Genomic DNA, 65,640 nt, shown 5'->3' on the forward strand with positions numbered 1-65,640 from the left:
ATGGTTATTGAGGAACTGGGGACTCTGTGGCTCCAGGAGAGGGTAATGAACTTCCTCTAATTCTCTCACAAACACCCAACCCACTCCAGTGCCCTCAGACCCAGCTCCACTGGGGCATGCCTCACCTGTGTGTAGTGGCACACCAGGAGTACTGCGCATGTCACAGCCTAGTCACAAGGCTCCTGAAAGACTAACTTTATAGTTGAGACTGAGAGACTCATGGTGTTAGTGTTTTAACAGCAGACCTAGTTGAAAAAGAAAAAAGGACTAAATGGTTTACATTTGAGGAGTTCATTTCCAAAACGCTATATCCACCAATTTGGATAATTTGTCTCTCTGAAATGAAACCATAAAGTGATAGATTTCAAACAAATACATGTCTGTCATTGAACAACCGAGTGCCATGATTAGATAGTGAAAAAAACACACCAATCTCTTTCATAAGTTCTTGGAAACAATAAAAGACAAATTACCAAAATTTCTGAAAATTGATATATAGCGTTTTGGAAAGAAACTCTTAATTTGCAGCAACACTAACTCAAGTTCTAAAGTGTTGCGAAGAAAAGAAAACAGGGTTGTTCCACCTCAAAAGCACATGAAAGAGGATTGATACTCACCATCTCAGATTTTTCTGAAATTGTTTCTGTAGTTAGTAACAGATAAGATTAGCATTCCTGAAATGTTATTTTATTTCAATATAATTTGTCCTGCGAAATTAAGCTAGTTGATTATAGGCTTCAGATAATATTCAATAAATATAGTACTCAACATGCGATTTGGACCAAACTTCTTACTACCAATGAGTCAGACATGAAGAAAAATTAGGAAAGCCGCCTACGGATCCCTCTCACTCCATGCCAATCCCACCCCAACCACCAGTATCAGTTCTCTATGTTTGGCAAGTAATATGAGGCTGTGGCTTGAAGTATTGCTTTTTCATAGTATGTTAATGTGTTCCCTGTGAATCTTTTTTTTCTTCCCGTTCAGAGAAATATGTCATTGAAGTTACTTTGCATATTTACCATAAAGTATTGTGAAAGTACCTGGGTTTGACGACTAGATGTTGCGGTTCCTGCGATACCACCACACTCTTATCCATTTTGCTGGTCACTTGTGTTTATTAAATAGATCACACCATTTCCTTTGCAACTTTGGGTAGAAAACCAATAGATTTGTCTCATTATGAAAATAAATTGTGTGGTCATCCTTACAATTCATGCCAGTCCTTCATGAAATTCAGTTTGTCCTAATGCTTCAACCCAACTCTCCTTGAATAGTATATGCAATTCTCATATGAAGACTTTTCCTACAAGCCCAAAACTTTGATGGAGAAATGGGCTAGGGACTAAAATGTTGTGATAAACCCAATACAATAATGAATTGCATGGCAGTCATGTTTTTCAAAAAATAATATTAGGAAACAGCTCTGTACAGTGCCTTCAGAAAATATTTACACCCCCTTGACCTTTTCTACACTTTGTTGCGTTACAGCCTGAATTTAAAATGTATTACATTTAGATTTGTTTCATACTGTCCTTCACACAATACCCCATAATGTCTTGAAATGTCTTGAGTCAATAAGTATTCAACCCCTTTGTTATGGCAAACATAAATAAGTTCAGGAGTAAAGATTTGTTTAACAAGTCACATAATAAGTTGCATGGACTCACTCTGTATGCTATAATAGTGTTTAACATGATTTTTGACTGACGACCTCATCTCTACCCCTCACCAGTGGAAGCTGCTGAGGGGAGGACGACTCATAATAATGGCTGGAACAGAGCAAATGGAATCAAACACAGAAACCATGTGTTTGATGTATTTGATACCATTCCACTGATTCTGCTCCAGCCATTAACACAAGCCTGTTCTCCCTAATTAAGGTGCCACCAACCTCCTGTGCCCCACACATACCATTAACTGTAAGGTCCCTCAGTCGAGCAGTGAAATTCAAACACAGATTCGACCACAAAGACCAGGGAGGTTCTCCAATGCCTCGCAAAGAAGGGAACCTATTGGTAGATGGGTAAAAACAACAGACACTGAATATTCCTTTGAGCATGGTGAAGTTATTAATTACACTTTGGATGGTGTATCAATACACCCAGTCACTACAAAGATACAGGCGTCCTTCCTAACTCAGTTGCCGGAGAGGAAGGAAACCGCTCAGGGATTTCACCATGAGGCCAATGATGACTTTAAAACAGTTACAGAGTTTAATGGCTGTGATAGGAGAAAACCGAGGATGGATCAACATTGTAGTTACTCCACAATACTAACCTAATTGACAGAGTTTAAAAGAAGGAAGCATGTACAGAATAAAAATCCAAAATCCAAATCTACACCAAAGTTGCTTACCAAGAAGATAGTGAATGTTCATGAGTGGCCGGGCTACAGTTTTGACCTAAATCTACTTGGAAATCTATGGCAAGACCTGAAATGGTTGTCTAGCAATTATCAACATCTAATTTGACAGAGCTTAAAGAATTTTTAAAACATATAGTATGGAGAATGAATACTCCAAGCCGTAACTTCCTATTACTTGTCAAAAATAGAGAACTCATACTGTATACTGGTTGTTGGGGTGGCATTGGCATGGGGTGTGGGGTGTCTGTGGGTGGCTTTTGACCCAAAACAAATTGATTCCTCATGTCTTACTCATTGGTAGGAAAACATTTAGTCCAAATCGGATGTTGGGGACTATATTTATTGAATATTATCTGTTAACGTTGTGTTATTCCTTTACAGGGAGACTGAAATTAAGGGGGGAGAAGTGTTAGTGTTGAAACTATATACTGTAAATAATTAATACCAAATATGTATTCATACTTACCTGCAGTATAGTATGTGTGCATTGATTTTGGTATTGTTGTTATTGACCGTGACCTTTCCTTTAGATGATGTCATCAGGGTAGTAGAATGCTGCACTCAGGGCCGTCCCGCCCATTAGTCAGGATTAGGTGGCCGCCTACGGCGGCAGATTGGCGAGGGCGGCATTTTCCAAGCTAAACTGACCAAGACTCAACTACAACAATACATAAAACCTCACAGAATTCTGCCCAAAAACAATGACAATTTCTCTCAACCAGTGGCAAAGGCAGGGGCGCAAAATACTTTGCTTGTCCATTCCCAGCGCGCCTCTCCAGGGTGCTGTTGGAGAGATGCATTACTGCTGCATTCCAATGTTTAAATAATAAACATAAATCATGTAGCAGATATAGCCTATGGTCGAAAGAGTAGTCTATGTAGCCTTTTCTGTAGCCCACAGGCTGGAAATAAAATGTATGACAATGTAATAAGATGGACACGTTTTACATCATTCACATTTCTCTCATCAAATAACCTAACATAAATGTCTGATATGTTAACAAACACCATATCCTAAAAACAGAACAGGTCAAGGTAAAATGGACAAAATGGAATTGACAATCAAGCTACTCACAACTGCTGTCCAGGAGTTTCACCCCATTGCCTAAATTGTCATGATCCGTGGTTTCAAGTTTGTATCCGTACATTTTTGACAAGCTGAAAAAGCGAGAAAAAATAAAAATAAAAAAATACTTCTGCATTTCCTACTGTGTAAATGTATTGATTCTCATTGCAGATAGGCTCAGGATAACATAACATGCATTCATAAAATTCAATTTCAGGCTGACACTGTAGGTTACACACCAGAAGGCACAGACCAACGCCAATGTCTTTGTTTGGTCCTGTCCGGACCGGCCATTTTTTGTTGTTGGTGTTTTACAAATGGTAGGCCTACCACATGGATGGGCATTCATTCAATTCCATTGCAGGCCGACACTGAATGCTGCACCCAAGTAAGCACCCTTATGTCCTGTCCAGTTCGGCCGTCTATTTTTGGTCCGGACCGGCTTTGTTTTGGATTCAGACTTGGTCTGGTCTGGACCGGCCTTGATTTGTGCCAAACATAGACGTCTATAAATGACGTCTTTTCAACTTTCATTCAGTGTCCGTAAAATACGTGTTTTCATTGTCCGGCAAAGGCATCTTTTAAACGTCCAAAATATATACTGTATATTTTCACCTTTCATTCAGAAACTACAATGAACCTAACTTCAACTTCTGGAAAATACGTACTTTAGTCTTTTCAATGTAATTTTGCTTACTGGGACTATTCTAGCTTTGCAGAGTATAGTAGGAGGGCGCCCCCAAAAAATGATTGCATAAAGCAACAGAAAGGCCAGGACCGGGCTTGGCTGCACTACCAAGTTGAGTTGGCTATGGATGCTGTTCTCTGTTGCTTACCGTTTGTACACCATTCGTTCACTCGTTTGAAAGTAAAGGCGAGTAAACTGTGAAACTCAAATGGACATTCCTTGTCAAATTACAACAGTTATGTTTCAGTAATGTTTCAGTAATTCCAGAGAAAAGAGCCAGCAGCACACATTCGTCCCTTGTGACTCAGTAAGAGGAAACTCTTTAGGATCCAACACTTTCTCTCCAGGTGACACTGAGTTTTACTACCATCTGACCACAGGAGGCTGCTGAGGGGAGGACAGCTCATAATGGCTGGAATGGAGTGAATGGAATAGTATCAAACACATGGAAACCATGTGTTGATGTGTTCGATACCATTCCATTAATTCCGTTACGGCCATTACTATGAGCCGGTCCTCCCAAATGAAGTTGCCACCGGCCGCCTGTGCATCTGAAAAAACATTGTACTTGCCTTGCTCCCCTTTCCTTTCCTCATCCCCTCCATAGCCTTGGTGCTTTTCACACCTCCCTAAACTTCACGGAAATAATTCATAGTGAAATATGAAATATTGAAGAGCGCGATCGAGGCAGTTACAAGGGTCAGGAATGAGGGCGACTGAGATGTGAGATGGGAAGAGTTGAGAATTCGTTATCGTCTTAAATCCAATCTAAAGTTAGAGGCCAGATCTGCCAACGTATCACTTTACTTTAATGAGATGGTTAAGATTCGGAAGGCTGAGATCAAGTGAAGGTACAGCAGTTTCTGTATGTTACCCTGCCAACCGCCACAAGAAAATAGTTTTCCCCAATATTGTTTATAAAAAATTGTTTTGTATTAGTCCAGGCAATACGGGCACATTTTGGGATTAATTTTTTACTTTTTCATATAAGCATGAAACTTGGTACACCTATACAGTTTGGGGCCCTGTACATTTTCTGTAAAAAAAAATATACAGATAAGGTCTACAACAAAATAGAACTCCATTGCTGATTCCAAAGCTTAATAGTGGTGAAGTAGGAGTGCTCTATTGTTGCAGGGAGCATTCCTTAAGGCATTTGGGCGTAATACCCTTTTGATAGAGACAGACAGTAGCAGGTTCTTCGAGCGAGTCACTCACAGGTAGAAGATGTAGCTGAATGCTCTGGCCGAGTGACTACATTATCCTCGCTTTAACGCTCTCTCACACACACAATCTCTCTCTGAGAGGTTACCCTGTCCCACCTGAAGTGACAATTGCCAGAGGGGGGACCACTCATATTGACTAAAGACTTTGACCTTGCCACAGAGTTCTGCACCTGCCACATCCATCGACTCTTCTCCCTACACTCGCTCATCTTTCAGACACAAAGGAAGCTGGGAATGATAGTTCTTAAATGTCATATAGAATGGGAGCATTGCAATGCACCTCCTAAATGTAACAAATCAGGTCCAATGATAAAAGCACACCTTTTTAATGTGACCATTAATATTCTGTGTTAAGAGATGTTCTGCATTTAATTATTTAGTGATGTGCTGCTTTTAACACACGACTCAAACATATTTTGCTGTAGGGGGAATAACAAGAGCACTACATACATTCTGGTAGAGAGAGGGATGTTTGGCATGTGTATGTGCTTGGCATAAAAACGGCATACGTTGTGAGATTTCCAGAGAACCTCAAAGGCTTAGCTATTACTGAAGAGGCTAATTAACCTTGAACAAATAGTTGCTCTCCACGCCTCTGCAGTTGACAGGGGACCACAGCCAAATACAACACAAGGGTTGCAACTCCCCAACTACTACACTACGGACCTCCTACTCCAGAGGCTTCATAATACATTTCATAATTTAAAACATTTTCTTCATATGCATTGGTGGAACAGAAGAGGGGAAAAGAAGAAAGTTAGCTAACGTTAGGTACACAGACACTGCATGTATGTATTAACTGTTTATGTAAGAATGCACAAATAACTTGAATAGCTAGCAAGTCTAGATTGAACAGAACACAGACATCTGCATTTCTTACGTTTTTAATCAGAAGATGTTAAAATATATTACCTCCAAACCAGTCAGGCGTGACTCTTTTGTCCTGCCAAGCCAATGCCATGGAATGACATGAACGCATCAGTTGCCATCTGTCCCTGAAAACAAATTGGGAAAAACGTAGACATGAGCCTGCAACTCTCATCTCTCCAGCGCTGCACTTCATAATTTATTTCCTTATAGAATCATAGCCGCAGGAAGGGTTATGGAGGTGCCACAGCAGCAGCACCCATGATAAATTGAAATACATTTGCCAAAGTTATAGAATTACTGCTATCTGTTAAGAAAGAAATTAAATCATTCTGAATACTACACCAGGAGTAGGCCTATATTTTAGCCACAGATGATCAATAATTAATTTTTTAAAATGGCCTAGCTGTGGATTGTTGGTAAATCGGGAAAGCGCGGCAAATCTGTCAGTGAACAGCATGCAGCCAAAACAGGTTTTCTATCACGGCTCAGGAGAAGACCCAGATGCAGACAGTTTGAAGTAACAAAAGTGTATTACAAAAACAGGGGGCAGGCAAACGACAGGTCAAGGGTAGGCAGAGGTCAGTAATCCAGAGCAGAGTCCGAAAGGTACAGAACGGCAGGAAGGCTCGGGGTCAGGGCAGGCAGAGGTCAGTAATCCAGGGCAGTGTCACAAGGTACAGAACGGCAGGCAGGCTCAGGGTCATGGCAGGCAGAAAGGTCAAAACCAGGATTACTAGAAAATGGAGACTAGAGAATTTTTTTTATAAACTGGTAGGCTTGACTAGACAAGACGAACTGGCAACTGACAAACAGAATACAGGTATAAACACACTGGGGCTAATGAGAAGATGGGGGACACCTGGAGGGGGGTGAAGACAAGCACAAAGACAGGTGAAACAGATCAAGGTGTGACGCTTTTGCAATATTATAAATACAGTCGCGGGAAAATACTGGTTGAAAGCAAATGGATTCTGCTGAAAGGGAAGACTAATGTCTGTAGGCTTCCAATTTATCAACTTCAAAATAAGCCTATTGAGCAAACAGCATTATTTTACACATTAAAATGAGAGAGATAGGCTTTTGGCACGAGCGCATCGGCCATCGTCGGTGAGTGAGCATCATTGGGTGAGTCACTGAAACTGGAAAGCTGTACAATATAATACTGTACAATACGTGTGTCTCCACACACCTACAGTAGGTATAGGCTATTGATGGATTGTAGACAATGTCGTTTTTATTGATCTCAGATTTTCAGTTGGTCAGTGTCAAAGTAGCCTCTCATTTCAATATTTTGTAAGGTATCAAAAAATATTCTGCTAAAGTCTCCAGTCATCTAAAATTATGTAGAATTGCATGAAATATAGAGGCCACATTTTTCCCAAACCCTAGGTTACAAAAACTTTTCCCAATGTGTGCAACTTCTGCAAGAGCCCCTACTTTACTGATTTACGCCATTATATTATATTAAAAACATTTTTTTATGCATTATGATACCTCAGAGCACATCGGGTCATTTTTCATTTTCATTTAAGTCATTTAGCAGACACTCTTATCCAGAGTGACTTACTGCAGTGAATGCATACATTTCATTTCATGCATTTTTTTTTGTCATCGCCCTCTCGGGCTCACTTTTTGATCGGCACCTCCCAATTTACAAATTAAGCACTGGCCGCAACTGTATAGTGTGACCCATTATGCGCAATAAAACTATGAATATGGGTTCAGTTAGGGCTATACCACTAGTGTCCTAAGCCGTTTGTCTTCATGCAAGCCCCGTGTGTGCTTGTTCAAGTGAACATTTACATCTGTGGAAATAACACTAATTCCCTTATAAAGAAAATTGGTTTCATTCTGTGTATTCGGAAAGTATTCAAACCCCTTGACTTTTTCAAATTGTTTGTCACGACTTCCGCCGAAGTTGGTCCCTCTCCTTGTTCGGGCGGCGTTCGTCACCGGCCTTCTAGCCATCGCCGATCCAACTTTCATTTTCCATTGGTTTTGTCTTGTCTTCCTCACACCTGGTTCCTATTCCATCAATTACATGTTGTGTATTTAACCCTCTGTTTCCCCCCATGTCCTTGTCCAGAATTGTTTCTTGTAGTGCTTGTGCACGTTATGCTGGTGGATACCGGGTTTTGTTTAACCCATTCATTGATTGTTCTGTTTACGGTGGTTTTTATGTTTATTAAACGACACCGTTATAAATCAGTTTTCGCTCTCCTGCGCCTGACTTCTCTGCCGCCAGTACGCACCACGTTATATTGTTACGTTACAGCCTTATCTAAAATTGATTAACTGGATTTTTTCTCTCATCAATCTACACAGAATACCCCATAATGACAAAGCAAAAAACGTTTTTTAGACATTTTAGCAAATAATACATTTACAGAAGTATTCAGACCCTTTACTCACTACTTTGTTGAAGCTCCCTGGGCAGCGGTTACAGCCTCGAGTCTTCTTGGGTATGATGCTACAAGCTTGGCACACCTGTATTTGGGGAGTTTCCCCTATTCTTCTTTGTAGATCCTCTCAAGCTCTGTCAGGTTGGATGGGGAGCGTTGCTGCACATATATTTTCAGGTCTCTCAGGAGATGTTTGATCTGGTTCAAGTCCGGGCTCTGGCTGGGCCACTCAAGGACATTCTGAGACTTGTCCCAAAGCCACTCCTGCGTTGTCTTGGCTGTGTGCTTAGGGTCCTGTTGGAAGGTGAACCTTCGCCCCAGTCTGAGGTCCTGAGCACTCTGGAGCAGGTTTTCATCAAAGATCTCTCTGTACTTTGCTCCGTTCATCTTTCCCTCGATCCTTACTACAATCCCTGCAGCTGAAAAACATCCCCACAGCATGACGCTGCCAACTCTATGCTTCACCCAAGGGATGGTGCCAGGTTTCCTCCAGATGTGACGCATGGCATTCAGGCCAAAGAGTTCAATCTGGTTTCATCAGACAAGAGAATCTTGTTTCTCATGGTCTGAGTACTTTAGGTGCCTTTTGGCAAACTCCAAGCGGGCTGTCATGTGCCTTTTACTGAGGAGTGGCTTCCGTCTGGCCACTCTACCATAAATGCCTGATTGGCAGAGTGCTGCAGAGATGGTTGTCCTTCTGGAAGGTTCTCCCATCTCCACAGAGGAACTCTTGAGCTCTATCAGAGTGACCATTGGGTTCTTGGTCACCTCCCTGATGAAGGCCCTTCTCCCCCGATTGCTCAGTTTGGCTGGGCGGCCAGCTCTAGGAAGAGTCTTGGTGATTCCAAACTTTTTCTATTTAGGAGTGATGGAGGCCACTGTATTCTGTGCCTCGACACAATCCTTTCTCTGAGCTCTACAAACAATTCCTTTGACCTCATGGCTTGGTATTTGCTCTGACATGCATTGTTAACTGTGGGACCTTATATAGACAGCCTTTCCAAATCATGTCCAATCAATTGAATTTACCACAGGTGGACTCCAAGTTGTAGAAACATCTCAAGGATGATCAATGGATAAATAGCATTCCTGACAGGGAGACGCATACATCATGCATGATAATGTATACAGGTAAGATTGTCTAGCTTTAGCTAGCTACATTTTCAGATATTACACATTTCTAATTTTGACAAAGTGTTTTCATTTCAAGCTAAAGTGTACTGTTAGCTAGCTAGCTAACCTTAGCTGGCTGGCTCCCTAGCTGACATTATTATTCGTATCCCAGAGCCATTTGCTTTTCTAGTTAGAGCCTAATGTTAGCTAGCTAACATTGAACCTGGTTGGTTAGCTCCCAGCACTGTGGCATTGTTTGCACTGTGTTCATTGTTGTTTAACTAGCTAACGTTATCTGGCTGGCTCGTTAGCTAATATTACGTGGCGTGTGTGAACTTACACTTTGTTTACCTAGCTAGCTAGCTACATGTCTTAAGCTAAAGTGTACTGTTAGCTATCTAGCTAACATTATCTGGCTGGCTCCCTAGCTGACGTTATTATTCGTAAGGTTAAACGACATCAACCTGTGTGTGGTTAATAGCAAACGATATCAACCTGTGTATGGTGAATAGCAAAATGACAAAACAATAGACAGCAACAAATGAATTATACAAAACAGTCAACGCTTTATTGGCACATATGGAACCCCATAATACCAAGCCCTATTGTTGTCTGTGAGATGAAATCACACAGGGGGGTAGCAGTTTGGTGAGAAGGCTATGCAGAGTACTGTGCACACTTTCGAAGTTACTAATGGTTATACTCTGAAATCATCAAACAGGGCAGAGGGGTAGTACAACTGTTCATCAATAATTGAACCTTAATCTTATTCCTGATCTTAATCTTTCAAGTGATGGTACCGACTGGTCATTTTCAGCAACATTAGAATTTTTCCTGTTTACTTTTTCTCCCTCAGAGGCAGTGACATGTATTCATGGATGCCAAGGGAAGCCAGGCTTCCCCAAAAAAATGTACAAAGAAAAAACATACAAAATAATTAATGTTTCGTCTGTCTGTGTTTGGGCTAGGCGTCCCGCTAGTGGGACAACTTCCTGTAAAACTGGAGGGCGCACAATTCAAATAAATAATCATAAAAATTCTGGATATTAAACATTAAACAAAATGTAGGTACATATAAGTGTCTTATATTGGTTGAAAGCTTAAATTATTGTTAATCTAACTGCACTGTTCAATTTACAGTAGCTATTACAGCGAAAACATGCCATGCGATTACTTTTTGAAAATCTTCCTCTGATTTGTCATCCAAAGGGTCCCAGCTATAACATGTAGTGTCATTTTGTTAGACAAAATCCTTCTTTATATCCCAAAAAGTCAGTTTAGTTGGCGCCGTAGATTTGAGTAATCCCCTCGTTCTACATGCAGAGAAAGGAATCCAAAAATCTACCTCTAAACTTTGTTTCAACAAGTCAAAATACATTTCTATTTACTCCTCAGATACCCTAAAATGTAATCAAACTATAATATTTCTTACAGAAAGAAGTATGTTCAATAGGAAACCAATTTTAGCAGGTGCGTCCTGTCTTCATGGCGCGTGCAAACACGAAATTCCAAGACTGTGTCCCTGTACTAAAACGGATATTTCTTATTCGTTTTTGAAGTTACAAGCCTGAAACCTTGAATATAGACTGCTGACACCCTGTGGAAGCCATGGGAATTGCATCCAGGGAGCTACTTTTCAGTGTGACCTTATACGTGCCATTGTAAGAGGATGGTCTCTCTCAACAAAAAAAATCTGGTTGGTTTTTCTTTGGATTTTCTCCAACCATATCTATTGTGTTATATTCTACTACATTATTTTAACATTTCTACAAACTTCAAAGTGTTTTCTTTCCAATGGTACCAATTATATGCATATCCTGGCTTCAGGGCCTGAGCAACAGAGCACGTCATTCAGGCGGTAATTGAGAAAAAAAGGTGCCTAGCCCTAAGAAGTTAATTAATTCGCAAGAGGCTGATTGTATCTCACCAGAGAAAGCATCTGAGCAAACGAAACAGCGCAACTCTCAGTATGTGTAGCATCTGATGCTGATCTGATTCTGTCTGGTCAGAAAGAGTATGACATTGTTGCCACCCACAGCGTTGAAAGAAAAGGAAGCCAGCGAGCATTAGGCCTAGCTTGATAAAAAAATAATAGCCAGTCAGCGTTGAGCTAAACTGAGTGAGCTCAGCTGTGAATGGTCCTGGCACACCAAAACAAGTGTCAGGAGATGCCAGTTTGGATTTGGCTTCAGACCAATCATATCACAAGTCAAACGTCATTATTGACAGAAAAAAACATTAATTTTTGCATCTCGCTGTGTTGTTGTCCTCCGGTGGCTAGCTAGCTAGCTAGTTAGCTAACTAAATTAGCTGTGGATGGAGATAGGGATTTGGACTTGAATATAACGGTCAATGATTATAACGGTGATTCCGATCCAATCATAAATTCTTGCATTGATGTGCCCCTGACCTGAGAGGGTTGAAGTTCAACATGTACAGTACCAGTCAAAAGTTTGGACGCCTACTCATTCAAGGGTTTTTCTTTATATTTTACTATTTTCTACATTGTAGAATAATAGTGAAGACATCAAAACTATGAAATAACACAAATGGAATCATGCAGTAACCAAAAAACTGTTAAACAAATTAAAATATATTTTATATTAGAGATTTTTCAAAGTAGCCACCCTTTACCTTGATGACGGCTTTGCACACTCTTGGCATTCTCTCAACCAGCTTCAAGAGGTAGTCCCTGGAATGCATTTTAATTAACCTTGTTAAAAGATTAACCTTGTTAAAAGTTAATTTGTGGAATTTCTTTACTTCTTATTGCGTATGAGCCAATCAGTTTTGTTGTGACAAGGTAGGGGTGATATATAGAAGATAGCCCTATTTGGTAAAAAACCAAGTCCATATTATGGCAAGAACAGCTCAAATAAGCAAAGAGAAACGACAGTCCATCATTACTTTAAGACATGAAGGTGTCACAGGGGTCGATGAATGGAGAACAAGACGCAGCGTGGATAGTGCTCATTCTTAATTCTTTAATGACGACACTTTAACAAAAAACAACAAAACGACCAACAACAGTCCCATCAGGTACACTTAGACTAAACGGAAAACAACTACCCACAAACCCCAAAGGAAAACTGGCTGCCTAAGTATGGCTTCCAATCAGAGACAACGAAAGACACCTGTCTCCGATTGGAAACCATACCCGGCCAAACATGGAAAAACAACACATAGAAATAGAAAACTAGAACACTCTCACATAGAAACAGAAAACCCAAAAACCCACACAAAACAACCCCCTGCCACGCCCTGACCATTTTACTATGGCAAATTACCTCCTTTCCTGGTCAGGACGTGACAGGTCAGTCAATCCAGAAAATGTCAAGAACTTTGAAAGTTCCTTCAAGTGCAGTCACAAAAAACATCAAGCGCTATGATGAAACTGACTCTCATGAGGACCGCCACAGGAAAGGAAGACCCAGAGTTACCTTTGCTGCAGAGGATAAGTTCATTAGAGTTACCAGCCTCAGAAATTGCAGCCTAAATAAATGCCTCACAGAGTTCAAGTAACAGACAACTCAAAATCAACTGTTCAGAGGAGACTGAGTGAATCAGGCCTTCACGGTCGAATTGCTGCAAAGAAACCACTAAAGGACACCAATAAGAAGAAGAGACTTGCTTGAGCCAAGTAACACGAGCAATGGACATCAGACCGGTGGAAATCTGTCCTTTGGTCTGATGAGTCCAAATTTGAGATTTTTGGTTCCAACCGCTTTGTCTTTGTGAGACGCTGAGTAGGTGAACAGATGATCTCTGCATGTGTGGTTCCCACCGTGAAGCATGGACGAAGAGGTGTGATGGTGTGCGGGTGCTTTGCTGGTGACATTGACTGTGATTTATTTACAATTCAAGGTACACTTAACCAGCATGGCTACCACAGCATTCTGCAGTGATACACCATCCCATCTGGTTTGCGCTTAGTGGGACTATTTGTTTTTCAACAAGACAATGACCCAACACACCTCCAGACTGTAAGGGCTATTTGACCAAGAAGGACAGTGATGGAGTGCTGCATCAGATTACCTGGCCTCCAAAAGTAAAAGCAGCCAACGAGTGGTCAGCATACGTGGGAACACCTTCAAGACTGTTGGAAAAGCATTCCAGGTGAAGCTGGTTGAGAGAATGCCAAGAGTGTGCAACGTTGTCATCAAGACAAAGGGTGGCTTCTTTGAAGAATCTAAAATATAACACTTTTTTGGTTACTACATGATTCCATGTGTGTTATTTCATAGTTTTGATGTCTTCACTATTATTCTACAATGTGTAAAATGGTACAAATAAAGAAAAACCCTTGAATGAGTAAGTGTGTCCAAACTTTTCACTGGTACTGTAGCTAGATGTTGTATGCTAATGTTAACTAGCTGGACTGGCGTATCATTGCCCATGAAAGGAAGTTATGCTAGAAAACAACTATTTTAGCCAGGTAACCTAGGACAAAAAAATCTAAAAGCGTGTACTGTGTGACAGTCATAGAGCGTTTAGGCAACATGAAAGAGGAGGATGGCATTGGCATTTCTCTAGAAGTAGGCTGAGTCAACATGTTTTATCTTCTTGCACGCACGCACGCGAACACACATACACATTTACATTTACATTTAAGTCATTTAGCAGACGCTCTTATCCAGAGTGACTTACAAATTACAAAAATCAGTACCATGGACAGCCACATCACATTTAGCTTACAATGATTGGACTAAATTGTTTGTGGTATCTTTTAGTTGTCACGGTATTAGACTAAGCATCGGTAATTAGATGATGTTGAAATGGTGCTGGAATAGTGGAGGCAGCTCCTGTTTTTTTGCCACTTGCGGTAACTCTCCGATGTTCTAAATCAATAGTTGTTTAGTAGTACGAAAATGTCGGAAACATTACCTTGGTTGACCATTGCTGTAGGTCATGTAACTGTTTGTTACATGCAATATGTTTTGTGGACTTCACCAGACAGATGTAGCTCTCCGGTTTAGTGATTAAACATAGGTTTTGTTGAATTTATTCTGCCACTGTGTCTTATTACTTTCTCGGCCTTAGGCCTGCCTATATATCACCTTGTCATGACATATGAACTAACAGGTTATAGAGCAAACAACGCAATTATTACAACACATTGGTTGTAATATGGCTTTTTATTCCCCTGGATTAGCTTCCCCTGTGGTTTTACCCACGCACTGCTACTGCTCAGAAGTGAAGGTTAGCTTTCCTCAGCAGCACAGTGGTGAAGCCGACAGAGAGCACTGGCACCAGCCGTCCAGGATCTTTTAAAGGATGAGAGTATTTTGACAGCTTCTAACAGACCAAAGTGGTTTAATATCTGGAGATTTATGTCATGTGATGGTTTCAGACAAGGGAGATGGGAATAGGAATTGGAGTTTTGTGAGAAGTTCCATTATAGCTGAAATGTGGATTCTCTATTAGTGTGTGTTTTAGTGGTGCGCGGGTCATTCTGTAGGTGAAAGAAATGCACACTTGTTTAGGCGAGGTGCTGGCTAGTGGAGTAGCACACTCTAGGAGCTCAGATGCAATAATTGAATAACCAACGTTTCGACAGACAAGCTGTCTTCATCAGGGTATAATGACAAACACTGAGGGACACTAGTTTATATAGTGTCAAAGGACACACACAGGTATCTGTAATCATGGCCGGGTGTGGCTTGATATGAGAGGACCATCCTCCTAAGTCAATTTCATAAAAATAGTGAAACATTACAAAAGCTATCATTTTTAGATAAAACTATACTAAATATATTCACATGTCAACAAATGTTTTAGTAAAACACACTGTTCTGCAATGAAGGTCTACAGTAGCCTCAACAGCACTCTGTAAGGTAAGCACCATGGTGTAACCAGAGGACAGCTAGTTTCTATCCTTCTCTGGGTACATTGACTTCAATACAAAACCCAGGAGGCTCATGGTTCTCACCCCCTTCCATAGACTTACACAGTAATTATGCCAACTTCCGGAGGATGTCCTCCAACCTATCAGAGCTCTTGCAGCATGAACTGACATTTTGTCCACCCAACCAAAGGATCAGAGAATTAATCTAGTACTGAAAGCATAAGCTACCGCTAGCTAGCACTGCAGTGCATAACATTTGGTGAGTAGTTGACTCAAAGAGAGATAAAGACAATATTTGAACAGTTCTGAACAAGTTCATTTCTTAAAAAATGAAGGATAAGCAAGTGAGAGAGGGGGGGAGCGAGAGCTAGCTATATTTCGTAGTATTTCTTTCCCCACTTGCTTAGCTAGCTAGCTAGTTTAGCCTACTCAAACACCCGGCTCAAACAGAGAGGGATGCTATGTTAGCTAGTTGGCTATGGCTATCCAACACAGGAATTCTTCCAAGTCAAGGTAAGCTTTTGGTTTTATTAATTTATTGCCACCGTGGGCCGCTGATTTAACTGCTAAACTGCTTGCTGACCGTACACTGTATTGCATGATTGAAGTGGGTTTACTAATGTGTAATAAGTAGTTCTATTAAAAATGTGGACTATGGCATTAGATAATATGGTAACAAAGATGTAGGCTGTGTGTAGCGGTTAGCTTTTATGATATGAAGGTTTGGCTTGGAAAGGTTTTTTCGCCTGGTTACAGACAGCTAATGTGTTGTGCACTGAGGTCCACAAGCGAAGGGAAAAGGGGAGAGAGGAGGAGAGCACGTAGATCCGAGAAGGAATTACGAGGAAATTGATCATGCTGTTTGTATGTGGCTGCTATGAACGCGAACTGTGTTTGTGTGTTCAGGAGTGTATTCATTCCGCTGATTCTGTTGAAAAACTTTTCTTAAACGGAGTTAACATACCTCTCGTTTCCAATTGTTGGACTAATGATTACGCCCTACATCAGCTAGATGCAGGGAAGAATGTTATCTCGACCTGTACACCTACGTTGTAAACTTTCATTCATAGGCTAGGTTGTAGCAACCTCATGATAGGTATAAGGAAATTCGAGTACCATGTAGCCTAAACCTTTGTAAAGCGCCTCACAATCATCACACATAAAATAGCCAGCACTGCTATCACTAATCTTTCCCAAACATTACTTTTCTGGCCCTCCCTTCTCTTTGTTTTCAACTCTCCATTTTGCAGCTTTTCTCTTATTGAATTAACCCCCAATATTGTCCTTTTTGCCGCAGTAGATCGACATTAACTTTACTACCCGTTGCCAAAAGCATGGCAATTGTTGGTGTGTAGGCTATTTGGCACGTTTACAGTTAGGCCCTAAAGCTTATAGGCTTACGCACTAATGACAAATAGCCTAAAACCTCAATGTAGCCTATAGATATAAATTGCACAAGAATTATACTTATGGATTTTTAATGGGGTGAGCAATGGAAGGTTCTAGAGGAGGACTGGCTCATTGTAATGGCTGGAATGCAATTATTGTAATGAAGTCAAATGTGGTTTTCATATGTTTGTGTTTAATACCGTTCCATTTAGTCCATGCCAGCCATTACAATGAGCCCTCCTCCGTTAGCTCATCCCACCAGCCTCCTCTGATGCAGTACTAGTGATTGACATTAGCTGCTGCACAAAAGTAAAGTGCTCTGTGCATCTTAAATTATCTCGTCAACAACAATATCAACAATATGCTGGCAAAGAAAACATCAGCAACGTCAACATCACCATCATCATCATCAACAACATATTACCATAGGCATCCTCAACATCATCATCCCTAGCCTGCACACTAAAAATATTTTGGGGCATAGTTTGTTCATAGCGCTTTCTGAGTGAGTGTCATTCCAGTTTATATAATCTATTGTGTTATGCTATTGCATATTATACAGTATATGACGACGTCTTGTGAAAGACTTATGTATTGCCTTGTGTTAATTGAGAACGGTTGTATAAGGGTTGTGTAACTGGTGGCAGTGAAGTCAGACGCAGGAAAGCAGAACTAGGTAAATAGCCGGAGCAGTTTAATTCCAAAAACCAACGGCATAAAGAAATAATCGACATGGGTACAAAACCCGACGCGCACCAGTACACATGTGCACAAGCACTTACAAACAAACAATACCGGACAAGGACATATGGGGAACAGAGGGTTAAATACACAACATGTAATTGATGGGATTGAAACCAGGTGTGTAGGAAGACAAGACAAAAGAAATGGAAAATGAAAAGTGGATTGGCGATGGCTAGAAGACCGGTGACATCGACCGCTGAACGAGGAAGTCGTGACAGGTTGACTAAGTCAGTAGTTCTCAATTCTCTCCTCAGGGACCCCCAGCCTAGATATAGTATAAGCTGTTTTTAGCTTTCAGCTTTTATATAACCATATTAATGAATTTATATCCAATATTCTGCCCATATGAATGCATTTACATAGGCCTAGGCTACACAATTCTGCCCATATGAACACATTTATTTTAGGCCATAACTGAACAAATTTATTCTTGTTATACTGTTGTCATGACGTTGGCCTCTTTGGGTACAGGAAGGACAGTTGACCCCCTCCCCTTTGTACCATCACCCAACCTACCTTCCCCCCAACCCAGGGTTGTAAAAATTCCAAGAGGAGAATCTACTACCACATGTTTCATAGAGAGACAAAGGAAATTCTTCCAACTCATAGAATTGGGGAACCGAGCGACATGTGTGTTCTGGAGAAGATATGGAAGATTGGTGAAGACTCCAGCTACGAACTGGTCCGCTTGGTACAATTTTGTGATACTCAGAAGAGACAATATAGCCATATTACCATAAAACTGTTTATATAATAGCCTCAGCGATGAGACTGGCATCATAATGGTTGTATAAAATGTATTAATAAGGATAAAGCTATTTGTAATACATTGAGATGCTATGTACTGATGTTAATGTGATAGAATTGTATTTCTGTAACCAAGTCTAACTCAGTCATAGGCACGCCCCCAGGGACACATACAGGACCAGGCGTCATTTGACAAGCCTGTTCTATGGGCACTATAAAACAACCCCTGATTTACATTTCTAGTGACCAGGCCTCCACTCCATTGCGAGTTGGCCCATAGGTTTGACCATCCAAGTACTCTACTGAAAGTGAACTATACCACGTGGTTAACTTTTAGACTATCGAGACCGACAGAATAAGAACAAGTCTTTGATATTAATTATTAGTCTGCAGCTAAGTAAATTATATCATCGAACGCGAAGACCAACGAAACATCCATTCTATGACGACATTAATGAATGTCGCTCTGAAAGATCCATTCTAACCGAGAGAGAGAGAGAGAACTCGGACAAAACTCCCCAACAGAACAGAACTCTCCAACAAGAATCCCGACGACACATGAGCGTAAATATATATTGATTGCAATTGTTCCCGAATGAGTGAGCCTTCAATTGTCAATTGTTAATATTAATGAACTCTGTGTAACTTCTCAGCTGACCGTTTATGACCCATTGTCTAACAGACCAGCCATGCTTGTTAGCCATTAGGGCACATTACTATACCAATCCTTTGTAACGATAATTACTGTTTGTATGTTTTCTGTTAATTACTTAGTGTAGTAAATAAATGATTTTAAGACAATTGATGTATGGATGATTTTAGTAAAGACTGGGTTCGTGCAGATACAACAATTTACGACGTTTGGAATGAGACTGGACTAGAGGTAAAATACGCCATTCAAACCAGAAGATAATCGGCCTATATTATAATATAGGTTAAGTTATATTAGGAAAATTATAACTTTGTAATCTGAATATTTTTCTTGGTGCCCCGATCTCCTAGTTAATTACAATTAAACGATAAATCAGTTTAATCGCGTGATAATAATTACAGGGAGTTAATTGATAAACCTATCTTCAGTTTAATGCTACCCAAAGACACGACACTGTGTATATACAATATTCTGCCCATATGAACAATACATATTTGTAGCCAAACTCTATTTAATAAATGGCAGTAAACATACACATTTAATAACAGACTCATAAATACAATCACGCAATAGGCTACAGCTGGCTTTACAGCTTCCCCATGCTTCACAGCTTCCCGGGAAACTTGAGATACTGTGTTCGCGGTAAAATATTTCACATTGCAGAGGTGCTTCGAGCCATTCCAGAGCTAGCACATCTGATTCAACTTGTTAATAAACACAATAATAAAACCTAAGCAATTTTAACAATATAATATGGCTATTAAACCAGAATAAAAAACCCTAAATGGAGAACCATTCTCCATAAGGTTTATATAAAGAATCATTAAAAAGGGTTCCATATAGCCCCAAGATGGGTTGTAAAAATAGCAGAACAATTTTCGGTGCTATATATAACCTTTTGTTAATGGTTCTTTATATAACCTTAGGAAATGTTTTTATAGCACCATACAGGTTCCATTTAGAACCTTCGAAAACAACTTCCATATAGCATCCGAAAAGGATTCTGCTATGGTTACCAGCCAAATAGCCCTTATTTGGCACTATATATAACCATTTGTTTTTAGTGTGTACCTCCTTCTCTTCCCTGTATTTTAAAGGGCAATTGCCATAGGGGTAAAGGAATGCTTGTACCTGTTAGTCTTAACAGTGGGGAATCTAAACTGGGAGCACAGTCAGACGGTATGGATTCTGCCGTACTCACCACTTGTCTGTTGCACACACCTGACAGACTAGTCTGCTGGACTCTTGTGATCTTACTGCCCTCTTTCACTATTCTAGCTACTGCATTTTTAGCTTTTACACCAAGGTTGCCTACCAACAGATCAACTGTGTTTGTGTGCAACAAGATCTCACGGTCTGACTTCAGTATTCAACATTTGTCCAAGGGGGATAAATGTATTTTTTCATGAAGTTTTTCCTGTGTTTTATATATATTTCCACACTATGAGGTTGGAATAATACTCTGAAAATGAGGATAATGCCATTTTAGTGTAAAAGCAGTTTGAAAATACATTTCAGCCTCTTTTGGTGGGGTGGAGTTTTGCCTGCCTGGTGACATCACTGTGCGGTAAATTCATTTATAGGCCAATAAGAACGAACGTACCAAACCTCTCTGCCAATAACAGCTCGTTTTCAGTTTCCCACACTTGGACCACTCCCAGACAGTCCTAGCAAAATTCTTGCTTAAGAAATTGTTCTTTGCTAAGAATCAGTTTTTCTTTCATTTTTGACCATTGTAATTGAAAACAATCCCAGGAAGGTATATAACTGTTACCCAGAAATAATTTGATGTTGGGATGAAAATGGTTGCATTGGACTTTTAAGGATTGGGATAGGGTTAAATCAAAAACATTTTTAACAAGTACCTAGCCCTGGGATTGAACCCGCAATCCTCCGAGCAGGAGCTCGCAGCTTACCCCCATCTGCCATCCACAACAGCCATCCACAACAGCCAAGCAAGCTGTGAGCTTAGTTGATAGTAATAACGCTCACCGTTGCCCCTAGTGGCCAGTATTGAAGACATGTCCCGATATCCTGGTTGACCTGGTCGAACATCGAATACTGGGAGATTTTGGCAGGATAGTGCCATTTGCAACACGGAGCTATAGCCTTTCTTTTCCCCTGTTAGGCTTAGCGATGTGTTCCTTTTTGGAATACATTGGGCATGGTTATTTTGTTTGTTGTTTTTGTGTGGTGTTCGTGGTTGAAGCAGTTGTCTCTGGGGCACATCTGTGGCTTGGGAGGTTTTTACATGCCAGTGGGTTACAGTGTGTAATTACCCACCGCAAATCTTCACGAAGACTAGGGTTGAGTTATTGTAGGATTTGGGGAAGCTCCTTTATATATCTCATCTCTCTCCTGTGGTGCCCAATGTGATTGGTGCTTCTCTTGTTATGGTCCGGTCTGGTGTGCTCAGCAGAGGTGCAGAGAAAAAAAATTAAGCAGTTACTTGTAGACAAGTTCATCAGAGGAACTGTTAGAATTATGTATTAAAGAACAGCTGTTGAAGCTCACTGAACACCACCAGGTTGAAATTAGTGATAAACATCTAACAAAAATTATGTTAGGTTGATCTGATGTTAAGTATGAAAAGGAATTGGAATTCAAAAGGATTTGGAGCGTGCTAAAATCAAGCTGCAACAAGCGGCTAGAATTATTTAGCGAAGGAAAGCTCTCGGGGGAGAGTTTTCTTTGGGAAAGTGACCCTGATTTACCTAGGGGTCGCCCCTCTCTCGGTCGTGCCCCGGACATATTTGACATTGTTGGAAACTTACCAAAATATAATGAGAAGGATCATGAGACTTTATTTTCGTCGTTTGAGCGTTTTGCTGACACTAGGATTTGGCCTGATTCTGAACTCACTTTAATGTTGCAGTGTGTGTTGACTGGTAAAGCGCAGGAAGCATATTCAGCTCTTGGTGTAGCCGACAGTGTCAACTCTGCTAACGTTAAAATGGCTGTGTTACAGATTTACGAATTGGTTCCTGAGGCTTACCATCAATGATTTAGAACTTTAAAAAGGTCTGATAAACAGACTCATGTTGAGTTTGCGCAAAAGTTATCTTGACAGTTTAATCGTTGGTGTTCTGCCTCTACGGTTACGACTTTCCAGGGGCTGTGTGATCTGATTATACTAGAGCAATTTAACCTCTACGGGCTAGGGGGCAGTATTGAGAATTTTGGAAAAAAATATGTGCGCATTTTTAACTGCCTCCTACACCAACTCAGAAGCTAGAATATGCATATTATTGTTTAGGTTTGGATAGAAAACACTCTGAATTTTCTAAAACAGTTTGAATGGTGTCTGTAAGTATAACAAAACTCATATTGCAGGCAAAAACCTGTGAAAAATAGATTTAAAAAAATGAGAATTTTGTGACTGTACTATTTAGTGTCATTGTTTTAAAGATACCACAGTGAGAAAGGATTCAGTTCGCAACTCCTACGGCTTCCACTAGATGTCAACGATCTTTAGAAAGTTGTTGGAAGCATCTGTCATGAATACAGACCGAATTAGAAAGCTTACAAGTTGACACGTCATCACTTCATTTTTTGCGCCTGCGCATGAATCTGAGAAGAGTGTCTTTGTCATTATCGTTTATTCTAGACACTTGATAGGTTGTGTGAAAAAATTACCGATGTTTACTGATGTTTCACGTTAAAAATGGACCAAAAGATTAATGCTAAACAACGTTTGACATGTTTAAACAAACGTAAATAGATTATTTACTAGGTTTTCTTTAGCTTTTCGACGTGACTTTACACTGCCCACCTCATTTTGTGGGAGCCTACTGAACGCTAACTATTTGGACATAAATTATGAACTTTGTCAAAAGAAACCACATTTGTTCTGGACCTGGGATCTCTGGCAGCGCCTTCTGATGGAGATAATCAAAGGTAAGGGGATATTTAGAATGTTATTATCGATATTAGATGATGCTAATGCTAACGGTATAGCTTAGCTTAGCTTAGCATATAGCTTATTGTTGTTAGCATAGTACCCAGTTTATGCAAAATGTGATTTCCCAGTAAAGTTATTTTGAGATCTGGCCATTCGGTAGCAATTACGAGATGATAATATATTATTCTTTGAATGACAATATTATAATTTACCAATGTTTTCGAATAGTAATTCCGTGATTTGTAATGCTGGATTCACTGGGTGCATTCGAGCCGAAAAAAATTCTGAATTTCACCGCGACTGTAAATGCTGTTTTTGGATATAAATATGAACTTGATGGAACTAAAAATGCATGTATTGTATAACATAATGTCCTATGAGTGTCATCTGATGCAGATTGTCAAAGGTAAGTGCATAATTCTAGCTAGTTTTCTGTCTGTTGATGCCCTTCTTTGAATTGGCTAAACATTACACGCAGCTATTGTCAATGTACTCTCCTCACATAACCTAACTTTATGCATTCTCCGTAATGCCTCTGAAAATCGGACAGCGTGGTTAGATTTAGGAGATATATCTTTCAAATGGAGGAAAATAGTTGATTATTTGATTATTTGAAATGATTACTCTTGCAGTTTTGAATTCCCCGCCATGGTCACATGACAATGAATCCCAATACCGGGATTAGATCCTGCCCCCTGGCCTCAACAGGTTTTAAGGACACAATCCCTGATCGAATAGTCGTGTACATTAACGAACGAAAAGTGAAGACTGTCTCTGAAGCTGCGGTTTTGGCGGATGAGTAATGTATGTTTTGACTCACAAAAGTGGTGTGGGGACATTCTGAGAGATTTGGGCCTCGCTCACCGAGATACTCTGGTTCACAGGCAGAGGTTCATTCATCTAGGGTTGAGCTTGGCTCCCGTGGTAAAGCTGACTTCAGTCAAGAGTGTCACTACTGTCAGGGTTCAGGTAATTAGAAAAAAAATAATGTCCTGTTCTCAGGGCTAAGGGTAAATTTAGTACTCACGCTAATGATAAACATAAGCCTACGGCGTTAGCGGCTCCTGTCCCACATACGTTAATTTCTGTCACTAATGATGATGTTACAAAGAAATCTGTCACTACTTTCCCTGTGATTCCGTTATCTGTGCCCCACTCCGATCTAATCAAGAAGCAATGGGCTGACCCCAAATTAGAAGAGTTGTGTGACCAAATTGTGCCTGTGGAACAGTTTGTAGATGTTGCCCATGGCTATTTTCTCAAGGATGATGTCCTGATGAGACAGTGGGTGCCTCACAGAAGTCGTTTTGTGGGGCAGGCTATTAGTCAGGTTGCTGTACCAGTTAAGTTTTGTGAATTGGTGCTGAAAACTTCTGGGCATGAGGAAAATCTACAATTGCATACTGAGATATTTATTTTGGCCTAGGTTAAAGAGATGTTTCTGTGTTCATGAAAACCTGTCACACCTGTCAATTAACGGGTAAACCTAATCAAGCTATTAATCCGGTACTGCTGTTTCCTATTCCCGTAGTCAGCCAGCCTTTTGAATATTTTATTGTTGACTGTTGGCCCTCTGCCTTGCTCTAAGAATGGTAGTAGTTACCTGTTCACTGTGATGTGTCAGACCACTAAGTTTCTTGCTGCCTATCCTCACCGGTCTATCACGACTAAGTCTGTGCTAAAGGTTTTGGCTCAGTTTCTCGCTGTTTGGAATCCCTAAGGTTACTAAGGTTATTCAGAGTGACCAAGGTTCTAATTTCACCTCTAATCTGTTTGGTCAGGTTCTCCAACAGCTCCATATTAAAAACAAAATGGCTAGCGACTATCTTGTGCAGAGTCAAGGAGCTCTGAAACGTTTTTATCAAACACTTAAGTCTTTGTTGAGAACTTATTGTACGAAGACAGATAAGGATTGGGAGGAGGGGTTGCTATGGTTACTGTTAGCCGCCAGGGAGGTTTCACAGGAGAGCACAGGTTTCAGTCTAAATGACCTAGTGTTCGGACATAGTGTGCGTGAGCTTTTAGCAGTGTTCCAGGATGACTGGAAGTCTCCTAAGCCACCTCAGTCCCTGTTATCTTACGTGTGTGATTTCCGGTGACTGTACACCGCTGGTGAGATGGCTAAAGAGAAGCGGTCATCTTCACAGGGGAGGATGAAAGGAATATTTGATCGGCGTTAGTCCAGGTGACCATGTTCTTGCTCTGTTCTTGCTCTGCTGCCAATTGTTGGTTCTCTTTTTCAAGCCAAGTTTCAAAGTCCATATTCGGTTGTGCGCCAGTACACTGAGCAAGACTATCTAGTTGCCACTCCTAAATGGAGGAAAAAGCACCAACTCTGCCATGTAAATCTGCTAAAACCCTATTAGGCATGTTCCTCTGGGGCCGAACAGTGGGAGTCCGCAAACGGTAAACCTGCTATTTTGTCCATTACTGTTACATCACTGGGTTCTTCTTTTTGTCATGCTATGTCCGTGCATGGTGAGGAGGATGTCCCTTGTCCCGCCGATTGCGTACTGCAAGGTAGATTGAAAAATGAAGAGTCACTGGATGTTTTGGATAGCGTTGTCGCTCATCTACCTGCTGATAGGCGAGACGAGTTGGACGGTCTGATTCTGAGTTTTCCAGTTTTGTTTTCTGATACGCCTACACTTACAAACTTAATAGAACATGATATTGACGTTGGGGATGCTGACCCGATCCGTCAGCGGTTCTATAGAGTTTCTTGAGAAAAACTGAGTTGTCTGGTCCTATTGATCAGGTGGGACACACATTTTCTCATGTGCGTTGTCCCCGAGTGTTGTGACTTTTGCGTTTCGTCCCCTTGACCGGTCACCGTTTATTTTTGTGTTGTTTTGTCTTGTCCTCTTGTTCTGTCGCTCCTGTCATCTGTTCCTTGCTGTCCTCTTTTTCTTCTTTCCTCTTAAAGGTTGCTTCCTGTGCGCAAGGGTAGCTGAGGTCTGGGGAGGACGAGGTTGGTTGGGGCAGTGGGGCAGCTTTAACCAGGGCAGTATTTTGGTTGGTGTTCCGGGGTGCTTGGGGGGGGGGGGTGACGACCCTCCCACTCTGTCTGCCGAATTCGAATTCTTTCTCTCCGCTCTTGTTTTCCTTAATAGGATGTCGGTGGGCGGAGCTGTGAGGGTCGTCAGCGAGATGGTATACACCTTGCTCGGGGTTCCCCCATACATTGAACGGACTCTCTCCACGCAAACATACTGTTGTTTTGGCTGTGTCATTTTGAGGCTTCTTTGTGTTAATTTGTTTTGGCACCTCTCAACACCCCCTTAATATCACCATCTATGCATGCATCCACTCACTTACACTACTGACTACACACTCCATTGCTACTTGGATATAGTTTACTTTATTTAATAATATGTTTGTTATTTATTTATCTCCGCGTTGTCTCCCTCTTTGTTACGGGCTACAAGCCGGTTCGTAACTCGTTGGATCTGGTGTGTATGTGTGTGTTTCCCTCTAACAGCAGAGGGAATTTCAGGAAAATAGCATAGTTTCACCGTAGTTGTCCTTTTTCATCATCATCTCTGCCAAGGCCACACTATTGGTCACCAGTACTTAAATGTGGCACTGGGTGCTGTGTTAATTCCAGAGGGAAAGCAAATGTCTGACACAGATTTAGCATGAAAGTCTCCCGCCCTGTCTGCAGTGAGAGATAGAGGGTAAACAAGAGTGTGAAAACACACAGCACGTTAGTCACGGCCCTTCATTATTAAACTGTGCATGTAGGAGTCAAACAGGACACTGACGAAGGCTTAACTTTGTCTGTCTCAATGGTCCAATCTCTTAGAGAGAGAGAGAGAGAGAGAGAGAGGTCTTTGCAGCCATTGAGCCATGAGAGAGAAGGGGGGTATAAGGAGCATTGAAAGTATAGGGATCGTTACTTTACTCATCGCCAATGGCAATCAGCGTTTACCCACCATTTTTTTTTTACCACTACATCACTGATATATGTAATGTTGTTTCTAGCTTCTGTATTTTGTATTTATTGCGTACAAAACACCTCAACCAAACTTGCCTGGTCACCAGCAGGTTAGGTTGAAACCGAGTCTAGTGTGTGATGCTGATCTATGACTGCAGGTGCCAGCATGAGGATGTCAGACAGAGAGCACTGTGGGGCATCATCGCTGTAGCCATGGAAACAATGGGACCTTATTAGGGCCAGATGGAACTGGCAAGAGTCCCTGGAAATGAGTCATAAGTACCTGTGGAATTAATTCATATGAAATCAAATGCCACTAAAAATCATTTATTAATAGGCATATAGTCATAATAGTTGTATAGATTAAACATCCAGACAGTAGATGTAAGGCATCAGTATTGTAGCCATTGTGGAAACCATTCTTCATAGATTCTGTCTGCCCTGTCCAGGGTCTGGTATTTAAGAACAGGAGTGTTTAATTTGTGTTACGCTCGTTGATGAAAGGATTGGACCAAGGTGCAGCATGGTAGGCGTACATCATAAATGTATTAGTAACTGAACACCGAAAAACCAACAGAATACAAACTAAACGTAAAGTTCTGGGCTGCTCACAGGCAGCTAACCAAAAACAAGATCCCACAAACAACAGGTAGAAAAAGGCTGCCTAAATATGATCCCCGATCAGAGACAACGATAGGCAGCTGCCTCTGATTGGGAACCATATCAGGCCAACCTAGAAATAAAGAAACTAGAATGCCCTAGTCACACCCCGACCTAACCAAAATAGAGAATAAAGGATCTCCAAGGTCAGGGCGTGACAATTTGGCATTTCATGGTGCAGGTATCAAGAATTGGGGATATTATTTGATTAACTAATATACAGTGTCCACAGTGTCCGTATTAGGACAGCCTCAGTCTCACCAACTACTGCTGAGACTGAAGCTGTGCTAATATGTCTCTGTCAATAGAAATTCCAATCTTAGATTGTGCAGATATTTTAGTTAATGATTCAGTGGCGTTTGCCTTGTGTAACTTAAATTCTTGGTTAATAGTGCTTGAATCACAGATCAGTCCGTGACAGATAGGGGTGTATAGTGATAGAATTGTCGTGAGCAGTATCCATCATATGAATTACGAAAGATGGCGTGTATGTAATTGGACATGAATTAGTGAAGAGCAACTGATAAATTGTGCCTTGATCTCTGCTAGGATTCTTTAGGTCATAAACTTCTGATGTGGGAAAAGCGATAGGAGGGGTATCTATCGTCTGCATAGGGTTGCAAAAATACTTTCCCCAAATTCCCAGGTTTTCCAGAAATCCATATTGGAAGACCTCTGTAAATAGGAGGGAATAAACAGGATATCCGGAATCTTCCAACAAGGGTTTCCGGAAAACACGGGGTGATTTAAGGAAAATAATTATCTTCAAACGTAAGGACAAACAACACATGCGTGTGAGTGCTTACTTGTGTGTGTGCCTGCCTGCCTGGTTGCCTGCCTGTGTGTGGATGCCGTGCGTTCCTGCAGGCGTGTGTGTGTGTGTGTGTGTGTGTGTGTGTGTGTGTGAGAGAGAGAGTGTACATGAGAGCTCATAAGCGCTTAATCCCGGGCGTCCCTGGGGAGTGCTTCATTAATTATGCAGAGCGTTTAAAGCGCCCTGCACCATGGGGCAACATCTGGCGCAGGACGCGTGAGCTGTCAAAGCATGGTCAGAGCAGGTTCTCTGGGTCGAGGACTCCGTCGGGAGGTGGAACGCCAATCGACCGGTGCCACGGTGCCCGCCTCCTTACCCGCCAGAGCAGAAATAATAGAATCAAATGGCTAACATGAACATGGTCTCAATTACCCTTCAGTACACAATGTACTGTAGTAACTCTACGCTGCCCAGACAGTAGTGGAGAATCACTGCAACTCTGTTAGTTGTTCAGTAAGTCTATTAGAAACATCATGCTTGAGATGAAGAAACCTTGCCCAGTTATTGTCAGTGTTGCCATAGGGCTTGGTAGGATCTTTTGTTAATAGCTCAGTGATGTGTTTTAAAAGCAATACACACGGTAACAGGAATTGAGCTGCAGGTCATGCTGTCTGGCGGAAGAATGAACTGATGGCAGAAATTCCCATGGTAGTATACTAAATCCATGGTATGTCTACTGGTGTAATCTAATGTAATGGCGAGCGACACTGTGTGGTATAAGGCTGTATATCCCACGCTGTTACAACACAGTTATAAAACCTACAGCAGCTCTGACACCTTGTGGCCCCATAGAATACATCAGCCAGTTAGATTGTTAAGATATCTGAGTGAGGTACAGGCTCTTCTATTATTCAATGACATGACATTGAGGTGATCTACGCCACTGGACAGCATACGGCAGTTTGTTTTGTTCCACAATGTTCCTAAGCCATGACCTATTCACCGTTGGGTAAGGGTTGACATTATCACAATGACACGGCTTGTTCCTGACACAATGACGCGAATTGTCCTTCAATTATGACTTCATGTGGGCTTGTGAATGGAGAAAGAGGAGGAGTCTCTCCTACTTTCACTCATATCTCTCTCCAGCCATGGGCAGATCTATTTATGATTTGTGGAGATAGCACGAGTAGCAGGCAGACCATCCTGAATAGTGTGAACCTAATGCGTGCTGCGTCTACCTACTCTCCTGTGTGGGAGCAACTGGGAACAATCTGTTGACTACTTTTTCCACAGAATATTCTAGAAGGTTTATCCTAGAACCGATTAACAATATTTCAGGGCCACCACAGTAAGGTAAGACATTTTATTTCACATATGTTCATCAGTCTTATAACAGTATAATTTAGGAACAATCCACTTAATTGTATTAGGAACAGTCCATGCATTGTTGTAGTGTAACAATGTTGAATAGGGCTCTCTGAGAAACATTCTGAAACAAAACAAACTGTCTAATGTGTTGCAGCGGGGTAAAACACAGACATCTAAACTATTTCATTGGTTGATGTATAAGGTGTCAATAATAATCAAGATGTTATTGACATAGTGAAATGAAGAGTGGCTTCTGACTAAAATGACTTCTGAAATGAATGTACTGACATTTATTGAAATGACTGAACTGACATTTATTGAAATGACTGTACTGAAATGACTTCTGTACTGAAATAACTTATGTACTTCTGTCCTTAGATACTGACCATGGGAGATTGCATCTCAGTCCGTGTTCTGCTAATGCTTCTGGCCCTAATCAGCTATCTAATTGCACTGACATTCAACATATTGGCTCTATTTGGGCCCTGGACAGGTGAATTCTTACAGTCCACTTCAAGTCAATGACATCTGTTTGAAATATACTGTAATATTTTGTAACCTATGTGTTTGAACATGCAGGTGCTTTCATGCAAACCACACAGTATGTACTGAGCAAGTCCACTACGCACCTAACCCCAGATAGATGGGTACTCTTTCTATGGGACGTCCTTAACGTCTGGTTGATCGGCATGTTCATCTATCTGATACACAATCTCCGTAGAAGGTAAGATACTGTACATTAAAGCTAAACTCTCATTGCCACTAAAACACTCATTTAAACATGGGTCCTTCAGAAATTTTGGTAATTTGCCTTCCCAAAACCTGCCTGAAATTCAATCAACTTTGCACTGGACATTAGCCTGGTCCCAGATCTGTTCCTGCTATCTTGCTAAAATCCTTGTCACTCATTGTCAAGCCAAAAATGACAATTCTATAAGGAGTTGGCAAGAGAGTAGAAACAGACTGGCATTCAGGCTAACTGACATGACATAAGAAAATAAATCACTGGTCTGTATTTATTGTGTGACACAACAAAGTGTATTTTGCAACCCTAGCCCTGATGATGATGATGTTGTTATAAATTATGATGATGATGATGATGATATTAATTATGATAATGATGATGTTCTTGTTCCTTAGGGAAGCTTATACATGGATGTACACCACTCCTGCTGTCCTGCCCTATGGATTCCACTTGTCCTGGATCGTAAATAGCATGTTGAATATGGCATGGTTATTTCTGTACGACAAAGAGTAAGTGTTTATATATTTATGTGTATTTACTGTACGATAATATAAAACATTTGGTTCTATTTCAAATACTCCTTTCGATGTCTCACTATGGGATATGCCCGGGTGTGTCCACAAGCTTGAAGTAACTGCCAACTGGTCTTTCTCACCTCTCCTTCTTGCGGAAGTCTTCACAAAAGTTTTCCTCAGCAAGACTAGATTTCTGGTTTCCTACTGAACCATTGTCAGGCGAACCATGAGGTTAACACTGCTGAACGTAGGATTTCAGCTTCTGTCGATAGTGTTGAGTACTGACCGAAAGGTTTTGCTTTGAGTAGAATTCTTTTTTTTTCTTGTCAGTCTCTGTTTAGTTAGCACCACAAGGCTAGCTGTCGATATTTGGTTAGCCATCGACGCAAGGCTTTAGCTAACTTGGCTAACTAGCTGCAATCTGCAGTTGAAACAATTACAAAGCATGGTCCCCGCCACTGTTTCTTTATTTTACTGTTTTTATTATCTATCTGGATGCCTAGCCACTTTAACCTGCCTTCATGTATATATCTACTTCAAATACCTCCTACAACTTTACATTGATCTGGCACTGGTACTCCCTTCAGAAAATATTCACACCCCTTGACTCTTTCCACATTTCGTTGTGTTTACAGCCTGAATTTAAAATGGATTACAATTCGATTTTTTGTCACTGACCTGCTAATTGGGGAATTGAAACCAGGTGTGTAAGACAAAGACAAAACAAATGTGTCTTTGTCTTACACACCTGGTTTCAATTCCCCAATTACTTGTTCATTATTTAAACCTCTGTTCCCCCATGTTTGTTTGTGAGTAATTGTTTGTATGTAATACGGTCCGTTATTGTGGGCTCGCATTATTGCGTTGTATTTGTTTGTATTTGGGCGATGGCTAGAAGGCCAGTGACGTCGACCACCGAACGCCGCCCGAACAAGGAGAGGGACTGACTTCAGCGGAAGTCGTGACAGTACCCCCCCTTGACGCGTGGCTCCAGCTGCGCGCCGACACCAACCTCGGGGACGACCCGGAGGACGAGGCGCAGGACGATCCGGATGGAGACGGTGGAACTCCCGCAGCAACGAAGGATCCAAGACGTCCTCCACCGGCACCCAGTATCTCTCCTCCGGACCGTACCCCTCCCACTCCACGAGGTACTGAAGGCCCCTCGCCCGATGCCTCGAGTCCAGGATGGCTCAAACAGCATACGCCGGGGCCCCCTCGATGTCCAGAGGGGGCGGAGGAACCTACCGCACCTCAGACTCCTGGAGTGGACCAGCCACCACCGGCCTGAGGAGAGACACATGGAAAGAGGGATTAATACGGTAATCTGGGGGAAGCTGTAACCTGTAGCATACCTCGTCAGTCTCCTCAGGACTTTGAATGGCCCCACAAACCGCGGACCCAGCTTCCGGCAGGGCAGGTGGCATGGGCAGGTTTCAGGTCGAGAGCCAGACCCGGTCCCCTGGTGTGAACACCGGGGCCTCACTGCCGTGGCGGTCGGCTCTCGCCTTCTGCCGCCTCACGGCTCGTTGCAGGTGCACATGGGCAGCGTCCCAGGTCTCCTCCGAGCGCTTAAACCATTCATCCACCACAGGAGCTTCGATCTGGCTCTGATACCAAGGTGCCAGAACCGGCTGATACTCCAGGACGCACTGGAAGGGAGAGAGGTTAGTGGAGGAGTGGCGGAGTGAGTTTTGTGCCATCTATGCCCAGGGGATGAACGCCGCCCACTATCCCGGCCGGTCCTGGCAATATGACCACAGAAACCTACCCACATCCTGGTTTACTCTCTCCACCTTCCCCTTACTATCGAGGTGAAAACCTGAGTTGAGGCTGACCGAGACCCCCAGACATTCCATAAACGCTCTCCAAACCCTGGATGTGAACTGGGGACCCCGATCAGAGACTATGTCCTCAGACACCCCGTAGTGCCGGAAGACGTGAGTGAACAGGGCCTCTGCAGTCTGACGGCAGGACTTAGAAAACCGATCCACAGCGACCAGGATCATGGTGTTGCACTGTGAGAGAGGAAGATCCGTCAGGAAGTCAACCGACAGGTGCGACCGCGGCCGTTGTGGAACGGGTTGGGGTTGTAACTTCCCTCTGGGCAGGTGCCTGGGAGCCTTGCACTGGGCACACACTGAGCAGGAGGAAACATAAACCCTCACGTCCTTGGCCAAGGTGGACCACCAGTACTTCCCACTAAGACAATGCACAGTCCGACCGATGCCAGGATGACCAGAGGAGAGTGACGTGTGGGCCCAATAGATCAAACGGTTGTGGACAGCAGACGGAACGTACAGACGCCCAGCTGGACACTAGAGAGGAGTGGTCTCTGAACGTAACGCCCGCTCGATGTCCGCGTGCAGCTCCCACACTACCGGTGCCACTAGGCAAGAGCCCGGGAGTATGGGAGTGTGATCCATGGAACGCTCCTCTGTGTCATACATCCGGGACAGCGCGTCTGCCTTAGCGTTCTGGGAACCTGGTCGGTAGGACAGGGTGAACACAAAACGGGTAAAAAACATGGCCCACCTTGCCTGGCGAGGGTTCAGTCTCTTCGTCGCCCGGATGTACTCCAGATTGCGGTGGTCAGTCCAGATGAGAAAAGGGTGTCTTGCCCCCTCAAGCCAATGTCTCCACGCCTTCAGAGCCTTGGTGACAGCCAACAGTTCCCGATCCCCCACATCGTAGTTTTGCTCCACCGGGCTGAGCTTCTTCAAAAAGAATGCACAGGGGCGGAGCTTCAGTGGCATACCCGAGCGCTGAGATAGCACGGCTCCTATCCCAGCCTCGGACGCGTCCACCTCTACTATGAACGCCAAAGAGGGATCCGGATGAGCCAGCACGGGAGCCAAGGGAAACAGAGCCTTCAGGTGACCAAAAGCCCTGTCCGCCTCAGCCGACCACTGCAGTCGCACCGGTCCCCCCTTCAGCAGGGAGGTAATGGGAGCCACTACCTGACCAAAACCCCAGATAAACCTCCGATAGTAGTTGGCAAACCCTAGAAACCGCTGCACTTCCTTTACCGTGGTGGGAGTCGGCCAATTACGCACGGCTGAAATGCGGTCACTCTCCATCTCCACCCCTGAAGTGGAAATGCGGTACCCTAGGAAGGAGACAGACTGTTAGCCTCTAGGGGCTATGTGGGACGCAAGCGTGCCACCCCTGGTACACCCTATCAACAACAGGTGAAATATCAAGAGCGCCAAATTTGAAAACAATTAACCTCTCTGGCGCATGTGGGACGAACTCGTCCCACCTACGTAACAGCCACTGAAATTCAGTGGCGCGATTTTTGAATCGTTAGAAATACTATTACTTCAATTTCTCAAACATATGACTATTTTACAGCTATTTAAAGACAAGAATCTCGTTAATCTAACCCCACTGTCCGATTTCAAAAAGGCTTTACAACGAAAGCAAAACATTAGATTATGTCAGCAGAGTGCCCAGCCAGAAATAATCAGACACCCATTTTTCAAGCTAGCATATCATGTCACATAAACCCAAACCACAGCTAAATGCAGCACTAACCTTTTATGATCTTCATCAGATGACACACCTAGGACATTGTGTTATACAATACATGCATGTCTGTTCAATCAAGTTCATATTTATATCAAAAAACAGCTTTTTACATTAGCATGTGACGTTCAGAAAAAGCATAACCCCCGCAAACTTCCGGGGAATTTACTAACAGTTTGCTAAATTACTCACGATAAACGTTCACAAAAAGCATAACAATTATTTTAAGAATTATAGATACATTACTCCTCTATGCACTCGATATGTCCGATTTTAAAATAGCTTTTCGGATGAAGCACATTTTGCAATAATCTAAGTACATAGCCCGGCATCACAGGGCTAGCTATTTAGACACCCACCCAGGTCAGCCTCCACCAAAATCACATTTCCTATAAGAAAAATGTTCTTACCTTGCTTGTTCTTCGTCAGAATACACTGCCAGGACTTCTACTTCAATAACAAATGTTGGTTTGGTCCCAAATAATCCATCGTTATATCCAAACAGCGACGTTTTGTTCGTGAGTTCTAGACACTATCAGAATGCAACATCACGGTCTCCCGCATGGCGCATTGGCGTGACAAAACATTTCTAAATATTCCATTACCGTACTTCGAAGCATGTCAACCGCTGTTTAAAACCAATTTTTATACCATTTATCTCGTAGAAAAGTGATAATATTCCGACCGGGAATATGCATTGAGCCTAAACAGCCGAATAAAATTTCTCCTCAGGAGCGAATCGTGCACGCGCCTCATTCAAAGGTCCTCTGAGCCGCCACTTACCAAAGGCGATAATGTGTTTCAGCCTGAGGCTGCCTCGTCAACCTTCAGGTATTTCCCGGGTTCTGAGAGCCTATCGGAGCCCTGGGAATTTTCACGTTACAGCTAAGATCCTTACTTTTCAATAAACAGATGCAAGACGCACGACTCCTTGTCAGACAGGGTACTTCCTGCTTGAAACCTTGTCTGGTTTTTGCCTGCCATAGGAGTTCTGTTATACTCACAGACACCATTCAAACAGTTTTAGAAAATTCAGAGTGTTTTCTATCCAAACCTGAACAATAATATGCATATTAATATGCATCAATAATAATATGCATCAATCCAAGATGGCGTAGCAGTTCAGACGTCCTGTCGTGTCCCGTGTATATATATATATATTTACATATTTTTTTTCTTCACTTATCTTTTTACATTTTTTTATTCTAAATACTCAACCTCAAAGCACTCTCCTGCAACCCGCCTCATCAATTAAAAAAAAAAAAAGAAAGTATTATTTACCTCATCTGAATTCCACGACAGAAGCTAGCCAGAGGTTAGCTATTTTCACTGGCTAACGTTGAAGTTCAGCTAGCTATGGTTAGCTGTCCTCAGCTATCCATTAGCTCGAATAGCTATCGCCAGTTTTTGTACAGCGCGACTCAGACCAGAGCATATCGGACCTATTCTCTCTCCTTTCCTCGATTTCTACCGCAGGCTCTGGACATTTACACCTGGATCTTGCAGCTAACTAGCTGCTACCTGAGTGACTATTGGCAACGTCGGTCTCGGAATTAACACACACTATTACGGAGCTAGCTAGCTAGCCAGCTGAAGAATTCCGTCAGCCACTCGTGGGCTACTCCTGAGCTAGCCAGCTGAAGTGTCTCCTGGGCTACAACTCACCTATCCTGACCTGTTTTACTGCCGATGCGGAGCCCCATTGGGTCTTCACGACTGGATCACCGACGTTATCTGCCCGAGGGAGTTGTTCCAACTGGCCCCTCCGTCGCGACGTAACCTGATTGCCCATCTGCGGCCAGCTAATCGTTAGCTGTCTTTTCGGCTGCGATCTGAATAGGTCTGTCGGACACTTTTCTTGGGCCACTATAACTAACTATTTTGCCAACTTGGACAGGTCCCCCCTTCCACACGGAACCCCACTAACCCACAGACGGAAACGCACGAGGCGGCTAAAAACAGACCTCCCTCCCATCTTCCACCAGCTTGCTACCTATGGCCCGGCTAGCTGTCTGATTCTCACTGGACCCTCTGATCACTCGGCTAAGCATGCCTCTCCTTAATGTCAATATGCCTTGTCCATTGCTGTTCTGGTTAGTGTTTATTGGCTTATTTCACTGTAGAGCCTCTAGCCCTGCTCATTATACCTTATCCAACCTCTCAGTTCCTCCACCCACACATGCTATGACATCTTCTGGTTTCAATGATATTTCTAGAGACAATATCTCTCTCATAATCACTAAATGCCTAGGTTTACCTCCTCTGTACTCACATCCCACCATACCTTTGTCTGTACATTATACCTTGAAGCTATTTTATCGCCCCCAGATACCTGCTCCTTTTTCTCTCTATTCTGGACGTCACAGACGACCAATTCTTATAGCTTTTAGCCGTACCCTCATACTTATCCTTCTCTGCTCCGCTGGGGATGTAGAGGTGAATCCAGGCCCTTCAGTGCCTGGCTCCACACCTACTCCCCAGGCGCTCTCTTTTGATGACTTCTGTAACCGTAATAGCCTTGGTTTCATGCATGTTAACATTAGAAGCCTCCTCCCTAAGTTTGTTTTATTCACTGCTTTAGCACACTCTGCCAACCCGGATGTCCTGGCTGTGTCTGAATCTTGGCTTAGGAAGTCCACCAAAAACTGTGAAATCTTCATCCCTAACTACAACGTTTTCAGACAAGATAGAACGACCAAAGGGGGCGGTGTTGCAATCTACTGCAGAGATAGCTTGCAGAGTTCTGTCCTGCTATCCAGGTCTGTACCCAAACAATTTGAACTTCTACTTTTAAAAATCCACCTCTCCAAAAACAAGTCTCTCACCGTTGCCGCCTGCTATAGACCCCCCTCGGCCCCTAGCTGTGCTCTGGACACCATATGTGAACTGATTGCCCCCCATCTATCTTCAGAGCTCGTGCTACTAGGCGACATAAACTGGGACATGCTTAACACCCCAGCCATTCTACAATCCAAGCTTGATGCCCTCAATCTCACACAAATTATTAATGAACCCACCAGGTACAACCCCAAAGCCGCAAACACTGGCACCCTCATAGATATCATCCTAACCAATGTGCCCTCTAATTACACCTCTGCTGTTTTCAACCAAGATCTCAGCGATCACTGCCTCATTGCCTGCACCCGTAATGGGTCAGCGGTCAAACGACCTCCACTCATCACTGTCAAACGCTCCCTGAAACATTTCAACGAGCAAGCCTTTCTAATCGACCTGGCCCTGGTATCCTGGAAGGATATTGACCTCATCCCGTCAGTAGAGGATGCCTGGTTATTTTTTAAAAATGCCTTCCTCTCCATCTTAAATAAGCATGCCCCTTTCAAGAAATTTAGAACCAGGAACAGATATAGCCCTTGGTTCTCCCCAGACCTGACTGCCCTTAACCAACACAAAAATATCCTGTGGCGTTCTGCATTAGCATCGAACTGCCCCCGCGATATGCAACTTTTTAGGGAAGTTAGAAACCAATACACACAGGCAGTTAGAAACGCCAAGGCTAGCTTTTTCAAACAGAAATTTGCTTCGTGCAACTCCAACTCTAAAAAGTTCTGGGACATTGTAAAGTCCATGGAGAATAAGAACACCTCCTCCCAACTGCCCACTGCACTGAGGATAGGAAACTCTGTCACCACCGATAAGCCCACTATAATTGAGAATTTCAATAAGCATTTTTCTACGGCTGGCCTTGCTTTCCACCTAACTACCCCTACTGCATTCAACAGCACTGCACCCCCCACAGCTACTCGCCCAAGCCTCCCCCATTTCTCCTTCTCCCAAATCCATTCAGCTGATGTTCTGAAAGAGCTGCAAAATCTGGACCCCTACAAATCAGCTGGGCTTGACAATCTGGACCCTTTCTTTCTAAAATTATCTGCCGAAATTATTGCAACCCCTATTACTAGCCTGTTCAACCTCTCTTTCGTGTCGTCTGAGATTCCCATAGATTGGAAAGCAGCTGCTGTCATCCCCCTCTTCAAAGGAGGTGACACTCTTGACCCAAGTTGCTACAGACCTATATCCATCCTACCCTGCCTTTCTAAGGTCTTCGAAAGCCAAGTCAACAAACAGATTACCGACTATTTTGAATCCCACCGCACCCTCTCCGCTATGCAATCTGGTTTCAGAGCTGGTCATGGGTGCACCTCAGCCACGCTCAAGGTCCTAAACGACATCGTAACCGCCATCGATAAGAAACATTACTGTGCTGCCGTATTCATTGACCTGGCCAAAGCTTTTGACTCTGTTAATCACCACATCCTCATCGGCAGACTTAGTAGCCTTGGTTTCTCAAACGATTGCGTCGCCTGGTTCACCAACTACTTCTCTGACAGAGTTCAGTGTGTCAAATCGGAGGGCCTACTGTCTGGACCTCTGGCAGTCTCTATGGGGGTACCACAGGGTTCAATTCTTGGGCCAACTCTTTTCTCTGTATACATAAATGATGTCGCTCTTGCTGCTGGTGAATCTCTGATCCACCTCTACGCAGACGACACCATTCTGTATACTTCTGGCCCTTCTTTGGACACTGTGTTAACAACCCTCCAGACGAGCTTCAATGCCATTCAACTCTCCTTCCGTGGTCTCCAACTGCTCCTAAACACAAGTAAAACTAAATGCATGCTCTTCAACCGATCGCTGCCTGCACCTGCCCGCCCATCCAGCATAACTTCTCTGGACGGTTCTAACTTAGAATTTGTGGACAACTACAAATACCTAGGTGTCTGGTTAGACTGTAAACTCTCCTTCCAGACTCACATCAATCATCTCCAATCCAAAGTGAAATCTAGAATTGGCTTCCTATTTCGCAACAAAGCATCCTTCACTCATGCTGCCAAACATACCCTCGTAAAACTGACCATCCTACCAATCCTCGACTTCGGCGATGTAATTTACAAAATAGCCTCCAATACCCTACTCAACAAGCTGGATGCAGTCTATCACAGTGCCATCCGTTTTGTCACCAAAGCCCCATATACAACCCACCACTGCGACCTGTATGCTCTCGTTGGCTGGCCTTCACTTCATCATCGTCGCCAAACACATTGGCTCCAGGTCATCTACAAGACCCTGCTAGGTAAAGTCCCCCCTTATCTCCGCTCACTGGTCACCATAGCAGCACCCACCTGTAGCACGCGCTCCAGCAGGTATATCTCTCTGGTCACCCCTAAAGCCAACTCCTCCTTTGGTCGTCTCTCCTTCCAGTTCTCAGCTGCCAATGATTGGAACGAACTACAAAAATCTCTAAAACTGGAAACACTTATCTCCCTCACTAGCTTTAAGCACCAGCTGTCAGAGCAGCTCACAGATCTCTGCACCTGTACATAGCCCATCTTTAATTGAGCCCAAACTACTACCTTTTCCCCTACTGTATTTATTTATTTTATTTATTTTGCTCCTTTGCACCATATTATTTATATTTTAACTTTTAACTTTCTTCAAACTACAAATCTACCATTCCAGTGTTTTTTCTTGCCATACTTTATTTACTTTGCCACCATGGCATTTTTTTGCCTTTACCTCCATTATCTCACATCATTTGCTCACATTGTATATAGTCTTATTTTTTTTCTACTGCATCATTGATTGTATGTTGTTTTACTCCATGTGTAACTCTGTGTTTTTGTATGTTGTCGAACTGCTTTGCTTTATCTTGGCCAGTGCGCAATTGTAAATGAGAACTTGTTCTCAACTTGCCTACCTGGTTAAATAAAGGTGAAATAAATAAATAAAATAAATAAATAAAATATTCTAGCTTCTGAGTTGGTGTAGGAGGCAGTTAAAAATGGGCACATATTTTTTCCAAAATTCTCAATACTGCCCCCTATCCCAAACAAATGGGATAGGGGGCAATGTCATAATGTCATAATTCAAATTTCTCAAACATACAACTATCTTACACCCTTTGAAAGATAAACATCTCCTTAATCTAACCACGTTGTCCGATTTCAAAAAGGCTTTACGGCGAAAGCATAAAGTTAGATTATGTTAGGAGAGTACATTGACAATAGCTGTGTGTAATGTTTTGTCAAATCAAAGACAGGCGTCACCAAAAGCAGAAAACCAGCTAAAATTATGCACTAACCTTTGACAATCTCCATCAGATGACACTCCTAGGACATTATGTTAGACAATACATGCATTTTTAGTTCTATCAAGTTCATATTTATATCCAAAAACAGCGTTTTACTATGGTGTTGATGTTCAGGAAATCGTTTCCGTCCAATAACTGCCAGTCAAATCAGCACAACAAATTAAATAATTACTATTCGAAAACATTGGTAAAATATTATATTGTCATTCAAAGAATTATAGATTTACATCTCTTGAACGCAACCGGCTTGCCAGATTTAAAAATAACCTTACTGGGAAATCACACTTTGCAATAATCTGAGCACTGCGCCCAGAAAAATACGCTTTGCGATACAGACTAACCGCCATGTTGGAGAGATCTAAAATCGAAAATACTATATAAATAATCCATTACCTTTGATTCTCTTCATCAGATGTCACTTCCAGGAATCCCAGGTCCATAACGAATGTAGTTTTGTTCGAAAAAGCTCATAATTTATGTCCAAAAAGCTCCGTGTTGTTAGCACATGATCTATGCCCGCCGGACTTCACTTCATGAACGAGGGGGAAAAAAATGTTTACGTTCGTTCAAACATGTCAAACATTGTATAGCATAAATCATTAGTGCCTTTTTTAACCAGAACTTGAATAATATTCAAGGCGGACGATTGCATTCTCTTTTAAAACGTATTGGAACGAGAGTACCCAACATGAACTCGTGCGCCAGAGTCTAATCGGCCACCACCGTTCCATGGCTCTTGTTCGGTCAGATCTCACAGTATAAGACTCAAAACACTTTGTAAAGACTGGTGACATCTAGTGGAAGCCATAGGAAGTGCTCAAAGATTAATAAGACCCTGTGTGTTTCAATGGCATAGGCTTAAAGGTAATTCAACACATCAGGTATCCACTTCCTGTCAGAATTTGTCTCAGGGTTTTGACTGCCATATGAGTTCTGTTATACTTACAGACACCATTCAAACAGTTTTAGAAAATTCAGAGTGTTTTCTATCCAAACCTGAACAATATGCATATTCTAGCTTCTGAGTTGGTGTAGGAGGCAGTTAAAAATGGGCACATATTTTTTTCAAAATTCTCAATACTGCCCCCTAGCCCTAAGAAGTTAGAAGAACAGACATTTCTCAGCCTTGACATACAGGTCATGCTCCAACAGTCGACCAAGCACCCTGCGCACCAGGGACACATGCTCGGCGCGTGTAGCGGAGTATATCAGAATGTCGTCGATTTACACCACTACACCCTGGCCGGGCAGGTCCCGGAAAATCTCGTCAACAAAGGCCTGGAAGACTGATGGAGCATTCATCAACCCGTACGGCATGACGAGGTACTCATAGTGCCCTGAGGTGGTACTAAATGCCGTCTTCCACTCGTCCCCCTCCCGGATACGCACCAGGTTGTAAGCGCTCCTGAGATCCAATTTTGTGATGAAGCGCACCCCGTGCATTGACTCGATCGCACTGGCAATGAGAGGCAGCGGGTAGCTGTACCTCACTGTGATCTGATTGATACCCCGGTAGTCAATACACGGGCACAAACGTCCATCCTTCTTCACAAAAAAGAAACTCGAGGAGGCAGGTGAAGTGGAAGGCCGAATGTATCCCTGCCCCAGGGATTCGGAGACATATGTTTCCATAGCTGCCGTCTCCTCCTGTGACAGAGGATACACGTGACTCCTGGGAAGTGCTGCATCTACCAGGAGATTTATCGCACAATCCCCCATTCGATGAGCCCTGTGGCTCAACTTGTCCAGCCAATCAAACAAGGAAAAATATAATTTCCTCAACGCTCCTATTGCCGCCATTCGACAGAAGTGAGAACTTTGCAAGGAAGGTAAAGCCTTCAACTTCTGTTTGCCCCGAAAGCCGGGGAACCATGGTAACCCACTCCCCTTCATGAGCCAAGGCTTCGTGGGAAGGAGAAGGCAACTTGCTGGCACCAGGGTTTTTTGTAACACAAAGCCCCCAGCAATGCAGCTGGCTGCAAACCCACAGTTCGGCTCTCCTAACAGAGGCAGACAGTAAGGTCAGGTCCCAGACAGGTCCCGCCCACATGACTCCCCAGTATGGGCAGCCAACAATTCACGCCGTGTCCTGCCCTGCCTCTTCTCGGTGGAGTAGAGACTTTACCCCCCATCAAAATGGGGGAGAGGCCCATCTGTACTCCTAGGACCATACCTCTCTTGCAGCGGCTCCTTTCTATGCATCCGCTCACAGGGAAGATGAGTGCCCCGCGTGCCACTGCTCTCCCCTCAGCGCTCTCACATGCAACCGAGGCAGGAAGACAATTTGTCAGTCACCACCGAGCACACTGTCCCCAAACCAAAAAAACGATCTATTAACTAAAGCAAATATCATACCCCCAAGACATGCTAAACTCTCACCTTTACAATAACAGGGAAGGTTAGCATTTATGGTGGGGTATGATATGTGTGCATCTAACTTTCTCACTCATCATTATTAACGATTCATTCAAGATTATCCGTACTCATGGTAGCATCCACATTCATGTAGAAGTGTTTAGAAACATATTCTATTCTTATTTACAATAAAAGTGACTCCCAAATGACACAATACATTAGTCACATTTAATTTATATTGGGCACAAAATAATCTGAAACACAACCAAAACAAACAGCAAATGCATCCAACAAATTCGAAGAGTAACAAGCTTGACGTAGTCATGATGTCAGTCCATCATTTGTGCCTACAGTTTGACCCAGGGTTTTCCAAGGCAACCCCGACTTTATGCCTAAGGTCAGTGGCAATTGTCTCACCTTGGAGCTTATGGCTTTCCACCCACCACCCTTCAATTCTACAGAAGAAGGGCATCTGCACCGTATATTAGCATATAATACTAAGGGTTAACAGCCCCTTGATGGGCTGAGGGGTCATTCCACCAGAGGTTTGGCTACCTCTTGGGCACTGTTCAAAGGCATCTCTTTAAAAGAGATTTGCTAGGCGGAATGTTGGGCCACCCCTCATATTTTTCTGAAGTTTTACCGACTGGACGTCGCTGCACCTTCATTGGTGCATACTGTCTTCAGTGTCGGAGCCTCTGAGGGGTAATGTTAGAACTACCCTGGCTTCGGAGAGCACGTCTGCATGACGGGAGTTGGCCAAATCCCATAGTGAGACATCCAAACAAGTATTTGATATAGAACTTAAGGTTACTTACGTAACCTCGGTTCTGTGAGAATATGAGTGAGATGTCTCACCAATTTTCCCTGCTCGCGAGAGCGCAAAGAAGAGAGGCATGCTTGAGAATGACCAATTGGTTGGCGAGTTGGTTCCTTTATGGAGGAGAGGGACTCACCTCATTTGCTACTCGACCTGTCTGTCTCCAACAGACGCTGTGTGTTTGTTTAGTTCAAGCTTTTTACACGTCCAGGCATATCCTGTATATCTCATATTCTCATAGAACCAGGGTTACGTAAGTAACCTTAAGTTTTGATGTTTTGAGTTGTTTTGAGTTTCTACATTGAATATAAGAAACTAACTTGTATACTTCTCAAGACAAATTACGTTTTCTAGCTTCTGTGTGTGTCATAGAAAGATGGTGCCAACACTCCTGATCACAGCATTACAGGCCATCTCAAACTGCGTGATTATCATGTTCTCCTGCTGCGGACTGGTCGTCTATGGAGCGTGGCTCCACAAATATCACAACAATGATCTCTGGCTCATTCGAATATTGGTACAATCATTTCAACGTTTTTCTATGATTCTCCAAGAACATTGCATTGCTTACAGAAACCTTCCACAAGTGTGCTTTTTGTTACAGAAATGGGCTGTTAGTTTATGGTGTCCATATGAGGACAACCTCAGTTTCAGAAGGACTGAAGTCGAACTAATACGGACACCATATCTGTAAACTCTATTACAGGTGCAAAACGGAGTGGCTTTGTATGCAACATGGTGGGCTGTGGCTACCTTTTTACACTTGACCGTTGTTTTAGACCATCAAACCCCAATACCCAAGACAGATGCTGCCATAATGGTACTAGTGCTGCTCCAATTGGGACTCATAGGATGGTGAGAGTTTGTTCCTAACTTGTACCTAACCTCTAAATTCAGCTAAGTGGTATTGAATCAATAAACCATATAGCTTAATAAACCATTTCTGCTTTGCCAGTAATATTTCCATTGCAAATTGATGAACAGTACATTTACTTGATATGTATAAACTATGACATTGGCATGACAATGATACAATGGCCCTAAGGGGCAAAGTAGCTTTTAAAATGTAAAAGCTAATTTGCCGCTTAGGGACACCATACAATCACCAGAACCCTTTCCTTCTATCCACTTATTGTAAGCATGGGACTTATTTTTAAAGATTTTCTTCCTCCTTATTACTCTCTCAGGTTTGTCATAGAGAACTGGTACCTGGATAAGCACGTGCGCTACATCCTAACAGTGTACCCTGTGGTGATCCTGGTGTTGGCAGCGAGTGTGGCCAATCCAGCCACGCCCGGTACCCACATAGACATCATGTCTGGTAGGCCCTATGTCCTGACTGACTCCTAAAGTGACACCTACTAGAGGAAGAGAACACCTGTACTGTGTTTATATTAGGACAGCTGAGGCTCCTAATATGGATACTTTACACATGCATTATTAGTTGATTCCCATAGGTCTTGTACAAGCATATCATCCTTAACTGCAAATGGTAAGATGTTATATTTACTATATGTAAGTATAATGAGAACTGGGTATAGTTTAGGCTATTGGCAATGTATACTATATCTTCACAAGTGTAACTGTTGTGTGTATCACTATCGGTAGTCACTGCGGTGACTTTTCCATGATTCTTATGTCTACTATACCTGATGTATCATCTCTTTTCCAGCTGTCATCTTGGCCATAACCAGTGTCATATTTATTGTACGCATCATCATGGTGTTATGGAAGCACAAGAATAAACCACTTTACGGAGAAGAGGAGCTCAGGTCACCGGTGGACATTGCCAGGACACAGAAGCTCATCTTTATGTGAGGGAAGACAGCTGCTGTGGATATATGTACGTCCCTGTTGTTTTCCTTAACATTTAATGGCTGAGACCGATGTGACCTAATCCTCCCTATGTCTACAACACATGTAGATGGAGATTTGCACTTCATTACTGGCTTTCCACATGATTAGTGGGGCCTCTGCACTAGCCAATGCTAATGTCTTTCTAAGCTAATGAAATCATATCAATTACTGTGTGTCAAAACAATGAACAGAAATGCTCTCATGCTGTCAACACTAAAGCAATATTAATATGATCATGTTTTTATTATTTTATAAATCTTTTAGTACCACCACATTGTTTTTATACCCTATTCTTGTCTACCTTTGTGTTTCTACCTTCTCTTTTAACTTCTTTGGTCCTAGGGATTCCCACAGTGTAAAAGCTGAAATTCACTACATTCCTTCAACAGAAATGGTTTGCTCAGTGGGAAATGAATATCCAACTAGTCAGTGACAACTGTGTGGAGTTTGGAATAACTATGTGAGCTTATTACAGCATCGTAGGCACTATGTCCTGGGATTTCCTATGATCTTCTATGTAGAATAATCCCTTACCTTCTAACGACTCTTGTGTAGCTTGTGAGTGTCCTAGAGCAAAACAGATATGCGCGTTCGTGAGCGCCTCAGCTTTTCATACTGGGGTCTTAATAGTTCGTAGCTCATTTGGATTTTACAGACATTTTTGTGAGAAGGAGCGTTTTCCGGATCCGCCCTTGTCTCACAAACACTGCTCTAGTTCAACCCCGTCAATCAGGCTAATGGTTGGTATCGACTGATGCAGAAGAAATAGACACATCCAATGCAAAACTCCAGAAGTCTGTAGCTCAAACACACACAATATTTAAGAGGGGTTGGAAGCACTAAATCATGCCGGGGTGACCGTTGGAATCAAATCTGTGCTATATTGTAAAGCACTTTGGACTACTTTTATGTATGAGCCTATACAAATAAAGGTTTTTATTATACTTTTTATTAATGTACTCATCTGTAAATAGTATTGTGATTTAATGATGCCAAAAACAACAGTTTACCACTGAGCAATAGTAGTGTAACTTAGTGGTTAGACACTGTTGGGAAATTGCAGCCACATATAGTAGTGCCCATGCGAGTGTCATATTGCTCTGGCGATTCTATACTGGTGATCTTTGAGACTGCCAGTTGGCTCTTGGATAGGCTGAGCTCATTATGACGGAATAGGAGTGTGTGTGTGTGTGTGTGTGTGTGTGTGTGTGTGTGTGTGTGTGTGTGTGTGTGTGTGTGTGTCACAGGCTTTCTACTCAGTTTCAGTAAAGGCATCCGAGGGTACACGCACACAATAAACCTATTATACTGCAGTAAACCGTGATATAAACTGACAAACAGTGCCATTATCAAAAGTCCAACGCATCAGATCCCAGATAGTGTGTGTGTGTGTGTGCTTGTAAAAGAGTATGCTGTGTAAGGGGAGTTATAGTTGATAGCTTGACAGTGAGCATCTACAGGTCCCGTGTGTCTATGTATGCTGAGGGCCAGGGCAGTACAGTGGGACATCGTCACCATGTGGTTCTACACGGTGTGTGTATCGCTTTTGCCATGTTCTGGCATCAGGGCACGACTCTGGCAGTGAGTGAAATCTACCAGCCTGCTGGTCCATCTCTGTAATACAGTGCGATACAGTGAGGACATCGGGAAGTGTCGGTTAGCAGGCGATCTGGATAAACAAGTACAGTATGGTTAGGTAATGGTATGGCTACTGGATGTAATGATATGATTATACTGCCACCTGGCGGAACAGGAAGTTGATGGTTCAAAGTAATAAATATGGCTGACTAGACACTCACGCCTGATACTCGTGGAACACCTCTCGGCCGCTGTTTATTCCAAATGGAAAGCAGAGATATCTGTCCCTTCCGACTGGTGTGTTGAAGGTAGTGAGGTGTCATGATTCATCTGTGAGGGGTATTTGCTAGTAACCATGCGTCCAAGAGATGTTCCACAATAATGAAGCGTGTGCATCCATTCAGCCATCTTTATTATTCTTAACCATCAACTTCCTGTTTCGTCAGGTGGCAGTTTAATCATATCATTACACTGGATGCAGTGTGTTTGAAAATCAAAAAAAACAACCAAGGATACATTTATTTTGTCTTAGCCAGCCCCCCTTATTCCCTTAGTAGTGCACAACTTACTAAGTATATATGACAACTTTGTCATATTTAATGACTATTTTACCCAATATGAGCTTACCGGTAAATGATGTCTCCTACTGGGACGTTTGAAATACATACTGTACAGTATGTCACTAAAAGGATCCCTTTGATGAGAAGTTTTTCTAACAACTTGTTATACACCGAGTGTACAAAACATTAGGAATACCTGATCTTTCCAAGACAGACTGACCAGCTGAAATCAGGTGAAGGCTATGATCCAGTTCCAACTGTTCTGCCTGCGGCTATGGAACCCTGACCTGTTCACCGGACGTGCTACCTGTCCCAGACCTGCTGTCCCAGACCTGCTGGAACCCTGACCTGTTCACCGGACGTGCGACCTGTCCCAGACCTGCTCTTTTCAACTCTCTAGAGACAGCAGGAGCGGTAGAGATACTCTCAAAGATCGGCTATGAAAAAGCCAACTGACACTTACTCTTGTGTTACTGACTTGTTGCACCCTCGATAACTACTATGATTATTATTATTTGACCATGCTGGTCATTTATGAACATTTGAACAGCTTGGCCATGTGCTGTTATAATCTCCACCCGGCACAGCCAGAAGAGGACTGGCCACCCCTCATAGCCTGGTTCCTCTCTAGGTTTCTTCCTAGGTTTTGGCCTTCCTAGGGAGTTTTTCCTAGCCACCGTGCTCCTACACCTGCATTGCTTGCTGTTTGGGATTTTAGGCTGGGTTTCTGTACAGCACTTTGAGATATCAGCCGATGTAAGAAGGGCTATATATATTTTGAAGCTCTGGTTGAAAAAGGCCCTAAAGATTTATGTTATACAACGTTTGACATGTTTGAACGAACTTAAATATTTTTTGGGGGGGCATTCGTTAGAAGAAGTCCCGCGCACGACGGAACATTTTGAGGTGCCTTCGGAACGCGCTAACAAGAAGAAGCTATTGGGACATAAATTATGAACTTTTTCGAACAAAACTACATTTGTTGGGGACCTGGGATTCTGGGAAGTGCCTTCTGATGAAGATAATCAAAGGTAAGGGAATATTTACAATAATATACAAGAGTAGATTTGATATTCGATTGTTCCAAGATGGCGCAGACCTGTATTGCTTGCCTATTTCTCTGAGTATAGCATCCCCTTTTATTGCAAAGTGTGATTTCCCAGTAAAGTTCTTTTTAAATCTGGCAATGCAGGTGCTTTCACGAGATGTTCATCTATAATTCTTTGAATGACAATATTACATTTTAAAAATGTTTTCGAATAGTAATTTAGTAAATTGTACCGCTGATTCACCGGATGCATTTGAGGGAAAATAGTTTCTCAACGTCACGCGCCGATGTAAAATGCTGTTTTTATATATAAATATGAACTTTATCGAACAAAAGAATGCATGTATTGTGTAACATGATGTCCTAGGAGTGTCATCTGATGAAGATTGTCAAAGGTTAGTGCTGCATTTAGCTGTTTTTTGGTTATTTGTGATGCATGTGGTTGGTCAGAAAATGGCTATGTGAATACTTTGACCATATACTCCTCTAACATTATCTAATGTTTTGCTTTTGCTGTAAAGCCTTTTTGAAATCGGACAACGTGGTTCGATTCAGGAGAGGTGTATCTATAAAACAATATAAAATAGTCCTATATTTGAAAAAAAAGAATTATGACATTTTTCTATTGTTCGGTTATGAATATGGCGAAATTATTTTACGCTGGATGTTGATCCCGCATACGGGACGGAGAACATCGTGCCTTGTTGCAAACAGGATCTATGTTTCGGAATATTTTTATTCTATACAGGCTTCCTTCTTTTCACTCTGTCAATTAGGTTAGTATTGTGGAGTAACTACAATGTTGGTCCATCCTAAGTTCTCCTATCACAGCCATTAAACTCTAAGTGTTTTAAAGTCCCTATTGGCCTCCTAGTGAAATCTCTGAGCGGTTTCCTTTCTCTCCGTCAACTGAGTTAGGAAGGACGCCTGTATCTTTGTAGTGACTGGGTGTAATTAACAACTTAACCATGCTCCAAGGGATATTCAATGTCTGTTTTTCTTTTTTTACCAATCTACCTATAGATGTCCTTCTTTGTGAGGCATTGGAAAGCCTCCCTGGTCTTTGTGGTTGAATCTGTATTTAAAATTCACTGCTCAACTGAGGGACCTTACAGATAATTGTATGTGTGGGGTACAGAGATGAGGCAGTCATTCAAAAATCATGTTAAACACTGTTACACACAGAATGGGTCCATGCAACTTATTATGTGACTTGTTAACCTCTCTGGGGCATGTGGGACGCTAGCCCACCCGCGGGACACACTATTCAACAGCCAGTGAAATAGCAGGGCGGCAAATTCAAAACAACAAAAATCTCATATTTCAAATTTCTCAAACATTTAACTATTATATCCCATTTAAAAGATACACTTCTCGTTAATCCAACCACATCGTCCGATTTTAAAAAGGCTTTACGGCGAAAGCATAACATTAGATTATGTTAGGACAGCACCTATACAAGAAAAACCTCACAGCCATTTTCCAAGCAAGGAGAGGCGTCACAAAAACCAGAAATACAGCTAACATTAATCACTAACCTTTGATGATCTTCATCAGATGGCACTCACAGGACTTCATGTTACACAATACATGTATGTTTTGCTCGATAAAGTTCATATTTATATCCAAAAACCCCATTTTACATTGGCGTGTAATGTTCAGAAATGTTTTACCTCCCAAAACTTCCGGTGAATGAGCACATCAATTTACAGAAATACTCATCATAAACGTTGATAAAATATTCAACTGTTATTCAAAGAATTATAGATACACTTCTCCTTAACGCAACCGCTGTGTCAGATTTCAAAAAAACTTTACAGCGAAAGCACACTTTGCAATAATCTGAGTACAGCGTTCAGACTCAAAACCAAACCAGGAATCCCAGGTCCACAATAAATGTTTGTTTTGTTCAATAAAGTCCGTCATTTATGTCCAAATACCTCATTTTTGTTCGCGCGTTCAGTCCACTACTCCAAATGCAGGAAGCGCGCTCAAAATGTCACAACGAAAAGTCAAGAAAGTTCTATTTACGTTCGTAGAAATATGTCAAACGATGTATAGCATCAATCTTTAGGACGTTTTTAACATAAATCTTCAGTAATATTCCAACCGGACAATACCAATGTCTTCAGAAAAAAAAGGAACACAGCTAATGCTCACGTGAGCGCGCACCTCTGAGCTCATGTCATTCTCTCACTCATCAACTTCCAGGCCCTCTTGTTCACTCCATATTCACAGTAGAATCATGAAACAACGTTCTAAAGACTGTTGACATCTAGTGGAAGCCTTAGGAATAGAGGTCGACCGATTAATCGAAATGGCCGATTAATTGGGGCCGATTTGAAGTTTTCATAAGAATCGGGAATCGGTATTTTTGACCACTGATTTGCCGATTTCAATTTTATTTAGATTTTTTTATTTATTTTTATTTTTATTTGTTTTTAATTTTTAAAAATTATTATTATTTTTTATAAATATTTTTTAACTAGGAAAGTCAGAACACATTCTTATTTTCAATGACGGCCTAGGAACGGTGGGTTAACTGCCTTGTTCAGGGGCAGAACGACAGATTTTTACTTTGTCAGCTTGGGGATTCAATCTTGCAACCTTACGGTTAACTAGTCCAACGCTCTAACCACCTGCTTTACATTGCACTCCACGAGGAGCCTGCCTGTTACGCAAATGCAGTAAGAAGCCAAGGTAAGTTGCTAGCTAGCATTAAACTTATCTTATAAAAAACAATCAATCAATCATAATCACTAGTTAACTACACATGGTTGATGATATTACTAGTTTATCTAGCCTGTCCTGCGTTGCATATAATCGATGCGGTGCGCATTCGCGAAAAAGGACTGTCGTTGCGCCAACGTGTACCTAACCATAAACATCAATGTCTTTCTTAAAATCAATACACAAGTATATATTTTTAAACCTGCATATTTAGTTAATATTGCCTGCTAACATTAATTTATTTTAACTAGGGAAAATGTGTCACCTCTGCAACAGAGTCAGGCTATATGCAGCAGTTTGGGCCGCCTGGCTCGTTGCGAACTATGAATACTATTTCTTCCTAACAAAGACAGCCAATTTCGCCAAACGGGGGATGATTTAACAAAAGCACATTTGTGAAAAAAGCACAATCGTTGCACGACTGTACCTAACCATAAACATCAATGCCTTTCTTAAAATCAATACACAGGAGTATATATTTTTAAACCTGCATATTTAGCTAAAAGAAATCCATGTTAGCAGGCAATATTAACCAGGTGAAATTGTGTCACTTCTCTTCCGTTCATTGCACACAGAGTCAGGGTATATGCAACAGTTTGGGCCGCCTGGCTCGTTGCGAACTAATTTGCCAGAATTGTACGTAATTATGACATAACATTGAAGGTTGTGCAATGTAACAGGAATATTTAGACTTATGGATGCCACCCGTTAGATAAAATACGGAACGGTTCCGTATTTCACTGAAAGAATAAACGTGATAGTTTCCGGATTCGACCATATTAATGACCTAAGGCTCGTGTTTCTGTGTGTTATTATGTTATAATTAAGTCTATGATTTGATAGAGCAGTCTGACTGAGCGATGGTAGGCACCAGCAGGCTCACAAGCGTTGATTGAAAAAGCACTTTCGTGCGTTTGCCAGCAGCCCTTCGCAATGCATTGTGCTGTTTATGACTTCAAGCCTGTCAACTCCCAAGATGAGGCTGGTGTAACCGATGTGAAATGGCTAGCTAGTTAGCGGGGTGCGCGCTAATAGCGTTTCAATCGGTGACGTCACTCACTCTGAGACTTGGAGTAGTTGTTTCCCTTCCTCTACATGGGTAACGCTGCTTCGAGGGTGGCTGTTGTCGATGTGTTCCTGGTTTGAGCCCAGGTAGGAGCGAGGAGAGGGACGGAAGTTATACTGTTACACTGGCAATACTAAAGTGCCTATAAGAACATCCAATAGTCAAAGGTATATGAAATACAAATCGTATAGAGAGAAATAGTCCTATAATTCCTATAATAACTACAACCTAAAACTTCTTACCTGGGAATATTGAAGACTCATGTTAAAAGGAACCACCAGCTTTCATATGTTCTCATGTTCTGAGCAAGGAACTTAAACGTTAGCTTTCTTACATGGCACATAATGCATTTTTACTTTCTTCTCCAACACTTTGTTTTTGCATTATTGAAACCAAATTGAACATGTTTCATTATTTATTTGAGGCTTAATTGATTTTATTGATGTATTATATTAAGTTAAAATAAGTGTTCATTCAGTATTGTTGTAATTGTCATTATTAGAAATAAATCAAATAAAAATCAGCCGATTTAATCAGTAGCGGCTTTTTTTGGCCCTCCAATAATCGGTATCGGCGTTGAAAAATCATAATCGGTCGACCTCTACTTAGGAAGTGCAAAATGAACCCTAAGTCACTGTATACTGTATAGGCAATCACTTGAAAAACTACAAACCTCAGATTTCCACACTTCCTGGTTGGATTTTTCTCAGGTTTTTGCCATATGAGTTCTGTTATACTCACAGACATCATTCAAACAGTTTTAGAAACTTCAGTGTTCTCTATCCAAATCGACTAATAATATGCGTATCCTACCTTCTGAGCCTGAGTAGCAGGCAGTTTAATTTGGGCACGCCTTTCATCCGGATGTCAAAATACTGCCCCCTACCCTAGAAAAGTTAAGCAACGTTTTACTCCTGAACTTATTTAGGCTTGCCATACCAAAGGGGTTGCATACTTATTGACTAAAGACAATTCATTTTTTTTTATTCATTAAAACATAATTCCACTTTGACATTATGGGGTATTGTGTGTAGGCCAGTGACAAAAACATCTACATTTAAACCATCATAAATTCAGGCTGTGTGAATATTTTCTTAAGGCACTGTATCTGGCACGGCATTCTAATGCTGCCCAATCACAGCCACAATGTTACTTTTAGCTTAGCCTAGTATGTCAGTGGCTAGGTGGTTCACGATGTCTTTTACATGCTGAAAAGAGTGTCCAATACTCTGCAAATAGCTAAATGATCACATGGACGAGCACACAATCAAACTGCAAACCATTCAGTAGATGGAGATCTTGAACAATTTAAATAATTGAGTGAAAACCAACACAGTGAAAACATATACTTTAATTGTTTGAAACCTGGATGTTTTACTTCATATTATGAGGCATGTATTTCTCTGCTGTTGTCAGTTCAATTTTTAGGCTATTCCACGTTGGTTCAACATAATTTCATTGAAAAGACGTGGAAACAACGTTGACTCAACCAGTGTGTGTCTAGTGGGAAGGCACAATCCTACACTCTTAGAAGAAAGGGTTGCAAAAGGGTACTTTGACAGGGATAGGGTTCTACCAAGAACCGTTTTGATCTGAAGAACACCTTTTGGGAGACAAGGGTTCTTTGATTATTTGGAAGGCAAGAAGGATTCTTTGGAAGGCAAGAAGTGTTCTACATAGAACCATATCTTATTTCCCAGCATGCTCTATTGCCGGGTGATTTTCAGAATTGTTTTAATATCTGTGTTTTTGCATGTACATTGGTTGAATTGTATGCTACACAAAGATACACATTTTTCTAAAGTAATCCAATCTGTTAGTAGTTGGACTTACTGCACCCGTTAGTCTCAGTATTCAATCTTCCCTACCCTGGCAGTCATTCTGAATGAAGGTTGCGGTTGATAAAAAATGCCCCTTGTTGGATATCTTATCTCTGGCTGGATTCCAATAGGAATTAAACATCACTTTGCAATTCAGCACAATGTGGCTTGCAGGCCTGATGTGACCTGTAAACCAAGCGTTTCCTTACACCACTGTGTTAGGGCATAACTAGGCCCTCAAAGAATGGCCTTATGATATATGTCATAAATTATTTCATTTTAAAAGATAATAAGGCTGGTGGAACCATTCATAGAGGGTACTTGGAAGAACCATCCAAAGATAAACGGGTTCTCGGTAGAACCCTTCTTGGAGGGTTCTAATCAGAACTCTTCATAGAGGGTTCTAAGTAGAACCATATACAGGGGGTTCTATGAAGAACCCTTCATAAAGGGTTCTAGGGAGAAACCTCTGCAAAGGGTTCTACCTAGCACCAAAAAGGGTTCCCCTATGGGGGCAAACTGAAGAACCCTATATGGCTCTACTCAGAACCATTTTTTTCTAAGAGTGTAGTCATATTAACAACCCATCCAAGTTGCATTTGGCACATTTTTGAAAATGCAACATTGCATCCCTTTTAGGCCTACATTTGGTTGAGAATCATTGATGAACAGCAATATTCAAACCTTGTCTTTGATTTGAAACTGAGACTGGACCATTCAAGAACAATCAACACCATTTGTAATGCCATTCTGGTGTCGTTGGCATTAAAATGTGTGTAATTGTCCAATACAACTCTATCCCAGGGTTAGGTATTCAGAAGAATGAGGCAGGGTTTCCTCTAACTTTTTATCTGGGCGTTGCTCCTTTCATGTATTTATTTTGATCCTGACGGTGACAACTATACCTGATGCTGCCACCACAATACTTGAAAATATAGATAATCATCAACATTGCATTCACTCAACCTTACTGGCCTGTATGACAAAGTGAAAAGAAGAAAGCCTGTGTTAAAAAAAAAATCCATTACATAGTACTGCAAGACAACACAGCAAAGAAAGTCACTTTTTGGCCTGAATTAAAAGCGACAGGTTTGGGTCAAATTCAATACAAAACAACAGTGAAATCCTTTGTATTTTCAAGTATTGTGGTGGTAGCATCATGTTATACAATTACACAAATTACCTGCTAATTGGAGTGGAACATTAGCAAAACAGGTTCTGTTTTTTTCAGGCTCTCAGAGGTTGTGAGAGGAAACTTTCCAAACAATTGTATTGCTTTGTTTCAGACCGGGATACCTAGCTATCACAATCTGATGTCTTAAGCTATATCCCGAGGATCATACATGTATGATGCACCTCATAGTCCTCACCAACAGAGACCAGCATCTCCATGACATTGTTCAGCTCTAAAAGAAAAGGGTGAAGTAGTAGTCTGCTTCTCCAGAAGGGGGAGTAGTGAACTCATTATGACGCTAAGCAGTCAGTTGTTCCACTCTCCCATAAGAGGTCCTCTATGTCATTCTATGCACTCTCCCTTCTGCGCCATGATAATGTAGTGAAGGACGCAGCCAAAGCATTAATCAGTCACGCTTAACAGTTCCAATGCATAATGTCCCCGAAGACAAGTCCGACCAAACGCCAATGCATCTTCAGGGGCCCATTGAAATAGAGTGATCACATAAATAGATAAGAGATAATTCAACTGTCCTTAAACCTTACCAGAACAAGCCAGGTGACCTCCTGTAGCAATTCACCTCCATTCGATGTATGTTTGATGCATATTTTACTGCTTTGGTCAATGGGTTGAACATAAATGAAATCCCCTTTCTCTTGCTTTTGCTTTGTCATTCAGTTTAATATTTGGTCAGCAGTTGTATTTTGTTTGTGTAAATATGACCTTATGCGGAACGTGCACTGAATAAATATGAACATTTACAATAAGCTTTCTGTCTCTCTAGAATGGATTTATATGCTACAATAACATAATTGTGTTGAAATATTGTGACCTTAATTTGTTTCAATACTGTGGTCTGTCAATATAGAGAACATATGTTTTATCTCTATGGGTTTGACAGATTGCTATCAATGTTACCACCTAGTTAGTAGGCCTATAGCATACAGTATGTACTGTACAATGAGATTGCAAGTTTGTTAAGTAGTGTACCTCAACATTACTACATGCAAGGTCATGAGCATATGACCATGTTTTCTCCCCTATTCTCCTTCAAAAGCTCCTCTATCTGTCCATATGCTGCCACAGTTGAGGAATAGTTGTGCCCACCATGTAGAAAATGAAACATTTATTGACGTATCGACTCTGGCTCTTATTTTCAATTGCTTTGATTGTGATTCACGTTAAACATCGACGGTTATAAAATCAATTTACCAGCCACTTTATTGTAAAACAACCACAGTGCTTGGCCAATTGATAAATGACAGTTGATATGAAGTGTTTTATTGCTGGGAGATAGAGCATCCTAAATGGTCTCTTAATCTCATTGGAAGTGTGCACCTCATGCACTTGGCTGTTCTCTCATCTGTCTGGCTACCATACTTGCACAGCCAAATCCCATCTGATGGGAAACACTAGGGAATATGGACCAATTGAATGAAGAAATGGAAGCGTTTTACGGACCAGAGGCCTTGTAATTGTTTTTATTCTCCCAAGACTTTTACCTGAGAGAAATGAAGGCATATATGTGGATTTGCATTCTCAATTAAAGCAATTCAAATAATTATACAGAGAAGAGAGATTTGGAAGTAAAAAGTTGAACATAATGTCAAGTTGTCCTCCCACTCTTGTACTCCGACTCTTGAGAGTACAGCTAAATTAGCTTGTTGAATGTACACGGCTGCGGTGACAGCAGGCTTGAATAAACATTGAAGATGGCTGTCAGTTATTTCACTTTTTTTTACATTTTTAATGAATAGTCTTCAACTTTGACTAAAACATGAACGTTTAATTGGGGCATGTTCCAAGACCTAGGCGCCGACAACAGATTTGATTAGAAACGAATGCACATACTTGTTCAGATGGCGCTGGGTGTTTTCATATCTACAGTATAAAGGTCAGTTTCTCATAGCAACAAACATTACTTTCATTATTGTGGTCTGTCTGAATAACATTGACAAATAAAATATGAATGTCATCCTACACCTCAACCCACAGCCAAGAACATACTTTCCCCAGAGGTAAGATATTCTCGCCACAACAAACTAAAGTAGGGATTTCAGACAAGACACTTTTCTGTATCTTTTGGAAGCCTATAAAGACAAGGTTAACTGAATTATTTGTAAAAAGGTTTGAATTTATTTCCTCAATCTTGCCTGTTCATTCAACTGTTTACCACAGATGTAGTAGGCTACACTCATTCACCAAGGAGAAAATGGGATTTGATATAGCACAAAAAAAGTATAATACAAAAGTCAAGAAGATGGTTTCCAAGGCATACAATGGTGTATTGAACCATTTTGAGCTTGGCACAGCAGCAGAAGGTTCACAAAAGAAAAATGACAATAGGAATAAATGGGTTTTGCCCTCGTTGGTAATCGATTTGAGAACAGTTTTGGTTTTTCGTCTCATTGACAGCAGCAGACAAATCTCAGACATAACAACTTAGACATACTGTAGACATACTATAAACAAATTATAGACTTAGACACACATACATTCAATTACATACAGAAAGATGCAAATCAATCATATGTACCACCACTTGAAATCCTAATAACAATCATATTCCTCAGTAACATGTTAGTCAACCAACCTTTTAAACTCCCCCAAAGAAACAAGATCCTGAACTTTCAAACTGGTCTGGAGAGAATTCAAAGACTACAGAGCTGAGTAATTAAAACACGTTTTGCCATGATGCGTTCAGATTTTTGGAACTGTTAAAAGTAAGTGGAAGTGAGACTGTAGCTGGTATTGGTCAAATTTTAGAGATGCCTACTGTATTCTAAGTTTGAGGTCTTGAAGAAGAGACTAAGGAAAACTACTTTTTTTACACAAGTTTGTGTATGACGGCCAATAGTTTGTGTAAATTGAATCCTAATTTTTTTCTGCCATCATTTCTATGAAATTTGACCAGGAATAGACAGCATCTAAGGGAAACCATGCACTTGATATAATGCACACTACCGTTCAAAAGTTTGGGGTCACATTTCCTTGTTTTTGAAAGAAAAGCTATTTTTTTGTCCATTAAAATAACATCAAATTGATCAGAAATACAGTGTTGTAAATGACTATTGTAGCTGGAAACTGCAGATTCTTTATGGAATATCAACATAGGCGTACAGACACTTTCCAGTGTCTGTGTTATTTTGCCCATCTTAATCTTTTCTTTTTATTGGCCAGTCTGAGATATGGCTTTTTCTTTGCAACTCTGCCTAGAAGGACAACATCCCGGAGTCGCCTCTTCACAGTTGATGTTGAGACTGGGGTTTTGCGGGTACGATTTAATGAAGCTGCCAGTTGAGGACTTGTGAGGTGTCTGTTTCTCAAACTAGACACTAATGTTCTTGTCCTGTTGCTCAGTTGTGCACCGGGGCCTCCAACTCCTCTTTCTATTCTGGTTAGAGACAGTTTGTGCTGTTCTGTGAAGGGATTAGTACGCAGCGTTGTATGAGATCTTCAGTTTCTTTGCAATTTCTCGCATGGAATAGCCTTCATTTCTCAGAGCAAGAATAGACTGACGAGTTTCAGAAGAAAGTTCTTTGTTTCTAGCCATTTTGAGCCTGTAATCAAACCCACAAATGCTGATGCTCCAGATACTCAACTAGTCTAAAGAAGGCCAGTTTTATTGCTTCTTTAATCAGAACAACAGTTTTCAGCTGTGCTAACATAATTGAATAAGGGTTTTCTAATGATTAATAAGCCTTTTAAAATGATGAACTTGAATTAGCTAACACAACGTGCCATTGGAACACAGGAGTGATGGTTGCTGATAATGGGCCTCTGTACGCCTATGTAAATATTCCATTAAAAAATCAGCCGTTCCCAACTACAATAGTAATTTACAACATTAACAATGTCTACATTGTATTTCTGATCAATTTGATGTTATTTTAATGGACAAAGAAATGTGCTTTTCTTTCAAAATCAAGGAAATTTCTAAGTGACCCCAAACATTTGAACGGTACTGTATATGGGGTGGATGGTGTCCATATTAGGACAGCCTTATATCAGGCTGTCCTAATATTGACAACCTAGGAGTGATCAATAGTCTCTTGACCTTGACTGTTTTTTTCTAGAGCGCCAAAAGAGGTATTTACATTTAGCGGATGCTCTTATCCAGAGCAACTTACAGTAGTGAGTGCATACATTTTCTTACTGGTCCCCTGTGGGAATTGAACCCACAACCCTGGCATTGCAAGTGCCATGCTCCACCAACTAAATCACATGGTATAATCCTTTTGGGATCAGGCCTAGGGTACATCACATATAGGAGTGATGAGAGAACATGAAAAACAGATCAAACATCAGCAGGAATCAAAAACATCTACTGGAAACCATGGATACAGGGCAAAGCTCCCCCATGAATCTTGAGCCTGGAATTGTATCTGTTTAATTGGGGTATGAAAATCACTCGGATACATATGTCTATATATTACTTTTGATATATCTAATGTAGAACATCATTACATCAGTGAAAGCCATTTATCCTCGTAGGCTTTCCTCACAGGACAGAATAATCCACCACCATTATAAATACACTATAGCATATGAAAACACTATCAATACTATACCAAAAATAGATCTTATCCTGAAGATAGCCATCATATTTATCCAGCACGTGAGCTTTCTATTCAAAAGCCTTTTGTGCTCCATGAGGAACATAGGTCACGGACGAATTGTCTCATTCCTATTCTGTATTTCGCTAGCCTGTGTAGAAGTGTAGCAGTAGCAGTTTCCACATCACCCCTTTCTAACCTTATCTCCTTTTTTGTGCTTTCTCTCCAGGTGTTCTTTGGCCTTCCTCTCTTCCTCTTTCTCTTCATCTTTAATTTGATGTTCTAGGTTCGTGGCTGTTCAGCAATGCTGCTTCTGACCCTTTTCCCATGTCCTCATCGTTAGTAGTTGAATTGGTTAAACTAACTGGTCATCTTGAAATACCACCACCTGTGTCATGGAATTGCTAGACTTTCGGTGGCTCAGCTGGGTGTTGTCAAGAGAGCGAGCACATGTGATCCAATATCGAAAACCAGTGTGAGGTCATGGGGAAGGAAGCAAAGCTGTTAAATAGCACAGAGACACCTGTGACCATTAGTTCTTGGAAACATCCAGTTAGCTCGAATCATCAGTATAAGGGTGTCCTCATAGCGGTGTCAATATATGTCAATATTTGTTGAGTGGCTCCTGTAGTATCGTTGGTGTTGCAAAGGAAAAACCATTGACATTCAAACATCACAGTTCTAGTTTGATTAGTCCCCACCAATTAGCTTAATAAAACAATTAGCACATATGCAAATGTAAGAATTAATTAATCCCATGGCGCCACTTCAGTAATTAGCCTAGAATCCCAGAATCCTGGGATTCCACTGTATTTATTACAAACCCACAGTCCAGATGTGATGTGGGGACCAACGCCAACAGATAGAGAGAGGGAAAACAGCAGGGTAATTAAAAATATAAATGAGTATTTTTTTTTTACAGTTAGGGTTAATTCATTAGAAGATCTTGTCCTGATACTTAGCACACTTGGAGTGTTGACACAGCTAATCTTCCAGGACCTCCAGAAACCAAGAAGGAACTTGAGTTTAATCAAAAGATGTGAGTCATAGGCTACTGAGAGAAATAAAAACAAAAAACGAGGCATATCATTGACAAAACAAACACTTTTAAATATGAATTGGATACTGGAGGCTATAGCTTTGTTTTCAATTGCCAAGGCCAGCTTTGGTGCTTAATCGAGCTGTAATCTTGTAATTTTAGCCCTCCTAGGGGGAGACATCTGGGTCTTCCAGGAGGTTGCACATGCTCACTGTATAACGTAAACTCCAAAGTATGTAATTATAATGAGACCATCTTCCATGACACTGAAATTGCAAAGAATTTCACAGGTGGTTTGAAATGATTGACTTTCTAACCGGAGAGTCAATAGATAGATACAGTACCTACTAGCACACTATAAATTCAATTCAATCCAACCAGTGTTGTATTGATGCAGTTCTCAGCTATTTAATTTAATTTCATCATTCAGAATTAAAATCAAATGAGATTATTTCTATGAGGATTATGAAGGATAATGACACAACAAGATTGCCATCTCATGAGAAAACATCACCATGGAGACATTGGCCCTAACCTACAGCCACAGAAGTTGGGATCCCGCTAGCACTGCTGCTGAGACCAAGGCTGTCCTAATATGGACACTAATACTGCCATATCTGCATTCAGAAAAGCAATGGCTCTGATTATTGGTCTGACAAACACATAAAAGCAGCCCAGGTGTTTAATGCAATGCTGTAGGGTAGAATTTTGAGAGTGGAGGTGGTAATTGGGGGCACGAATTTCAGAGCTTGGCCTAAGAGCGGCCAACAATGTCAATCAGTGTGCGTTAGCACGTGATTGATTGCATGCTGCCAGGTGGATTGCAGAATCCCCATAAATTGGACACTTGTTAATTAAGAATAAGGCCGGGTGGTCGCTGTCCATAGTATGATTTAACAAGTAAAACGAAATGCATGCTCTTCAACCGATCGCTGCCTGCACCTGCCCGCCCGTCCAGCATCACTACTCTGGACGGTTCTGACTTAGAATATGTGGACGACTACAAATACCTAGGTGTCAGGTTAGACTGTAAACTCTCCTTCCAGACTCACATCAAACATCTCCCATCCAAAGTTAAATCTAGAATTGGCTTCCTATTTCGCAACAAAGCATCCTTCATCATGCTGCCAAACATACCCTCGTAAAACTGACCATCCTACCGATCCTCGACTTCGGTGATGTCATTTAAAAAATAGCCTCCAATACCCTACTCAATAAACTGGATGCAGTCTATCACAGTGCCATCCGTTTTGTCACCAAAGCCCCATATACTACCCACCACTGCGACCTGTACACTCTTGTTGGCTGGCCCTCGCTTCATACTCGTCACCAAACCCACTGGCTCCAGGTCATCTACAAGACCGTGCTAGGTAAAGTCCCCCCTTATCTCAGCTCACTGGTCACCATAGCAGCACCCCCCTGTAGCACGCGCTCCAGCAGGTATATCTCACTGGTCACCCCCAAAGCCAATTCCTCCTTTGGCCGTCTCTCCTTCCAGTTCTCTGCTGCCAATGACTGGAATGAACTACAAAAATCTCTGAAACTGGAAACACTTATCTCCCTCACTAGCTTTAAGCACCAGCTGTCAGAGCAGCTCACAGATCACTGCACCTGTACATGGCCCATCTATAATTTAGCACAAACAACTACCACTTCCCCTACTGTATTTATTTATTTTGCTCCTTTGCACCCCATTATTTATATTTCTACTTTGCACTTTCTTCCACTACAAATCTACCATTCCAGTGTTTTACTTGCTATATTGTATTTACTTTGCCACCATGGCCTTTTTGCCTTTACCTCCCTTATCTCACCTCATTTGCTCACATTGTATATAGACTTATTTTTCTACTGTATTATTGACTGTATGTTTATTTTACTCCATGTGTAACTCTGTTGTTGTATGTGTCGAACTGCTTTGCTTTATCTTGGCCAGGTCGCAATTGTAAATGAGAACTTGTTCTCAACTTGCCTACCTGGTTAAATAAAGGTGAAATAAGTAAAAATAAAAACAAAGCCATCCCATTGTGGTGCTGAACAGACAGCAGCGCACAAGTAACGGTAAAACATACACTTTTGAATGCTTGATCAATAACTGGAGATTAGTTTCTGTCCCACAGCCTGGCTCCTTATGGAAAAAGCACATTAATTCATCATGCAATCACGTGATCTCCTGTGAAATAAATATGACAACATGGGGATGCAAAGTTTAAACATGTAATACCATGAAAATATACTTGACAACATTTGAGCACATGAGAGAACCCATGTGTCAAATGTCACTGAGAATATTTTACTTTGTAGAAAAGGCCCATGGAGTTGATGGAAGAATACTTTAATTCATGGCCACTTGCTCAGCTGGGCCAGGGGCGCTTTAATTAGGTCAGGTGGAAATGTCCGACAGATCTCAACTCATTAAAAGAAGGAAATCGCCATCGCCCGATCTCGCTGCTTTCTCTTCCTTAACTCCGTCTAATCCAGAAGTTCTGTGCGTCCATGAATCCACCACAGACTACCCAGTAAATATACCACTTCATGGTTAAAGGAATTCCTGCCTCAGTCTCATCCATTCCTCTGTCACCTGACCCGTGACCACCTGTTCACCTTCACTGTCAGTCATCCTACCTATCCAGCTACCCACACAGATTCCAGCTAATCTTGCAGTAGAAATAAATGTGACAACATGGGGATGCAAAGATTAAACATGTAATACCATGAAAATATACATGACAACATTTCAGCACATGAGAAAAGCCATGTGTCAACTGTCACTGAGAATATATTACTTTAAAAAGGCAGAATTGCCAATACTTCAATTTAAACAGTTAGGGTCCCCTGCAGGTTTTGTCTATTTCCAAGGACATCCCCAAGAAGGATTATTTTTTTTACATTGTGTCATGGTCCCCTGGTTTACTTGGTACTAAAGCTCTCCTGGGATTTGAACTCACAATCTCTTGGTTGCTACATAGGTATCTGAAGTTCCTGCTGTGCCACCAGGTCTGTGGAGATGACAGAGATTAACAATACATACTGTATATTGCCAAGAATACATTTTTGCACTTTGCATTTAGTTTATACAATAACTTGAAGATGTTATTTCTGACACTATGTAAAAAATATATAGTGTACTAATTTGTACTGTGGCCACAGTTGGGACTGAGCATAAACTGGGATCTGAACTTAACCTCTTGGTTGATAGTAACCTGAAAGGTCCAACACCAAGTCTGTGAGCCTAAAACAGATATGGCTACAGACTTAATGGCAAGAATACATTCCTGCACTTTGCTAAAAGTTGCCCATAATAAAGTAAATAATTGTCCAATTACCACCACCAACGTTACATCAACATAAAACTTGCAGTGCTCAAGGACACTTGACAGAGTATAAAAGAATGCTTTAGGGATTTGCACTTGCAACCTCTTGGTTTAGTGCATCAATGTTTCTGCGGTGCCACCAGGTTCATACTTATTTCTTGGAATGTGTGTTAACACAAAGTGTTAACTCAAAGTGTTTGATGGTTATGCCGATGCAAGTTGAGCGCCTCCTCTGATACTGTCGCCTCTGCAAACTTTGTAAGAGCATGTATCTCTAATGAGCTGCACTGTAAAGAGGTTATTGTGTGCATTTACTAGTAATGTAGCTGCAACTTGTTGCTAGAAAGTGCTGTAAATTTGTATTTTCTTAACTTGCTGACAAATGGTTTCCAGTTATTGTAAAATTGACAATAACATACAGGCTGCCACTAGCAAATACATGCCAGTAACCTATTGTGCCTCCACTGACCTTTCGGTTTACAACATGCAACATTACTTGCTAATTGGCATCATGCTGTAGCAGCAGCAGCTCCTCAGAATATTAAAGGCATGGCTCATTTGAGGCTTGCATAGCTTTCAGCTAGATCTTTTTGGTCTCCCATGAAAGGGAATGTCATCCCAGTTAATGTGATCTGCTTTATTCCGCTCATAAACATCAAGCTTGTACACTGTCATTTCTCCAGCCTTGTTAAAGTCTGACAAGTGGATGTGATACCAAGTACCCCCCACACATTCAGAAATTGCATTTTTATCCCCCACAGTTTTGTGCTTTAGGACCATGTGGATGCCTCAGAGCGGTTGGGTAGGCTGTTTGGTATGTGTTTACCCAACTGGATTTAGGACTGCATGGACACCACAGAGTGGGCTGACAGGCTGTGTGAAGGAAAAGCTTCTGGAAGGCTGGCGGGACCAGCGCGCGAGAGTTGAGCATAGTTCAGTCAGTGTGTTGTAAAAGGAAGCAGAACAGAAACTGGTTACTCTTTAGTTGACTGATGTACAGCAGCTGGCAAGGTAACTGCTGTTTAACTTAACAGAAAAAAAACTAAACTAGTGTTTATTCGCAGTGCTGAGCTAGTATTGTAACTGACATGTAA

At 41.7% G+C, this 65,640-nt stretch overlaps 1 protein-coding gene across 2 annotated transcripts; it reads left to right on the forward strand.

Annotated features, from left to right (window-relative positions):
- Positions 1–29,525: 29,525 nt before the first annotated feature.
- On the forward strand, positions 29,526–46,610 carry LOC115195827 (uncharacterized). 2 transcript variants are annotated; one of them, XM_029756120.1, is made up of 8 exons: positions 29,526–29,717; positions 30,111–30,225; positions 30,312–30,456; positions 30,873–30,986; positions 44,159–44,321; positions 44,511–44,659; positions 44,992–45,125; positions 45,477–46,610. In XM_029756120.1, exons 2-8 carry the CDS (start codon positions 30,120–30,122, stop codon positions 45,620–45,622), a joined length of 957 nt encoding a protein of 318 aa, XP_029611980.1. In that variant the 5' UTR covers positions 29,526–29,717; positions 30,111–30,119; the 3' UTR covers positions 45,623–46,610. The 2 variants fall into 2 exon arrangements, with proteins under 2 accessions (XP_029611980.1, XP_029611981.1); XM_029756121.1 differs by having other exon boundaries at positions 44,177–44,321.
- The last annotated feature ends 19,030 nt before the right edge of the window (positions 46,611–65,640 follow it).

Source organism: Salmo trutta, chromosome 6, assembly GCF_901001165.1.
Source record: "Salmo trutta chromosome 6, fSalTru1.1, whole genome shotgun sequence".
Lineage (NCBI taxonomy): Eukaryota > Metazoa > Chordata > Actinopteri > Salmoniformes > Salmonidae > Salmo > Salmo trutta.

What these genes read in the sequence shown, in the direction of transcription:
- LOC115195827 (XM_029756120.1), top strand. Translation starts at nt 30,120, where the DNA reads ATGGGAGATTGCATCTCAGTCCGTGTTCTGCTAATGCTTCTGGCCCTA. An exon ending in TCTATTTGGGCCCTGGACAG is followed by an intron (nt 30,226 to 30,311) that starts GTGAATTCTTAC and finishes TTGAACATGCAG; the next exon opens with GTGCTTTCATGCAAACCACA. An exon ending in TTATTTCTGTACGACAAAGA is followed by an intron (nt 30,987 to 44,158) that starts GTAAGTGTTTAT and finishes TACGTTTTCTAG; the next exon opens with CTTCTGTGTGTGTCATAGAA.